This window comes from Manis javanica, chromosome X, assembly GCF_040802235.1.
Source record: "Manis javanica isolate MJ-LG chromosome X, MJ_LKY, whole genome shotgun sequence".
Classification (NCBI taxonomy): domain Eukaryota; kingdom Metazoa; phylum Chordata; class Mammalia; order Pholidota; family Manidae; genus Manis; species Manis javanica.
The window spans coordinates 34,917,723-34,980,137 of record NC_133174.1 but is presented as its reverse complement, the minus strand read 5'-3'; the positions used below and the strand labels follow the sequence as shown (position 1 = coordinate 34,980,137).

The following is a 62,415-nucleotide window of genomic DNA, read 5'->3' as shown; positions in this document are numbered from 1 at the left end:
TGGGTAGGAGGATACTTTGACTGCAAAGACATAAAAGGAGGGAATTTGGAAGAGTGCTGTCCTATATCCTGTTTCTTAGTTGTGGTCAAAAAAATCTATGCATGACTGAATTTTAAGACAAATGTATGTAACTTAAAATGTGTGTGTAACTTAAAATAATAATACAAAATAATAAACAGTGTTAGCTACTGATATTTTAACAAATTCAATAAAGATAATTTGAGAAGAAACCCAAGCAAAACAAGAAAAGGCATCATGGGAGTATATAAAACCATAGTTGGTCTCAGTTGCCCCTTAAAGAGAAAAGGTCTGTTTCCTTTTGTTTAACGTGTCATCCTTATTTTCAAGTAATAATAATTATACAGTTCTAACATTGCTGTTACTGACTTAGATATATTCACAAAATCAAGGCCACAGGCTTGTTAAAATCATCTCTAAAAATTGAATCGACTCTAAGTGAATTATATCTATCACATAGTCAATCTAATTAATTGCATAGAAATCCATCATTAAGATGATCTAAAACCCTTGAGTCAAAAAATGACAAATTCAGAGGCCATGTATAGACATGACCTAAGATTAAAGAAAAATTGTTCTGCCAGATAGTGTCTCGATTTTTCTTTTTCATATTCGCAAGGGTAATGATATTTTTTGTTCTTGTAATCTTGCTTTCAACTTTTGAAAGTAACCAAACATTGCAATTTTTAAAAGGGTTTCCAAGCAACCGTATGAATTCTTCTCAATCCAGAGGATGAAAATATTTGTAGTGAATCCAGTTTGAATAACATGGTGGCCTTGTTTTTGCACTTAGCCAAGATGGTTTCATCAATCACAGGAAATGACACTTCTGACAGAAAGAAAATAAGATGTAAATTAGCTAGAGGAGAGAACAGAGCGGTGACTATTCCATTTGGAATAAGAAAAGCTCAGAAAAGCAAATTGTCATGCAGGAGTTATGATCCTATTGCAGTTTCATCACCTAATTTCCAAATGACTTGCAGCCTTCCTTCCAATTATGAAATCTGCATTATTTGACTTGCTAGTACTGGCCTAGAGGGGAGAGAATCATTTGGTAGAAGCTGAAAGGGAGCAACCCTTTAAAAACCTGGTGCTTCTCCCTAAGAAGCATTGTAAATAGAAATATAACATTAGCCACATAGGTCATTTTAAATGTGGTCACACTAAAAAAGTAAAAAGAAACAGGTAGGATTGATTTTAATAATATATTTTATTTCATTCAATATACCCCAAATAGTATCATTTTGATATGCACTCAATAGAAAAAATACTAATGAGATTATACTTTTCTTTTCATACTAAGGCTTCAAAACCCAGTGTATATTTTACATTTCTGGTACATCTTACTTAAAAGTAGTCACATTTCAAGTACTCAATAGCCACATGTAAGTAATGGCTACCATATTGAACAGTGCAGTCTTAAAGAGTTTTTACATCCCTGGGAAATGTGAAGCAGGATCATTTGCTTCCATCAGACTTTGGAACTAAGAATAGGTATTTAGAAGAGAAGGAAAATTGAAAAAAAGTTGATGAAACTGACTTGCCTGAAGAAGATGATAAAATATATGATTGAGCTTCAGTATATTAATGTAATCATTTAACCTTATTAAGGGTCACAACAAATAGTGGCAAACCATATGTCTCAAAGGCAACCATATGTCCTTATTGCCTTTGAGAATAAGCTAAAAATTCACTTGTACCATGAAGTCTTCCCAATTAGGCCCCTCTCTTTACATGTAAGTGGGTGACTTGACCTTTGTCTCTTTACCTCTTCTTCATTTTCGTGCCCTGCCCTATTCATGACAGGTAGTGAGGCACAGTGAAACCTGCACAGGCTATGAAGGAAAGGGCTAGGAATTGCCCCTCCAGGCTCATCCCTGCCTAGTGTCTTTTGCCCTCGGTATCCTTGTTCTGCCACTGAAATTACCAGCCCATAGAGCCAGTCAATGGAACAGAGGCAGGGTATATGGCAGGAGTCTCAAGCCTCCCAATGGGTGGAACCTAGAATTAACAGTAGTGACAGGCGTTTCTCTGCCTCCCATGTTGGCCCAGTCCAGGGTTCTGAGCTTCTATCTGGAATTCTCTTCTGAACATTCCAGAATAGCTCAGTGTCTATTTCCATTGCTGTGATTTACCTGCAAAATAGTATTATTTCAACATGCACTCAATAGAAAAAAATTAATGAGATTATAATTTTCTTTTTCATACTAAGGCTTCAAAACCCAGTGCATATTTTACATTTCAGGTACATCTTACTTAAGAGTAGTCACATTTCAAGTACTCAATAGCCAAGAAAATCTCTTGCTGCTGCTGACTGCCTAAAGCATGCCCAAACTTGCTCTGCCTGTCGGTTTCTGGGATCAGCCTTCCCAGGTGTTCTTGCTGGGGCTATTCTGCGCAGCTAGTTCAGTTTGCTCAACTTCCATTTCTTCCTGTTGGAGGTCCCAGCAATCAACGCTGCCCTCCACCCCGCCAATTCCTCACTAGGCTAGAGCCCATTAACAATATGAAAGCTTGCTAGGTATATTACATTGAGCAAATATGTTACTGTCAATTTATTCATTTGTAAAGTAGAGGTAAATAATATTGACCTAATAAGATTATTATGAGGGTCAATGAGACAATGCATGAAAAAATATTTTGTAAACTATAAAGAGTTAAATAAGCATTGGTTATTACATTTGCTTAGTACTTACTATCTTCATGGCATTGTGCTTTATGTAACAATCTAACAAACAACAACTTGTAGATACAGCATTTACATTCCAAAAGTTTTTACATAACATTTCTTGAATGGGAGTACAGGACATTACTTAGCTAATTATTGTATAGAGAATTTTCAAAAGTCCAACGGAGAGGCAGAAGGACAATGGGAAACAAGGTTACTGAAGTCAAGAGCACCATATATGAGTTTCATACTTGGGGATTTCTCATTTTAAAATGTTTTGCCTTCCGCAACCTTCCTTGATCAAGTTTATGTTCCACAGTTACTACTTCAGATAGCAAGTCTAATTGAAATGGCAAAAATTATATTTTTATTCTTGGGAAAACTTTGAAGGAACTGGGTTATAGTTGACATTGCAAGAAATTAGTTTCTTCTTTAATTTCCAGAGAAAGAAATGCCAACAAGTGCAGATTATCTGGATAGTGAGACAGGAGATCTGTAAGGCACTTCATCAAATAAAAACTATAAAAACACAAATTTAGAGTTGATGTCATAGCATCCCCATCCCAACCAAAAGCCTATAAATCTAGACAAAGTCTCACTTGTGCTTCTGATTGTATAAGATGTGAAAGAAGAAACTATTTCAATTCCCTGTTAGAAGCAATTCATCTACACACCAGCACAGAAGTTAAAACTAGCTTAACTCATGAGATTCCTAAATGTATCATATTTTACTAGAGAAAGGAAGAAGGAGAATCACTGGCTTCTTGTATAATTTAAGACTTGGTCACTGAGCATGCTGGGAATTTGAAGATGGTTCAACACTGGAAAGGAATAAACTATTTTTAAGAGCACAGCCTGGACTGGGGACACTAACTCAGCTGTGAAAACTACTGGGCTAACCAACAGGCAAATCGCCTTACCCATGGCAGGGGAGCAACTGCAGGCTCAATGTAGACTAGTGTCCCTAGTACCAGTGGGGTCTGCTCAAGTATGTGGCAATGTAAGACATGTAGACATGTTGCATTAGTCAGATCCTGGCAGGAAAAATTCACCCTTGGTGGCTCAAATGAGAAGACTTTAATTAGGCTCTACTTACAAAATTGTGAGAATTAAGGAAACAAACAAGGGACACTGAGTCACCAGAGCATAGCAACAGATGGAAGCCATTACTATCCTTAGGCCTACAGCTGAGGAGAGCTGAAACCCTGGAGGTGAGGCCACCTGACAGGAGCTATAGGCCAAGAGAGTTGCTACTGGTGCACCTATTGAGCTCTGATAGAATGCCAGAGCCTCCATTGGCCTGACCCAGGGTCAGCAATCATTTCCTGTCAAGGGCCAGATAGTAAATATTTTAGGCTTTGTGAGCCATACAGTCTTTGTTACAACTATTCAATTCTGTGGCTGTTAGCATGAAAATAGCCACAAACAATGCATAAATGAATGAGCATGGCTGTGTTTCATGAGGCTTTATCTGTAAGAACAGGCAGTGGACTGAATTTGGCCTGTGAGCCAAAATCTAATCCCAAGGGAGCCCAGGTGAAGCAGTCCCCCAGAGTCAGCCTCCTGCAACCCAGAACAGGGCAGGCATGCGGCAGAGAATGGACCGGGGCCAGAGGGAAGCCACAGATGGAGAGTAACAGGCACACAAATCTCCAGGTGTCTTTACATGGGATGTAGAGACTGATGTCCACTGCCAAAGATAGAGGGGTTGGACTCAGCAAGAACTGGGCAGGGGCAAAAGCCTCAGTCAAGGAAACTGGAAAGAAGCTTCTAAGTCAGTAATTGAGCCAGAAACTCAGCCACCCACCTGAGGCTTGCACAAGGAGGGCTGCAGCTGACTGAGCCCAAGGGTGCTTGGGGTTCATGCCAGACTAGTGGTTCTGAATTCCTAACATTTACTAATCTTTAGGGTTCAGCAATGGAAACCAGAATTCTCAGGTATTCTCAAGAGTTTTCGAAATCTTGAACTGTTTTTAAAATACTTCCAACATCCCTCATACTCTTTACTTATTATTGCTAATATCTGAAAAATATTTAATACATAAGGAATACTAAGTTTTGGAACATTTACAAAGGACTGTAGCCAATATCAGATACTGAAACTGGGAAATGCCATCCAACATTTTTGGGTAGTATTCAAAGGTAATATTTATATCTCCTAGCTAGGTTCACAATGCTACATAGAATCATATGCTAAAATTGCCAAATTAAGGATTTATTTTGCTCCTCAAACTTGTTATTTCTTGGACCACATTTCATAGATTTTGTTTAAAATACAATAAGCATGTAAACTGACCAATATTTATTTTATTTGTAAGCATGACTCACCACCAGAAGCAGATAAGGCCACAAACACACACTTATTAGGTGACAACAGCTACAATGAGGCTGATTAAATCAGATTGTGACCACTTTTCTACATGGTCCTGCCCTGAAAATGTCATGCACACAAACACGTCCTACTCAGCGTGTCAGTGTTTCCTGCTTTTGCCTTCTATTTGATGTCAGTGTGGATTCCTTCAAAACAGTAACATCTCTCTACTGATTGTTAAACTTTAATTCTTGCAATTATACATTTTATTTACCCGATATCTCTTCTGATTGATCTGAAGATTCCAGATTTGGAAAATCAGTGTTTCTTGGGAAATGTTAGAAAACAATTCCCACATGGGAATGACCAATGGTTTCCACTCTGCCTGCCCATGGAACACATCTGAATGAGATGTCAGACTGGGTGCCTGGGTTTAGGGTCTAGGTAAGAGGTTTAAGATCCTTTTGTGGGGCTGGAGTAAGGACCCAAATATGGCTTATTTCAAGGTTAGTCAGACTAGATATTAGACTTCATAATATACAAAAGTTCCTGAAAGGAGGATTAGAGACTTTTGAACTTTCTGATAGTCATAATGTCATAAATCTGGACAAAATTCCCATGAAGTGTAGTGCTAAGAAAGAAGAATTTTGGCCTGGACTTTTTGCCACAGAAATGGCTTACCATGTCCCAAATTCATGTTCAGTTCAACAACCTTAGGAAAATGGTGATCTTCTAAGAGTATAATGACTTGCATTTTAAATTTCTAAATGTAAAATGTAAGCTCTGGTGCTGAAGAGCCAGCTCTATATACTAGTTGAACATGATTCCATCTTTCCACCAATACCTTTCTCCTACCTCTGGTAGTTCTCTCAGTAGGACCTCAGAGCCTCCAGGTTGCCTTTTTGATCATATGTCTATTTACTCATTCAATGAGTGGTTATGGAGTATTTATTATATGCTAGGCACCCCACTAGTCTCTGAAGATAAACTGTATGCAATCCTGCTCTCAGGGAGCTTATAGTGTATATGGTAGGGGAGATAAACAATATACAAATATTTATGCAGAATAATTAGTCAAATAGTCTACTCCCCTAAAAAGTACACATTACAAACTATGAGACATGCAGTGACAAGTAACTAGGTGTATAACGGGAAGGGTGAGTGCTTTAAGAGCAGGAACAGCAGATACAAAGGTAAGAGGCAGGAAAGATGTTTCAGGAAGTAGAAAAATCAAGTATGGCTGGAGTATGGGTATGGTATAAATGGGGAGGAGTCACACAGAATCCCTTTCAGGGAAGAACTTGCCCAAATGGTCAGCTCCTCCAGGATCTGCCAGGGTTGCAGAGACCCACTTTGGCAGGGTTCATGCCCAAGGTCATGCCCAAGGAATTCTAGGTACTTAAAGGCCTAAGAGGTTTGATAATTCTGGTGAGGAAAACTCACTTTGGAGCTCCCCATTGGATTGCCTGAGGCTTTCTTGGGCCTGCACTGGAGTTTGATTTCTTCCTCTTCCCTGTCCTGCTTCCTGCTCTTTTCCTTTCACAGATATTGGCGTTTATTTGTAAAAACTGTGTACCGCAAACTCTGTCTCAGTGTCTGTTCCTGGAAAATCCAGAGGGAGGAAGGTATGAGATGAGCCTGGAGAGGTCAGTAGAATCCAGGTCATGCAAGTCTTTGTTAAAAAGATCTGGGTCTTTATTCTAACAGTCATTGAAAGCCGTCTAAGGGTTTTAGGCAGACAAGGGGCAGGATTTGATTTACACATTTAAAGACTGACTTTGGTTGCTACAGAAAGACTCAGTTCGAAGAAAAGTAAGAGTGGATGGTAGGGAAGGGATACATTATAATTTCTGCACTGGACATGTTGAGTGTGATGTGTCTTTTTGCCATGCAAGTAGAGGTCTTGGAGAGGAGTTGGGTCTATAGGTCTGAAGTCCAGAGAAGTCTGGGGTACAGACCAGCAAAGTGCCTGCCTCTCAAACCACTTACCTGCCAACTTCAACTGAAGTCAAAAACTAAAAAGTCAAAATAAGCAGAGAGAGATAGAAGAAAGAAAGATATTAAGATAGACATGCTGGGGAGGTGGAGCCAGGATGGCAGCATGAGTAGAGCAGCAGAAATCTCCTCCCCAAACCACATATATCTATGAAAATATAACAAAGACAACTCTTCCTAAAATAGAGACCAGAGGACACAGGACAACATCCAGACCACATCCACACCTGCGAGAACCCAGCGCCTCGCAAAGGGGGTAAGATACAAGCCCAGGCCTGCTGGGTCTCGAGCACCCCTCCCCCCAGCTCCTGGCGGGAGTAGAGAGGTCTGAGCAGGAGGGAGAAAGAGCCCAGAACTGCTGAGCATCCAGCCCCAGCCATCTGGACCAGAGAGCAGACACAGTGCATGCGTGGGGCCCTGGATACTAGGGAAACAGGGCAGCAAGAATGGTGAGTGGGTACTGGAGACCAGCGCCGGAGGACAAAAGAAAAGCGAGCGGCCATCTTTTTTTTGTTGTTGTTGTTGTTGTTGTTTTGTTGTAGTGAGTGCTTTTTGGAAGTCTTAAAGGGACAGGGACCCCAATACTAGGGAAACAGGGCAGCAAGACCAGTGAGCAGGTATTGGAGACTGGTGCCAGAGAACAAAAGAAATGTGAGCAGCCACCTTTTTTTCTTTTTTTCTTTTTTTTCTTTTTGTTGTTGTTGTATTGTTTTGGCAAGCGCTTTTAGGAAGTCTTAAAGGGATAGGACCCCAATACTAGGGAAACAGGGCAGCAAGACCAGTGAGCAGGTGCCCAAGGCTGGCACTGGAGAATAAAGAAAAATGAGCGGCCATTTTTTTTTAAATTTTTTGTGGTCGTTTTGTTTTGGCGGGTGCTTTTTTGAAGTTTTAAAGGGACAGGGTGGGACACTTAGTCCAGAGGTAGGGAATCCCGGGATCTCTGGGCACTCTAATCCCCTGGGCTGAAGGGAGCATGGAGGCCCCTTAAGGAGATAAATATCCTGCCAGCCGCTCCCCCTCCAACGCAACTCCACCACTTTGGAGCAGCGGCCCGAGCCAGGCCACACTCACAGCAACAGCGGAGATAAATTCCATAACAGCCAGGCAGGAAACAGAAGCCCTGGCTGTGTGCAGCTACCCAGCACAAGCCACTAGAGGTCGCTATTCTTCCAGGAGAGGAAGGCCACAAACCAACAAGAAGAAAAGTTCTTCCAGCCGTCACTAGTCCCAGCTCTGCAAACTATTCCTATCCCCATGAAAAGACAAAATTACAGGCAAACCAAGATCACAGAGACACCAGAGAAGGAGACAGACCTAACCAGTCTTCCTGACAAAGAATTCAAAATAAAAATCTTAAACATATTGACAGAGATGCAGAGAAATACACAAGAGAAATGGGATGAAGTCTGGAGGGAGATCACAGATGCCAGAAAGGAGATCACAGAAATGAAACAGACTCTGGAAGTATTTATAAGCAGAATCGATAAGATGCAAGAGGCCATAGATGGAATTGAAACAAGAGAACAGTAACGCATAGAAGCTGACATAGAGACAGATAAAAGGATCTCCAGGAATGAAACAATATTAAGAGAACTGTGTGACAAATCCAAAAGGAACAATATCCGTATTATAGGGGTTCCAGAAGAAGAAGAGAGAGAAAAAGGGACTGAAAGTATCTTGGAAGAAATAATTGCTGACAACTTCCCCAAACGGGGGGAGGAAATAATCGAACAGACCATGGAAATACACAGAACCCCCAACAGAAAGGATCCAAGGAGGACAACACCAAGACACATAATAATTACAATGGCAAAGACCAAGGACAAGGAAAGAGTTTTAAAGGCAGCTAGAGAGAAAAAGGTCACCTATAAAGGAAAACCCATCAGGATAACATCAGACTTCTCAAGAGAAAACCTACAGGCCAGAAGAGAATGGTATGATATATTTAATGCAATGAAACACAAGGGCCTTGAACCAAGGATACTGTGTCCAGCACAACTATCATTTAAATATGATGGTGGGATTAAACAATTTCCAGAGAAGCAAAAGCTGAGGGAATTTGCTTCCTACAAACCACCTCTACAGAGCATCCTACTGGGACTGCTCTAGATGGGAGCACTCTTAAAAAGATCACAGAACAAAACACACAACATATGAAGAATGGAGGAGGAGGAATAAGAAGGGAGAGAAGAAAAGAATCTCCAGACAGTGTATATAACAGCTCAATAAGTGAGCTAAGTTAGGCAGTAAGATACTAAAGAAGCTAACCTTGAACCTTTGGTAACCACGAATCTAAAGCCTGCAATGGCAATAAGTACATATCTCTCAATAGTCACCCTAAATGTAAATGGACTTAATGCACCAATCAAAAGACACAGAGTAATAGAATGGATAAAAAAGCAAGACCCATCTATATGCTGCTTACAAGAAACTCACCATAAACCCAAAGACAAGCATAGACTAAAAGTCAAGGGATGGAAAAACATATTTCAGGCAAACAACAGTGAGAAGAAAGCAGGGGTTGCAGTACTAATATCAGACAAAATAGACTTCAAAACAAAGAAAGTAACAAGAGATAAAGAAGGATACTACATAATGATAAAGGGCTCAGTCCAACAAGAGGATATAACCATTCTAAATATATATGCACCCAATACAGGAGCACCAGCATATGTGAAGCAAATACTAACAGAACTAAAGAGGGAAATAGACTGCAATGCATTCATTTTAGGAGACTTCAACACACCACTCACCCCGAAGGATAGATCCACCGGGCAGAAAATAAGTAAGGACACACAGGCACTGAACAACACACTAGAACAGATGGACCTAATAGACATCTATACAACTCTACATCCAAAAGCAACAGGATGTACATTCTTCTCAAGTGCACACGGAACATTCTCCACAATGGACCACATACTAGCTCACAAAAAGAGCCTCAGTAAATTCCAAAATTTTGAAATTGTACCAACCAATTTTTCACACCACTAAGGTATAAAAGTAGAAATAAATTTTACAAAGAACATAAAAAGGCTCACAAACACATGGAGGCTTAACAACATGTTACTAAATAATCAATGGATCAATGAACAAATCAAAATAGAGATCAAGGAATATATACAAACAAATGACAACAACAACACTAAGCCCCAACTTCTGTGGGACGCAGCGAAAGCAGTCTTAAGAGGAAAGTATATGGCGATCCAGGCACACTTGAAGAAGGAAGAACAATCCCAAATGAATAGTCTAACATCACAATTATCGAAACTGGAAAAAGAAGAACAAATGAGGCCTAAAGTCAGCAGAAGGAGGGATATAATAAAGAGCAGAGAAGAAATAAACAAAATTGAGAATAATAAAACAATGGCAAAAATCAACGAAACCAAGAGCTGGTTCTTTGAGAAAATAAACAAAATAGATAAGCCTCTAGCCCAGCTTATTAAGAGAAAAAGAGAATCAACACAAATCAACATAATCAGAAATGAGAATGGAAAAATCATGACAGACTCCACAGAAATACAAAGAATTATTAAAGACTACTATGAAAACCTATATGCCAACAAGCTGGAAAACCTAGAAGAAATGGACAACTTCCTAGAAAAATACAACCTCAAAAGACTGACCAAGGAAGAAACACAAAAGTTAAACAAACCAATTACAAGCAAAGAAATTGAAACAGTAATCAAAAAACGACCCGAGAACAAAAACCCGGGACCGGACGGATTTACCTTGGAATTTTATCAGACACACAGAGAAGACATAATACCCATTCTCCTTAAAGTGTTCCAAAAAATAGAAGAAGAGGGAATACTCCCAAACTCATTCTATGAAGCCAACATCACCCTAATATCAAAACCAGGCAAAGACCCCACCAAAAAAGAAAATTACAGACCAATATCCCTGATGAATGTAGATGCAAAATTACTTAATAAAATATGAGCAAACCAAATTCAAAAGTATATCAAAAGGATCATACACCATGACCAAGTGGGATTCATCCCAGGGATGCAAGGATGGTACAACATTCGAAAATCCGTCAACATCATCCAGCACATCAACAAAGAGAAAGACAAAAACCACATGATCATCTCCATAGATGCTGAAAAAGCATTTGACAAAATTCAACATCCATTCATGATAAAAACTCTCAGCAAAATGGGAATAGAGGGCAAGTACCTCAACATAATAAAGGCCATATATGATAAACCCACAGCCAGCATTATACTGAACAGCAAGAAGCTGAAAGCATTTCCTTTGAGATCGGGAACCAGCAGGGATGCCCACTCTCCCCACTGCTATTTAACATAGTACTGGAGGTCCTAGCCACGGCAATCAGACAAAACAAAGAAATACAAGGAATCCAGATTGGCAAAGAAGAAGTTAAACTGTCACTATTTGCAGATGATATGATACTGTACATAAAAAACCCTAAAGACTCCACTCCAAAACTACTAGAACTGATATCGGAATACAGCAAAGTTGCAGGATACAAAATTAACACACAGAAATCTGTAGCTTTCCTATGCACTAACAATGAATCAATAGAAAGAGAAATCAGGAAAACAATTCCATTCACCATTGCATCAAAAAGAATAAAATACCTAGGAATAAACCTAACCAAAGAAGTGAAAGACTTATACTCTGAAAACTACAAGTCACTCTTAAGAGAAATTAAAGGGGACACTAATAAATGGAAACTCATCCCATGCTCATGGCTAGGAAGAATTAATATCGTCAAAATGGCCAACCTGCCCAAAGCAATATACAGATTTGATGCAATCCCTCTCAAATTACCAGCAACATTCTTCAATGAATTGGAACAAATAATTCAAAAATTCATATGGAAACACCAAAGACCCTGAATAGCCAAAGCAATCCTGAGAAAGAAGAATAAGGTAGGGGGGATCTCACTCCCCAACTTCAAGCTCTACTACAAAGCCATAGTAATCAAGACAATTTGGTACTGGCACAAGAACAGAGCCACAGGCCAGTGGAACAGATTAGAGACTCCAGGCATTAACCCAAACATATATGGTCAATTAATATTTGATAAAGGAGCCATGGACATACAATGGCAAAATGACAGTCTCTTCAACAGATGGTGCTGGCAAAACTGGACAGCTACATGTAGGAGAATGAAACTGGACCATTGTCTAACCCCATACAAAGGTAAACTCAAAATGGATCAAAGACCTGAATGTAAGTCATGAAACCATTAAACTCTTGGAAAAAAACATAGGCAAAAACCTCTTTGATATAAACATGAGTGACCTCTTCTTGAACATATCTCCCCGGGCAAGGAAAACAACAGCAAAAATGAGCAAGTGGGACTACATTAAGCTGAAAAGCTTCTGTACAGCAAAAGAAACCATCAATAGAACAAAAAGGAACCATACAGTATGGGAGAATATATTTGAAAATGACAGATCCGATAAAGGCTTGACGTCCAGAATATATAAAGAGCTCACACGCCTCAAAAACAAAAATCAAATAATCCAACTAAAAAAATGGGCAGAGGAACTGAACAGACAGTTCTCTAAAAAAGAAATACAGATGGCCAACAGACACATGAAAAGTTGTTCCACATTGCTAATTATCAGAGAAATGCAAATTAAAACTACAATGAGGTATCACCTCACACCAGTAAGGATAGCTGCCATCCAAAAGACAAACAACATCAAATGTTGGTGAGGCTGTGGAGAAAGGGAAACCCTCCTACACTGCTGGTGGGAATGTAAATTAGTTCAACCATTGTGGAAAGCAGTATGGAGGTTCATCAAAATGCTCAAAACAGACCTACCATTTGACCCAGGAATTCCACTCCTAGGAATTTACCCTAAGAACGCAGCAATCAAGCTTGAGACAGACAGATGCACCCCTATGTTTATCGCAGCACTATTAACAATAGCCAAGAATTGGAAGCAACCTAAATGTCCATCGGTAGATGAATGGATAAAGAAGATGTGGTACATATACACAATGGAATACTACTCAACTGTAAGAAGTGGAAAAATCCAACCATTTGCAGCAACATGGATGGAGCTGGAGAGTATTATGCTCAGTGAAATAAGCCAAGCGGAGAAAGAGAAATACCAAATGATTTCACTCATCTGAGGAGTATAAGAACAAAGGAAAAACTGAAGGAACAAAACAGCAGCGGAATTACAGAACCCAAAAATGGACTAACAGGTACCAAAGGGAAAGGAACTGGGGAGGATGGGTGGGCAGGGAGGCATAAGGGGGGGGAAGAATAAAGGGGGTATTAAGGTTAGCATGCATGGGGGGGGAGGGAGAAAGGGGAGGGTGGGCTGTACAACACAGAGAGGACAAGTAGTGATTCTACAACATTTTGCTAAGCTGATGGACAGTAACCACAATGTGGTTGTTAGGGGGGACCTGATATAGGGGAGAGCATAGTAAACATAGTATTCTTCATGTAAGTGTAGATTAAAGATTAAAAAAAAAAGAAAGAAATAAAGAAAAGGGGGATTACTCCTTGATGGGATAAAACTATTGGTAAATCAAAGATCAACGCATGCTTTAAATATCCTTAATTTTGATCACTTAAAGGGTGTCAGATGTTCAGCTATGGAGGTACTCTTTTCTGATAATATTCCTTTCTCTTAATAAAAAAAAAAAGCAGTTCCTGTGTGCTGACCTCCAATAAGTTCTGCACAGTGGTATAGAGGGCATGTCAAAGTGTGGGCAAAGGGTCTGTTTGTTTCTATGCAGAAGATCAAGGCCTAGCTTGGATACCCAGAAAATGAACTAAGATACGATATGAGGAGGAGCTTCCGGCATCAGCACTCTCTGGAGGACTTGTGCCAGGGGGATGATCATCAAAAAGCCTCCACAGGGATCTGGGCGATGCTGCGGTTGTGGCTGCATCCACCCCACCATTTCCTGGACTTGCCATTGGAATGAGGAGGGAGATGTCTAGGCTGGCATGTGCATACAGTGAGACAACGAATTTGACCGGATCTGTACTGTTGGAACTCAACCAGGAGTTGGGAGGGGTGCAAGTGGTAGCACTCCAAAATCTTATGACTATAGACTATCTACGGTTAAAAGAACATATGGGATGTGAACAGATCCCAGAAATGGGCTGCTTTAATTTGTCTGATTTCTCTCAGACTGTTCAAGTACAGTTGGACAATATCCATCATATCATAGACAAATTTTCACAAATGCCTAGGGTGCCTAAATGGTTTTCTTGGCTTCACTGGAGATGGATGGTAATTATAGATTTGCTTTGTTTATGTCACCGTATTCCTATTATGTTAATATGTGAGCGCAAATTAGTTGGTAGTTTAAAACCTATACATGCTTAAGGTACTCTACAAGAAGATATGTCAAAGAAATAATCAATCCTCCCATGTTTTCTTCCATACTCTACCTCTATAGCTTTTCTTCTTCCTTCCTAATTACAACCCTTAAATAGAATTCGTGCCTCATATCGAATTTACCGAGTGTCATAATTCCTCCAGGTGATAAAGATACCTCGAGACAAGTGCTGGGCATAGAAGCCACAGGGCATAAATCTGCAAAGAAGTAAAAAGCTAACGTTTTCAAACAATATGACTTCTCTCTGAATTCCAACTTTACATTTCCCTGTATGGCCCCGGAAGATGACTGGTTAGCCAGAGACAGGTAAGATTCCTCAAGTGAGGAACAACCTAAGACAGGCACAGTCGCAGGGGGGCCATCAGGTGAGAAATTGGGGATTAACAGAGGTGAGGCTCAGAACCTCACCCCCCCCGCCCCCGGTTTGAGAGAAGTCTTCTGCATCCGTGGATGTTTCACTGCCCTTGTCTAGCTTAGATTAATACTTAGTCCATAGGCACACACCTGATCATCTACATTTGCCCTCTTACAGCACTAAACTATGTTTTCTACCTTTATCTTGCATCTACCTACCACTTCAGCATTTTATTAAAAATAAAAATAATAATAATAATAAAGGGAGAAATGTGGGATCCACATATAAATCAAGTATAAAAATCAAACGAATATTCATATTTGACCTGATTGTTTATAGTTCATAATGCATGATCAAAACCGAAAGTTTCTGTGATGAATGCCCTTGTACTGTTCACCATGTAAGAATTTATTCACTATGTAAGAATTCGTTCACCATGTAAGAACTTGTTCGTTATGCTTCAGAAGATTGGAGACTGACGAGAATTAGGCTTGAGATGGATTAATGATTGTACATTGAGCATTGACCCCCCCTATACTGAATTTTATTGTTGTTAACAACCATTTGATCAATAAATATGAGAGATGCCCTCTCAAAAAAAAAAAAAAAAAGAACATATGGGATGTGAACAGTTCCCAGGAATGGGTTGTTTTAATTTGTCTGATTTTTCTCAGACTGTTCATGTACAGTTGGACAATATCCACTATATCATAGACAAATTTTCACAAATGCCTAGGGTGCCTAACAGGTTTTCTTGGCTTCACTGGAGATGGCTGGTAATTATAGATCTGCATTGGTTATGTCACCGTATTCCTATTATGTTAATGTGTGTGCGCAATTTAATTAGTAGTTTAAAACCTATACATGCTTAAGTTACTCTACAAGGATATGTCAAAGAAATAATCAATCTTCCCATGTTTTCTTCCATCTGCTACCTCTATAGCTTTTCTTCTTCCTTCCTAATTACAACCCTTAAATAGAATTCGTGCCTCATATAGAATTCACCGAGTATCATAATTCCTCCAAGTGGTAAAGATACCTCAAGACAAATGCTGGGCATAGAAGCCACAGGGCATAAACCTGCAAAGAAGTAAAAAGCTAACCTTTTCAAACAATATGGCTTCTCTCTCACTTACCAACTTTACATTTCCCTGTATGGCCCCGGAAGATGACTGGTTAGCCAGAGACGGGTAAGATTCCTCAAGGGAGGAACAACCTAAGACAGGCACAGTTGCAGGGGGGCCATCAGGTGAGAAATTGGGGATCAACAGAGGTGAGGCTTAGAACCTAACCCCCCCTCCCCCCGTTTTGAGAGAAATCTTCTGCATCTGTGGATATATTATTGCCCTTTTCTAGCTTGGATTAACACAGTCTACAGGCACACACCTGATCATCCATATTTGCTCTCTTACAACACTAAACTATGTTTTCTACCTTTATCTTGCATCTACCTACCACTTCAGCATTTTATTAAAAAATAATAATAATAATAAAGAGAGAAATGTGGGATTCACATATAAATCAAGTATAAAAATCAAACGAATATTCATATTTGACCTGATTGTTTATAGTTCATAATGCGTGATCAAAACTGAAAGTTTCTGTGATGACTGTCCTTGTACTGTTCACCATGTAAGAACTTATTCACTACGTAAGAATTTGTTCACCATGTAAGAACTTGTTCATTATGCTACAGAAGATTGGAGACTGACGAGAATTAGGCTGGGGGTGGATTAATAATTGTGCATTGAGCATTGACTCCCCTATACAGAATTTTATTGTTGTTAACAACCATTTGATCAATAAATATGAGAGATGCCCTCTGAAAAAAAAAATGCAACTTGGTACAAAACCAGGACCCCATAAAGGGAATACTGATTACTTTTACTTTGTTAATTTTACAAATGAGACATAAATCAGTAAAATGTAAACAAATAAAGAAAAAAATAGTTGCCAGTAAAAAAAAAAAGATAGACATGCTGCCCACCTGTGCCATAGAATCCACCCTCGTTTACAGCTTCCATCCTTCCTTCACCTGGGAACTCACAAACCCTCCAAAATTAAGCTTTAAGGTTCTTTTAAATGAAAGGGGGTCTTATACAAGAGGTGGAGCAAAGTGAGCTAACAGCCATTTCTGTAAGCAAGGATTGTTGCAAGCAAGGATTCTTATTAGTTGGATGTTGGTTATTTAAGGAACTTCCTATGTAAATAAATTTTAAAATTAATTAGAAGCTAAAACCAGCATTTAAGATGCCATTGGAAATACTCTGCTCTTTCCCTTAAAGGATCTGGGCTCTGGGAGGCTCTTTTGTGCTCACCGTACACTTCTCTAAGGTCCTGCGGAGCCCAGAGCTACCACATGGCCCCTACACTGGGCCTGTCAGAGAGGTGGCAGGAGCAGGCAGGGGGAAGTGGCATGGGTCAGCCTGGCAACCTTCAACATGCAGTAGTGGCCTGACACTCCAGCCCTTTGAGCAGCCTTCATTAACACATGGCTCTGCCTGCAAATGGATCAATAAAGGTCATGTTAAGGCAGCACCTATAATCTCTTGAATTTATGTCTTCAAAAAAGAAAAGAACCAGATTTTTCACCACCCATGTGGTAACATTTTTCTCCCTCTGAATCCAACATTATGGGAAGCCTCTAACTTCGGAAATTCTTAATAAGAATGTCAAATCTTGTAGCAAAGACACGCAAAGTAACTTTTTGCTAACACAAAGCAGAAAGCCAGAGTTAGAAAAACTATAGGCCTTCCCACCGCAAGGCATAATGCATCTCTTACTCTCCAGGGCAACAGGACACACAGCACAGACCTCCCAAATATCTTACACCAGGTCTCCTGTCTTTCAGTGACCCACCCGGATCCTGTCAAACCTCGTAACAATGTGTCCCTGCACCATCCCAGCAGTTCAGTCATGATTCCCAAATTCTCTCTCTTTTATTTTCTAATCTGAGCAACAAAAACTGTCCATTCTCAAATGAAAAAGAATTAATAAAAATATCCATGAATTGTAGGGTTTGCTTCGGAATTAACTTTGGCAAGACTCATTTTTCTTGGCCAATATATTTCTTCATAATCAGGGCAATCAGTTGTACAGACTTTTTGATTTGGTCCATGAGGTTGATGAAAAAACCCACATCTACTCTTTTTTTCAGCTCGGTGTTTTTCATTGTATTTAAATTGCTTTCCTGTGAGATCTCAGGAAGGAAAATACAGTGGTGTGTTACCCAAAATGAATTACCTGTACCCTTAACCACAACCAGAATAATTACCACATCTTTCAACTCCTAAGGACTAAGGAGTAGTTTCCTAAGTTCCAAATTTTTTGCTTCCATTTTTGCTTTATAAGCTTCAGGGACACTGTGACCATAATATATAGTTTGAACATAATATTCCTTTGAATCTCATTTCCCAATCTACCTTATGAATTACTGTTGTTTCTCTTTTAGACTTTGTAAATATTTTCCTTGGGGCTTAAAAGTTCTTGTTTAGTCTTATCTTAAAGTTGCATTTTGAGCAGGATTATCTACATTGGCTGTGGCTTAATTCCATTTACAAGTGTTAGAGAAGCTGTGGTCCCTTAAAATAATTAGGTTTAGTTCTCCTCTTAGAAGTCCACAATTAGTTTACAAACTGACAACTTCCCACCTAATTGGTTCTTAATAACAAATGAGATTCTAGTATTTTGGATTTGGCAGTGGTCCAAACCCCTTCAAAAATAGAAAATAGTAAATATATCAGTGCAGAGACTTAACTGCCTCTGTCTACATATTGTATCCCTTGTGTTTTGAGTTGCCTTAAAAGTTTTACTGCAGTAAAAGTCTCAGTGCTGTGTTTTATTTCTAGATGGTTCCTGGAAAAAAAACACCAGAGTTGGAATCAGCATTGTTTTCAGAGATCATTGGCCAGTTATGTAATATCCCCTAGGAAGTAGGAACTTTCCTGCAGGAAAAGTAGCAAACTTTCTCAGGGGTTTCTCTCATGCCTGTGTGTGCCATAGATCACACCTATGCTCCACTCGTTCACCCTCCATTAAAGAGAAATGAGGAAGGAGATTTTCCTAAATCAAAGTGATCTAATCTGAAGACCCCTTGGGCTGTACACCATAGAACTGAGAATAGCATCAAATTGGTGTGCGTTGTGCTGAGCTGAGTAGAACTCTCAGTGTGGGTGCTGATGGGACAATGGGCTGGGAACAGCCTCACTCTGGAACAGCTGCCTCAAAGGGTACAGCCTCTCTTGCAAGGAAACCGAGAGAAGAGAGAATGGAGCAAAAAGTAAGGACCATACCACACAGAGGCAAGATGAGTATCTCACTAGGGGCTTGAGCTAGAAATAAGAAATGGAACTCTGTGCATGCCCAGGGTCTTTAATCAGAACAGGTGGTCCCTCAATGACTCATGCCCTGAAGGATATCAGGTAACCTGGGAAAGGACCAGCAGAAAGTCTCACCATTGTGGGGTCTATTTACACAGATAGAACTCAAAAATATAGAGGTCATTGTGGAAGTCTTATTTTTGATGGCTACACCTTTTTTGATACTCTGCGTATCAAAAGGCTGGATCTCTATCCTCTCTCCTTGAACATAGGCAGGTCTGTTACTCACCTGTACCCCACAGAATACAGTAGAAGTGATGTGTGACTCCTGAGACTTGGTCAGAAAAGGAAAGGCAACTCCTACCTTGTTCACTACAACAGTCCTGCCCGGAGTCCTGAGCCCCCACGTAAAAATTCCAACTCCCCTGAGGCAGCCACACTGTGAGGAAACCAAGCTACATGAATAGGCTATGTATAGATGCCCCAGTTGATGGCCTCAATGGCGCTCCCAGCCAACAACCACATCAACTACCATCCATGTGAGCGTGCCCTCTCGGACATCCAGCCCTTTCAAGACTTCAGACGACGGCAGCTGCACACAACATTTGACTACAGCTGTTAGAGAGACCTCAAGTGATATCTCCTACCTGAGCCCTACATGAATTTCTGACTCCAGGAAATACAGTTTAACCAGCACCCACTACTGATGTTACAAAAGCATAGCAAGTCTTGAAAGCCTTATACAAACCTCCACTAATAATTAGAGTATAAATTCAGTTAGGCCTGATTATTTTTGCTTTGGTCTCATTTACGATTTTCCCATATTCTTCCTGCTTTCATTGGAATCTATGCAGCTTTTCTTGCTCATATTTTAAGATACTGAGCTCTTTGCCAGCAAAGCCAACCTGGTCCCCACAATGGCCTGCCTCTTCTCTCCCTCAGGGGCCCTGGTGGACTGGTCAAAACTCTGTCGGTCAAAGGTGATAGAAACCTGACTCAAACTAGTTTAACAAAGATAGGAAGAAGGATGTATTGGTCTAGTACCTGCAAATCCAGAGGTTGAGTTAGCTTTAGCAGGGCTACATCCAGAAGTTCAGAAAATATTTTCAGGTCTTTTTCTCATTCTCATATTCATATTCACATTATCTCTCTCTCCCACTCCCATATCTTCCTCCTTTTCTCTCTCCTTCTTGCTTCTTCACCATACTTCTTGCATTGCCAGGATTCATCTTCAGGTTCTTATTGATAGTATCAAAATAGCCACCAACCACTCTATGCTCAGATGCTACCAGCTCAGCCACCAGAACAGAAATAGTAGCTTCTCCTCAAGCTTCTTGAAGAAAAATCCCAAGAAGTACTCTCATTGCCCTGGCTTGGGGCCCTGGATTGAGATTGACCAAATCACTGTAGCCAAGGAGATGGGCTGGTCCTGCTGCCAGGACTCCAGCACCTGCACATCCCTGTGGTCAGGGTTAGCTCCACTCAAGCCACATGGGCTGGTTTCCCTTGGACCAGGTAGGAGTACACCCTTGATTCAATCCACTTTGTCATGAGGAGAGAGGGAAGGAAAAGGGATGTGGTATTAGGGCTGACTACTGGTGAGACTGGTAAAATTCCAGGAGTATGGTACAACTTAAGCTGGGTAGGGTAGTTAGACAAGACCATATGTTTCTCACAGGAGCATTTCAAAGGAAACATGGGAAAGGGAAATGGATAGATAAAATAACAACTTCCCTTTGAACCTCCTTTATTCATCTCTTGATCCCCAAGGCAGGCCCAGCCACTCCTTAGACTTTTGGACTGTTCTTGCCTTCAAGTGCTTCAGTTTTAAGGCAACCTTGCCCAAACCATATTCTGACATTCCTCCTCAGTTCTACTGCTAGTAATTCCGCCTAATTTGAAGAAATGACACAATATCCCAGTTTCTTCAAGACAGGGCGATGATAACCAGTCTTTGCACAGATAGGAATGACAGCGAAGAAACTCAGTCCAGAGGCCAAGACCCTGCTCCTTCCTCTCACAGTGTCCTATCTTATAGAAGCTAAATCTATAGAGTTGCTGAAAGCCAGAGTGATTATCTCTGTCACTTGTATATTCTACTCTCTACCTAGTGTTGTAGACTGGCTTCCCTCACTTACTCATTTGTAAGTCCCCAAATGGCAGACTAAGCCACAAGGTCTGTACAACCTTTCAGCTCAAGTACGTACCAACCACTGGTCTTCCATCAAGTTGGTCACAAACATCGGTGGCAGAATATGAACCATTGATTCTCATGAATCTGTATGTCAGCTGGGAGTTAGCTGACCTTAACTGGCTCATTTGGGTGGCTATGTTGCACATGTGTACATTCTAAGACCCAGGCTACAGGGGTAGCCATGCAGAAGATGTTCTTCTCATGGGATGATCCCTGCCAAAGAGAAAAGGGTGAGCAGAAACACACAAGGCCTCTTAAAGCTTAGGCTCATAATGGCACATTGACACTTCCACCTATGTGCCATTGGCCAACACAAGTTACAAAGCAAGCCCAAAATCACAGAAAGTACTCTCTGCCATAAAGAGACCATGATAAGGATATCATGCAAGGATGTGTAAAAAAAAATGGGGCTAATAACTGTATCTTCTATGAAGAAAATCTGATTGGCCTAGTTCTACTTTATAGGGTCAGGATCAAAGTATCCAATTCCAGTCTACCACTGTGATCCAGGGGGTGGGGAAGTTGGAAGACAGGAAAATTCCAGGGATGTAGGGTCAAAGGCTGTGAGTGGGGTAGTTCAATTAGATTGTAAGGTGATCTTGGGAGGAACACTGACTGACATGACTGGTAGGGCATTTTCCACTTCTCCAATGGACAAAATTCTACTCCATAAGATGGACAGTATGTGTCTGAGCAATTAGAGTCTCTTTCATATTGCAGAGAAAATATCAAAGGGGTCACAGGCACTGTAATTTCACCTTATTTACTTCTAAATTCATTTTAGGTCATTCTTTGAGAGGTTGATTATACCCAAGCTTTCTCACTCATGGACTCTCAGAATTACATTAAATTCTATTACAGATAAGCCTTGAATAACTAACAATAATAAACCAATGAATACTATTATTTTCATTACCTAGCTCAGGTTCTAAGTCTGGCTAAGGCTCCAAGAGTAAGTGTGTAGGAGGGCTGGTTTTCCATCTGGGATGCCAATTTTGGACATAGTCTTATCTTAATACCAGTTATCAGTTGGTCAAAATGACTTGTCTCTCACCCATTCTTTGGGCCTATATTAGATGTCATCTCATCTGGGCAGCTTTCCTCAACCCCACTCCCAAGTCTAGTCTGGTGCCCCTGATCTGTGCTTGCACCAGTCTCTGTACCTTCTCAAACTATTTTGTAATTGGTGCTTTATTCATCAGTTGCTCTCATTCCACTCTCCACTTTCTCAAATTCTTGAAGTAGACAGTGTCTTATGCACCATTATATTGGGCATGGGGCCTGGGACACAGAAGAAGCTCTAAAGAACTTAATGACTGAGCCTGGAGCTAAATGACCTGGAGTCACTCATTGCTATGAACAACTGATCTCTCCTCTATTTTGTAAGACGAGAGCTTTGGCAATTTAGCTTATTCTTAATCTTGGTGTCCATCCATGATGATGCAGAGTCAGTTCTGAGGTTTATTGTCAGTAGTCATCATTGATTATAGTTTCAACATGTTCAAAAAAAGATTTGTTTTTTACAAGGTAAGATTATTACTTTTTATGTAACTAAAAGAAAAGGTTCAAATGTATTTGTTAAAATAATGCCACACTTATATGCTGGCATTCTTCTATGATTTTTTAAAAGAAGAATATTACAATCAGTCATCACACACAAGAAATTCTTTGGTGAGTCCATGGGACCATGTTACTCTCATCAACATCACTCTTCATACGTATCACAGTGGGAAAACAATATAAATCCTCATGTCCAACAGATCCCAAAATCACTTTCAAATAGGAATCCAAAGAAAAACTCTTCCACCTATTTATATTTTAGCCTCATCATCTTGGTGTACCAGAAGTAACACCACTAATAAAATTTTGTTGAGATGTTATCTAGGATTTTTTTAAACTTAAAATTACATAGAAGGAAATAAATGCTAAATGAAAATGAAACTTTCAGTACAAGTTTAAGGGCTGTCTATACAATTCCAGTTGGAAAAAAAAATCGCTTTTCTGTACATTTTCATCCTCTTTGAGATCAAGGAGAATTGAGGAAATTGTCAGGAAGACACCTCAATTTAGGATAAGGAAATTTAAGATAGGAAACCCACTCAATTTTCTTTTTCCCCTTTGATTCATGGTCACCCTAACAAGGTCAAATGCAAAACAAGAGAAGCCTCTGAAGTTAACATGTGCCCTGTAATGGTTCACCAGGATAAGCAAGTAGGCAAAGGGAGATGGTAATGAGTGTTACCATTAAAATCGTGTTGGGAAAAAAAATGTTTTTTTTCTACTTAGTTTTACAATAATAGTAACAGAATAAAATAGTAATAAAAACAACCTTTTAAATGGTTACTCTGTGCCACTCACAGTTCTTAATGCTTTTCACTTTACTAGCTAGTCTAATCTACAAGCACCCTATGAGGTATATACCATTATCCCCATACCTCATAGTGGGGAAACTGAAGCACAGATAGATTAATTAATATACCCAAGGCCACAGAGATAGCCAATAATAGGGCTAGACTTTAAACTGGAATTAGAATTGGAATCTGGATACAGAGCTCTTGCATCTCCCTAATAATGCTCCATCTAAAGAATTAGGAACAACTGTGAGATATACACAAGAATAGGACAATCATATGTCAAGTATGCTTTAGCACCTTTTCCATTTATTTTGATCATTCTCCTAGCTCAAATCTAAAAAGAGATCAAAAATTATTATAGACAAAGTCAAAGCCTATTCATCTACTCTGTCTGACTATTGAGGCATCATCTGGGATGTGTTTTCTTTCTCTTACTACTATTGAGAACCTTCACACACAGTTATACCATTCAAATGCAAAGCATGAATGAGAGATAGGAAATGAAAACTACCTTTCATATAAACAAATTTCAATCAATCCCTGAGCATAAAAAGTATCTTTAGAATCAGGACACCTAACAACTTCGATTATGCTTATCTGATGATCTTAGCATATTGTTTTAACTTAGTGGTTAAAAGCCTAGGGTTGGAAATCAAACACATCTGATCCTATTTGTATCTCACTGGATAATTCATCTCTGAGTCTTTATGTCTTCTTTTGTGAAATAGAGATAAAAGTGCTGCCCTCATACAATTACTGTGAGGGTTAAATAAAAGTAAAACACTTAACTTATTGTCTGGTATATAGCAAATGCTTAACAAATACTAGTTGAATTAAAAACAAATTGTGAAGGCATGATGCCAGCAAAAAGGAAGAGTAGGTAGATCCAAAGTCCTGTCCTTCCACAGAAATGCCTAAGAGATGAGTAAAACTGACCAGAATTAATATTGTAGGAACTCTGGAAAACAGTCAAAAGTTTACAACAGCCAAGCAAATGCTGAATCAAGAAAGACAATTTTTAAATGGTAGGAGACCTTTGCAGTGTTTTTCACTTGCCCTTGCCCCATCCCCTACCTGGCTTGGTGACAGTCTTGAAGACAGCAGCACATGCTTATTTCTTATTACAGCAGAAAACAGCAGAATTTATTCTCAAAAAACTGTGTTTGTCTGTCTGACCTGTAGGGTGACTGACACAAGACAGTTACCTTTGTTTAGCCTAACTCAGAACTTTCTCAGGGCTAAAAAGAGGCTACACAGAGGGTATTCATTAAAAATGCCAAATGCAAATGAACAACCCACTGCTGCCTTGGGCAAAAGATTACAGTTGAAGTAAACATTAGATACAAAAAAAGCTTGGTGGGGAAAGCTGAAGAGTGAGATTCTTGAAGAATTCAAACACTGAAAAATGCCTATGAACACTGGAGAATTTAGAAAGTCACACATTCCCAGGGTAGAACTGTTGTTCAGAAAAGACCTGGGAATTTCTTAAGTATTCACCTAAGGTTTATCTTTAGGCTCAGCACAAGCAAGAAGTAAAGGAGAAAGCAGAGTTATAAACAACCTAGGGTAGGGAAGCAATGAAGGAATACTCAAATAGAGCCAATCTTCAAAGACTAAGAGAGGTTCTTTTTATCCTTTTATTTTTACTCCAGGCATTCAAGGAAATCTCTGTCAAAGCACAGGTTAAAATAACAGACTTCAGAGACTAAAAAAGCAAAAGAAGATGTCCTTTAAAAAATAGTTTAGAAAAGTCACAAAACAAAGAAGCAAATACAACCCAGAGCAAACAACAAACAATCCCTGAGGAGGGGGAAGAACCTCATTTCCAGAGTTACCACACTGTAATACTCAAAGTGTTGAGTTTCCACCAAAAATTTTAAAAAAAGCAAAGAAACAACAAAGTATGGCCCATTCACCAGAGAATTTAACAAAAATTGTTCTAGAGGGAGAAAGACATTGGACTACTAGACAAAGACTTTAAATCAACTAATTAAAATATTCTCAGAGGTAAAGGAAACCAAGAGAATGATGTATGACTAGCATTCTCTAATTAGACAATATCAACAAAAAGATAAATGGAAATTATAAAAAGAAACAAACAAATTATAGAACTGAAAAATACAATAACAAATGAAAAACTCACTGGAGGATCTCAACTATAATTTGAACAGGCAGAAGAATCAGTGAACTGCAACATAGGTCAATTGAAAGGATCCAGTCTGAGAAGCAGAGAAGGGAAGTAAATGAAGAAAATGAACAGAGTCTAAGAGATCTATGGGTCATCATCAAGCAGACATATGCAAATGGGATTCCCAGAAGAAATGGAGAGAGAGGTGCAGAATGTTTGAGGAAATAACAGCCCAAATCCTCCTAAATTTGATAAGTGTTAAATCTCCACATCTAAGAAGCCCAACAAATTGCAAATAGGATAAATGGAAGGAGATTCACACCAAGACACATTATAATCAAACTGTTAAAAGACAAAGAGATAATCTTGAAAGCATCAAGAGAGAAGTGACTTGTTATGTACAAGGGTTCATTACTAAGATGAAGAGCTGATTACTCAGAAGAAGCCATGAATGACATATTTAAAGTGCTATAAGAAAAAACAGAATTCTATATCCAGCAAAGTACTTCACAAATGAAGGAGAAATTAAGACATTCACAGATAAATGAAAACTGAAGGAATTCACCATTAGCAGACTTGCTGTAAAAGAAATTCTAAAAGGAGTCCTTTGGGAAGAAAGGAAAGGATATTAGACAGTTACTCAAAACCATATAAAGAAATAAGGAACACTAGTAAAAGTAACTATAAAGGTAAATGCAAAAGCCATTATTGTTGTATTTTTGGTGTGTAACCCCTCTTTTTTTCCTATATGATTTAAGAAACAAATGCTCACCACAATAATTATAAATTTATGTTATTGGACACAGAATATATAAAGATGTAATTTATGACAACAACATAAAGTGGGAGAGATAGCTGTATAGGAGTAGAGTTGTGTATACTATTGAAGATAAGGCAATAACTCAAAATATGTTGTTACAAATTTAAGAGGTTAAAGTAGTCCTCAGGATTACCACTCAGAAAATAATGAAACTATATATATAAAGAAAAGGAAATGAAAAGGAACCAAAATTGTATACTGCAAAAAGTCAAACACAAAACAATGTAGCAATGCAGGAATTGAGGAACAAAAAGGATGTAAGACTATAGGAAACAAATAGAAAAATATTAGAACTAAGTCCCTCTTTATTGTTAGATAAGAGATTAAATATCCAATTAAAAGGCAAAGATTAGAAGAATAGATTTTAAATATGATTCAACTATATGTTATCTACAAGAGACTCACTTTAGATGCAAAGACACAAATAAGGTGAAAGTGAAAAGATGGGAAAAATATTATATGCCTGCAGTAACCAAAAGAGGAATGGAGTAGCTATACAAATATCAGACAAAATACACTTTAAGTAAAAAACTGTTACTAAAGACAAAGAACTTTATATATTGATAAGAGGGCCAGTTCTTCAGGAAGATACAATTACAAACCTACGTGCACCTAACAACAGAACTATATGGGGAAAAATGTGATAGAACTGAAGGGAGAGAGAATTCTACAATAATGGTTGGGTACTTCAAAATCCCAATTTCAATAATGGATAGAACAAAATAGATGAATAAGGAAATAGAGGACTTGAACAATATATAAACCAACTCAACCTAAAAGGCAAACAGAACACTACACTCAAAAACAGCATAATACACATTTTTCTTAAGTGCACATGACACATTCTCCAAGATAGACCACATTTTAGGCCAAAAAAAAAAAAAAGTCTCAATAAACAAATAATACAAAATATCTTCCTCAAACAAAAGGGAAGTTAAAAAATACTTTGAGATGAGTGAAAATGAAAGTACAACATACCAATTATGGCATGCAAAGAAAGTAGTGCTCAGAAGGAAATTTACAGCCATAAACATTCACACTTAAAAAGGAGAAGGAAATCAATGACCTGACTTTACACCTTAAGGAACTACAAAACAAGAGAAAACTAAAACCAAAGCCAACAAAAGGAAGGAATTAATAAGGACTGGAGTGAAATTAAGTAAGAAAAAGAACACAAAATACAGAAAATTAATGAAAACAAAAGTTGGTTCTTTGAAAAGATGAAAAAAATTGACAAATCTTTAGCTAGATTAACTGGGGAAAAAAGAGAAGACTGAAATTACTAAATGAAAGTGAGAACATTGCTGCCAACCTACAGAATATTTTTTAAAAAAAGGAGGATAAGAATTAATCAGTAGTGAAACCAGTAGTCAAAATCCTATCAACAAAGAAATACTCAGGACTTCACTGATAAATTCTACCAATCGTTTAGAGAAGAATTCCCAGCAATTCTCAAATTCTTCAAAAAAAATAAAAGAGGAGAGAGTACTTTACAACTCAATTTCTGATACCACAGACAGTAAAACTACAAGCCAGTATTCTTTATGAATATAGATGCCAAAAGCTCAACAAAATATCAGCAAACCAAATCCAGCAGCATATTAAAATAATTATATACCATGACCAAATGGGATTTATCCCAGGAGTATAAGGGTGGTCCAACATATGAAAACCAGTATAATACACCACATCAATAGAATGAAGGGGGAAAACACACACACACAATCATTTCAATTGTTGTAGAAAAAGCACTTGACAAAATCCAACACTCTTTCATGATAGAAACACTTAAACTAGGAACTTAAGGGAAATTCCTCAACCTGATCAAGGGAATTCATGGAAAACCCAGAACTAACATCATAATTAATCATGAAAGACTTAAAGTCTTACCCTATAAGATCTGGAATAGATCAAGGATACTGACTTTTGCCATTTCTATTCAATATGGTACTAGAAGTTCTAGCCAGAGCAATTAGGAAAGAAAAAAATGTATTTATATTACAAGGAAAGAAGCAAAATTATCTCTTTTGTAAGATAATGTGACTATATATGGAAAATCCTGAAGTATCTAAAAACACAAAATATTAGAGCTAATAAATAAATTTATCAAAACTGTAGGCTATAAGTTCAACATATAAAAATCATTGTGTTGCTATACACAGCAATGAACAATCTGAAAGCAATCCCATTTATGATAGCATCCTAAAGAATAAAATACTTAGAATTAATTTAACCAAGTCTGTAAAAGATTTATATACACTGAAAACTATAAAAAAATAACTGAACAAAACAAAGAAACATGTAAATACACGGAATGATAAACTGTATTCATGGGTTAGAAGATTTAATATTGTTAAGATGGCAATATTTCCCAAAACCATCTACACAATCAATGCTATCCCTAATGAAATTCTAATATGAGCTATCACTTTACACCCATTAAGCTGTTATTAAAAAAATGAAACTATTAGAGATGATGTCGAGAAATTGGAACCCTTCTATGTGGCTGGTGAGAATGTAAAATTGTGGTTTCACTGGAAAAGCTTCTGGTCGTCCCTCAGAATGTCAAACATAGAATTACCAAATGACCTAGCAATTCCTCTCCTACATAAACACCCAAAAAAGTTGAAAACAGGTACTCAAACAAATACATCACCAATATTCATAGTAACACTATTCACTGTAGCCAAAAGGTGAAAACAGACTAAATGTCCATCAACAGATGTGGTGTATATATACAATAGAATATGATTCAGCCACGAAAAGGAATGAAGTACCAATACATGCTACAACATGAATGGACTTTGAAAACATTATGCTAAGTGAAAAAAGCAAGACCAAAAAGGTCTTATATTATATGACTTCATTTGTTTGAAAAATCTAGAATAGGTAAATTCAGAGACAGAAAGCAGAATGGGTTGCCAGAGTCTATGGGGAGGGAGAATGGGAAGTGACTGCTTAATGGATAAGGGTTTTATTTTAGAATGATGTAAATGTTTTGTAATTTGATAGAGGTGCTGTTTGCACAATATTGTGAATGCACTAAATACCAAGTGTAATTGTATACTTGAAAATGGTTAAGTTTATATTATGTGAATAAGAAAAAGCAAGATGTGACTATTAATAGTAAATTTTTTTTAATGTAGCAGTGACTGGGCAACTTTAGGGTTTCCACTGAGATTATCACCCTGGTTATGAGCCAGGTGGAATAGATACTTCCAGAAGAAAAAGTGCCTTAACCAGTTGTAATGGATCACCAGAAATTGTAAGACTCACAGGGCAGTGTACATTAGCCATCCTAGACTCCAGAAGAACTGCAGTCTATGTGATCCTATTCTCAAATAATTCTTTTAATCTAATCTGCTAATGGTTCTTCCATTCATACCAGATGTAGTGGGGACATTGGGAAGTTGAGAATGGAGGCCATTCTAGTTTCTCCTAACAACACTACCTTGCTACTGGTATATCTCCCAGCCTCTTGCAAACTCCAGTAAGTTAAAACACCCATTCCCTATCAATGAATTGATCAACAATGGCTCCTAGAATCCAATGCAGATTCAGAATTCAGAAGAGCTGTTTCTTCCCCCAGAATGACACAGCTTCCCAAGTCATTGGCATAGACTCAAGAGCAATTCTGCAAATTCTGGTTAATATTTTCTCAACCTCCATACTGCATCAGGTGCCAGTCTTATTACACTTTCCAGATTAGATAACGCATGTCTCCCAGATCCTTCTTACAAATTTCATTCCCCTAAGTGCATCAGGCGAACAGGATCTGCACCTTTGGACAGTCACATAGCCCTTCTAAATTACTTGCCGGAGGTCCACATGGCAAGGAACTGCAGCCTGTTGCCAACATCAAACAAGGAACTAAGGCTTCCTGCCAATAACCATGTGAGGAAGCCATCTTGGAAGATGATCCTCTAGCCTAGTCAAACCTTCAAATGACTACAGCCCTGACCAACATCCTGACTTCAAACTCAGGGAAAGTCTGACAGCCAAAGCTACCAAGCTAAGCAGCTCCTGAATTCTTGACCCTTAGAATCTGCAAGAAATAATAAATATTATACTTTCAAATCATTAAGTTTTAGAGTAATTTGTTAGACAGCATCAAATAACTATTGTAAAAGGCTAACTTGTCTTTTCCAATAATCAATGCCAAATAACAAGTTACTCCAAAATTTGTGGTGAAAAACAACAATATTTATTCTGTTCACAAATATTCAATTTGGGGAAGGTTTTATGGGGACATTTTATCTCTGTTCCACTCTTCTCCATAATGTCCAAGGCTTCAGCTGGAAGACTCAAAAGCTGGGGGCTGGAAACTTCCAAGGCCTCACTCAGTCCCATGTCTGGTGGTTAATGCCAGGTATCAGTTGAGGATTCAAGCTCCTCTCCAAATGGGCTGCTCCACATGATCTCCCTGCATGGGCTTGTTGAGCCTTCTTTACGAATGGTGGCTGGGTACTATGAGCTGGAGTCCTGAGAATGAGAAAGAATAAGATAGACACCATATTGTCTTTTATAATCTAACCTTGGAGGTCACACAGTATCACTTCTGCTGCATTCTGTTAGTGAAGGAAATTACAAAAGTTTTCCCAAGTTCAAAGGGAGAGAACATAGATCCCCATCTCTCAATGGAGGAGTAGTAGCATTGCATTGGTAAGAGTATGTGGGATGTGGTATATATTAACATAGCCATCTTTGGAAAATACAATCTGCCACACTTGTCAAAGACTAATTCCCTGCAAATTGGCCTCTCAGAAAAGAAGTTAGCCTCTAGCAAATCTCCATGAAAACCAGCCATGTTCCAGTAATAAGCACAATTAACCCTGCTCAATTGTAGGCCCGGACTCCAGCTTCACAATTATGCCAGGGAAAGGACAACTTCTTTCCTAACCATGAACAGTGAAGTGGCGAATCTCAGCACTACTTTGCCATGTCATACACCTATAACTATAAATGTTGGACCCCAGCGTCCTTATCTTACCAGGGGAGGGGCCAGTGCTTCTCTAATTCTATTAGCCAGGATTTCACCATAAAAGCAAAACCAGTAGGAGATGACAGATGGATAGATAGGGATACGATTTTATTACAGAGGATTTGCTTACACAATTGTGGGAACTGATTAAGCAGTCTCTGTAAGGCAGTCTCCATGTCTGACGCTGGATCTTGAAGTCTGCAGGGCAAGCAGTTAGGAAAGATAGAACATAAGCAGGCTGGAATGCCATGAACACAAGCTGAAAACTGATAAGGATCGTCTAAATTCATATCTATTCCTGTTACCTCTGGAGAAAGCGGGGCCCTTCATCAAAGAGCCAAAACACACACCTAGCCCAGCTGATGTTTCACATCAATGAAGTGAATAAGCAGATCAGCAACAACATGCGTCTGCTACAAAATGGTGGCTTCCTCCTTTTTAGTCTTCTAAATCTCTCCAGAATCTCCCTTGTGGCCCACTTGAACTGGAAATATACAAAATATAGTTTGAAGTATCACATGCTTCTGAAAATGATGAAGCTGCTTGTGCAGGAAGCCCCAGATTATTAGATGATAATGTTGAGAAAAATCCAATAGTGTTAAACACAAAAAGAAGTTATCAGATCTTAGGATATTAAAACTAATTTTTTTCAATCAGTAGGTTGTTTTCCTATTCATATATTTTCATTCATTTTTCATATTTTCATACATATTTTATAATATATTTTGCATATTACATAAACAAAAGGATATCCTTGTGTCTAAATAAGAGTGTTGTAAGTAGATAGCAATTAAAGAATTATGGAATTATCTATCTAATTTTCATTACCATAAAATTTTATATAAAGAATCACCTATCTTAGGTAATCAGCAGAAATAAATACAAAGGAAAGCATTATTTTATTCGGTAGATAAAGAAGACAAGCATGACCTATCGGAGAGATCAAACACTTCTCCACCAGTAATCTTCAATCTAACATACACATTTCAAAAAGTTTTACTACATGCAATCATTTCCCCTGTATTAAAAAATTCTTCCAGGCAACAGTTTCTTCTTTTACTAAGTGTTGACACCTTCTAAAGTTATTATGACACAAAACTATTCCTTTCTACTGCTGCAAACACTAAACAACCATAAGAACTGAATAAGCTTTGTGCCTCCTTCTAAGGGTTCCCCCGTCCTCCAGTTCTAAGGCAAGAAAGATATTATGGCAGAGCCATTTGATCCTGTTTCTATTTTAAATTATTTTCAGTAAAATCTTCATCCTTGAAATGGGCTTAAATAAAATACTAATTATTAAAATGTGTTTGTGGGTGTGTTTGTTAGAGAGGATGAAGTTTTGTAGGTGTGAGTGTATGTGTGTGTTTTCTAACTCCCTTACCACTATCACCAGAAATTCATGGACAAATATTTCATTTTAGCATTTCATCAGATTCTCTAGAATTATTTTCTATTATAAACCACATTTGAGCATGACTTCAACAAGTACTTTGATGCATAAATGTAATGTAATTTAAATTACCATAATGTGAATCCATAATTACTCAGTTCACTGGGCTACTCATTCAGCCTCCTTATTCCTGCCCCATAGGATCAGAGTCAATAATGTCAGGAAACATAAAAAATAAGTGCAACAGTCATTAATACATTTATGAATTGTGTAACAGTGTGAGTCAACTGGATAAATATTTTCAACAAGCATTTACTGAGCACTTGTACTGTTCTCACCATGGTAAGAAGATGAAGACTCTTCCCTTAAAAAATTGATGGTGCAGGTGAAGAAAAATTCCTGTGCTTTTTTGCATTTCATGTCATTCCCTCCTTTGCCATGGACACTTTGTCTGAAGCATCCCTATTTAGCCCTTACTCAAGACGGAGAGCCACATAGAATAGACCCACCTAAAAACCTACAGTGGCCATGCAGCATGAGTAAGCATTGACACTGAGGTCAAGTAGTAAATATTTTAGGCTTTGTGGGCCATGCAATCTGTGTTACAACTACTCAACTTTGCCCTTGTAGCCTGAAAACTATCTTACACAAAATTAAAGAAAGGAATGTGGCTGTGTTCCAGTAAAACTTTATTTACACAAACATGTAGCAAGACATATGTGGCCTGAGGACCAGAGTTTTGGGGCCCGTGGCTTAAAACCCTCTATGTATATGGAGAAGTAATAGAATTTAATGGCTAAACCATGGGCTCTGGAGCCAGATAGCATGTTTTCTAATTTTGTCTGTGCCACTTAAAAGCTGTGGACCTTGAACAAGTCATATAACACTCTGTGTCTGTTACCATTATTCATCTGTGAAATAGAGATTATAATATACATGTATGTGTATGGAGCTTTTGTGAGCTGTAAATGAGTTAACAGATTTTAATGAGTTTAGAAAAGTGCCTGGTACGTAAGTGCTATATAAGGGTTAGCTAATATCACTATGTAGCACTCTATATATTTCTTATTCCAGGAGACTTATTATATTGTTTCTTTAGGCCAAGGATGCAGGAATTAAACAAGGGCCACAGACAGAATTAACTTCAATAAAAGTGTTAAAGGGCTTGAAACTGAGAACACCAAGTTTAATCTAAGTAAGGAAAAGGGTAGTTCACTATGAGAAAGAAGGGTACAGGAGTATAACAATAAGTAACCAGATGTTTTCACTGTGGGATATTATAAAAAGGGGATAAAGGAGAAAATTGTAAAAGGGAGAAAGAATATAGGAAATGACCAGAGTAAAGGAAGGAAAAAGAGGTAAACAACTATAGTGTACAATGGAGGGGTGTCTAAGTTATAGCCCAGCTCTTGACTCCTGGGTGCCAATGGCAGGCTCCCTGTTGTTCTGGTTGCACAAAGGTTCTACTTGGTCTCATGGAATTAATGTTGGGTATAAATGTCAAGACTGACCGTCAGGTCCTGGAAACCAAGATTTAAACTCCTGCAAGATAGAGACAAGACAAGACAGAGATTGCTTCAGGTTCTCAGAAGAGTGCCTGGATGGACAAGAGAATTCATAATTAGCTAGGACCAAGTCAGGCTGACTAGCCTCTGCCCTGAGACCCTTATGTGACATGGGTAAGAAAGAATGCTTTTTAGTATGATGCTAGGTAATGCCTCCTATATGCTTTCTGTATCAGTTAGGCTGAGTTGGGTAATGTTTCATTAACAAATAACCCCCAAATCACATCAGCTTAAAATGACAAAAGTTTATTTTTCACTCATGCTTACTCATGGTACATGGCCACTGTAGGTTTTTAGGTGGGTCTATTCCATGTGGCTCTCCCTCTTGAGACCTAGACTGATACAGGAGATATGGTGGAACATTACTTATCATTTTGACAGAGAGAAAGGGACTCCAGAAGGTCTTGCATTGGCAACTTAATGTTTCAGCTTGAAAGTGATACTCAGTTTATAAGCCAGAGTTAATCATGTAGCTTGACCCAAGCACAAGAGGACAACCCTATTAAGTGCTGACACACTGGAGAGCTAGAAGTATTTGGTAAGCAGCAAGCAACTAATGACTTCCACAGTTTTCAATCTAAAACGGAGAGTATTTATCCCAGCTTTCTTCAGAGAATATACTTGGAAAATATTCAAAAAGTCAGCCTTGGGAGTCTCCAGAATGAATTGTAAACACTACCAGGAAGAGAAGCCCTCTTCCTCCAAAGCCATGGCAAGTTGAGTAAACTCTGAAAGTTATAACTGCTATGGATGTCACCACACATGGGCATGGCAACAGCACTGGCAACAGACCTAGAATAGCTAACTTACAGTTAGGTAACAGCCAGCCACCCAGAACCCACAAGGAGAAAGTAGGAATAGGGTGGCGTGTAGAAGGGGAACTTGAAGTCCCAGTGTTTCTCTTTGTGGGAATTTAAAGCCGCAGGTTGGCAAAATTACCTCCTTGTCCTTGAGGCTGCAAAGGGCTGAGGCAATGAAGGGTCTGTTAATCCTACCTCCTAATAGATACAGGGCTGCTACGATTTGTTTAAGAGGCTTGTGTTTTGCCTAGAATCTGGCAGGAGATGGTAGAGTAAATATGACATACTTCCAAGTAACCCATGGACTGAAAACATTTTGAATTGAAAGAAAATAAAAATGTGAAAAATCAAAATGTGTGGCATGCAGTTGAAGCAGTGTTTAGGAAGGAAATGCATACCATGAAATGTTTATATAGAAAAAAAGATAAGTCTCAAATCATGATCCAAGCTTCAAGTTTAAGAAACAAAAGGAAGAATTAAGTCCAAAGCAAACAGAAGGAAGAAAACAATAAACCTGAGGTCAGAAATCAATGAAATTGAAACAGAAGAACAGAGAAAAATCAATGAAACCCTTACAAAAAAATATAAAAGAAATTCTTCAGAAAGCAGCTATCTACATAGAGAAAGGAAGAACATTAGAAAAGGAATAAATGAAGATGAAAAGCAGTTGTCCATACATATGTGGGTCCATTTCTTGAATCTCTCTTCTGTTACATTGATCTGTTTGTCTATCTTAATGTCAGCATCACACTGACTTGATGACTGTAGCATTATGATAAGCCTTGAAATTATTAGGTAGTGTTAGTGCTCCAACTTTGATCTTTTGCAAAACTCTTTTGGTTATTCTAGGTCCTTTCCTTTTCTGTTTGAATTTGAGAATCATCTTATACAAAAAGCCTAAAATTTAATTTGGATTGCATTAAATCTATAAATCAACTTGGAAACTGATATCTAACCAGTATCGAGCCTTCCAACCAAAGAACACGGTATGTTTCTCCATTTATTTAGTTATTTAGTTTCGCGTAGCAATGTTTTGATGTTTTCAGTGTAAAGGCTGTACTCAGCAGAGTTCTGAGATGGCCCCAGAAAAAGCACTTCCTGGTATACATGCCTTCCCTTTGAATGTGGGATTTCACTCCTGAAGTAGATTACTAATCAGCTGATTTAGAATTAATAAACAGGGAGATGATTTTGTGTGGGCCTGGCTACATTAGGGGAGATAGTAAAAGAGGATGATGTGCCAGAGAGAAAGACTCCTACTGGCCTCCAAGAAGATGAAAGCTTCCATGAGTTCTGCAGCTGCAAGGAACTAAATTCTGTCTGTAAGCTTGAGTGAGCTTGTAACAGATTCCCAAGCACCAGATGAGACCACAGCGCCCGCTGACTCCTTGATTGCAGCCTTGTGAAGCAGAGTGTTCAGTCAAGTTTGCCCAGACTCTGAATATACTGAGATTAAATAAACAGGTGTTTTCCTAAGCCAAAACAATCAATGAAACCAAGAGCTGATTCTTTAAAAAGTGAGGTGGGGACCAAGCCCTACACACTGTTTTGTGGGGAGGGGGGTGGCCAGGGGAGGGGGCGGAGGTAGAAATGGGGAGGGAGATGTAAAAAGAGTATTCCTTGACTCTGGGTTCTGTCAAGACTTTGGTAAATCTTCTGACATCCTTGGATCAAAATTTCTTAATTTCTCAAATAGATTCTTTGCCTACCTTAGAAGATGAGATAACATCATTGTAAATTGTTTGAATACAGTAATGCTTTACAAATCCAAGGCATTATTAATATTATTAATATGCCTGCACATAATGAAGAGAAGTCTGAGCAATAAGGTTACCTAAATTAATTCAGTTAATCACTGTTGGGAGGGTGGCACAGATTTATCTATTGATTGCATAAATTATCACATTTAATTCAAAACTATCTAACCCCTCAATATGCTTTGGTGATTTTTAGTCATCCTTTTAATAAAATCTAAAAAGAAGTCATACACTTATTACTTACCAAAAAATATATTCCTAATTGGACACCACTGAAATCAACTCAGTGGCCACCCAGAAACAAGAAGTAGAAATCCTTGTGACAGTGAAGGTAAAGGTTTCCATGAGGCCCTCCCTTCCAGAGTTTAAAATATCAGCCTCTCCACAGAGTTCAAACGCAAGAGAGTCTTCCTTTTCTTCCTTTTCAGTAGTAGCTGGTGATATTTGAAACTGTAAATGTCCCCCAGATGACCTGCAGTCGTGGGCAAAGAAAGACAAACACAAAAAGCATTTCCTGGGACTGGAGTCATCTAGTCCTTTGTCAAGCTAGGCTTTGTCAAGAGAGAGGCACTTCAGAAATAAGGGGACTGGTAGATTCTGTTTGAGATGACAGTGAGACAATCAAGGAAGAGATTGCTGGTGGGGACAGAGATCCCAGGAAGGTCAGGGGTAAAACAGTAGCCTTGTGTGCCATCTGCACAGCAAAATTTTGCTTAGTAAAAAACAAATGAGTGATGTTTGTGCTGCCATCCAGACTTACCAAGAAATAAAGCATACAGTCTGCAACATGTACAACTGATCTAAAGCCTAGGCTACTATCCACAGTGAACTCTAATATGAGATATGACTCATGCATAAATATTACAATTGGAAATGTCACCTTTTCTAACAAACCTATACATTTAGGATTGCATAATTCATCACTAAATACTGAGTTAAAATTTGAATTTGTATGGATGTCCCCAATCCTAATTGATGATTTTGAGAGTTAAGAAATGAAATAAACTGTATTTTAAAAAAACATTAATACAGTCTTAGAATCCTTAAATATTACTCATGAACTTGGAAGCAAGTTGGTAAACTTTGAAGAAATGAAGACATTGTGTTTCTCCTCTGTGTTCTATTCCTCATGTTTGTTTGAAGAATTAAGCCTTCTTATAACAATTTGGTGATGCCTGTAGTCATCACAGCACCCAGCTTCAACTAATAATTCATGGCCACTCTTGTTTCATGCACTGCCCCATTTACTGTGCTCCCCCATCCCATGCTACTCTTTGATTTAGAAGAAAATCCAAGATTTTTTATCATGCCAACTGCAAATATCTAAATGTTCACCTCAAAAATTAATGACAATACCAATATTATGTATAAGAAGACACAATAATTTCTTAGCATCATCAAATACATTCAAACTTCCCTGATTGTCTCCTATTTGTATTTTTGCAGTGTGTTTATTGAATCAGAATCCAATTAAGATTAATATGCAGCAATTGATTTACTTATTTTAAATCTTTGAGATCCCCTGTCTCTTTTTATTTTGCAATTTTTTGTTGAGCAACCTAGACTGTATGTTCCACAATATTGTCCACAGTTGAGATTTTGCTAATTGTATCTCATGATGCTATTTAACTGTCCCCTGTGTTTCCTGTAAATTGATAATTAAAGCTAAAGTTTTGATCATACTCAGTTTGAAAATTTGCGCAAAAATTCCTGATAGGTGGTGGTGAGCATCCATTAGAAGAAAAAAAGGGCTGGTGCTCTCTCTTTTTGTGTTGTAAGTAGTCACTGATGGTCATTGTCAGGACCCAGTATTTCATTAGAGGTTGCAAAATAGTAGTGTTATAATTCTATCATCCCTTTTTCAGTTACTACCTAATACAAGGAGGAGCTTCCCCTTATCAATTATTTGATTAACATGATGTGCCTTTCATGTAGAAAAGACAAGACAAAAACAGTATTTTTCCCCATTATATTCTAGTTTTCAGAACTTCTGTTGTTTCTCTAATACATCCAAAAGAGATCTGAGGGTGACCAATCAGCTTTATTTTTTAAGTCAGAATGATCATATGGATTAAATATATAAAAATGTTTGATCCATGGCAATTGTTCTTATTCATGATCAAATTGTCCCTCCTCAAGAGACATTTGTTTCCTTTAGAGAAGCTCATAATAGTCTGAAAGCTTCCTTGATTCCTAGTATAACAGGATATTGCAGGCTTATTTTGTACATATGCTGCCCGAGCTCTGATATGGGCTATTTTCCTAAGAAGCTCAGGTTCCTTTTAATGGAAAATGGTGCTTGAAGACCACAACCTGAACATCAGGGATGTTCAACATTACTGGGTTGATCAATGCTTTTTAGATCTTTTCAGCCTTCAAAGCTAGAAAATAGTTGTGTGTTTTTTTCAAAATGAAAAACAGCAAGAGTTTATGCTGATATTTCCATTTCAAATTCAAGAATACAAGGTTTTTACTTAGGCTCATCTGTATTATATCTTCTTTTTTCATGCCAAAAATCCTGATTTCAAACACCATCAACATAAATACTCATTTGCTTTATCCTACACTCACACACAACATCACCAAAATTACAACCCAACACGACCAAGATATTTTTACAGTTCTTTCTGTCCTTAGCATCTATCCCTCTAGGAATGGAAAGTCAAATTATCATGTTTAATTGCAATCATATGGAACAGTTCCTCTCTGTACAGTTATGCCAAAAATTTGTTACATAGTTTGGTTCAGCTGTTTCACGTTGCCTTTTTATTTTTAGGGATTGCTTTTTAAATTTAATTTTGCATTATAATTATGTGAAACAATTACATGCTTCCAGATTTGTATCTATAAAACAAGGTATATTCATAGAAGCCTCACTTCTACTACCCCTCCCCTGTCATCTTGTTGTGTTTCCTGCTCCCCTTTCCCATTGATAATCTTAGAATTTTTAGCTTTAGGCTTATCCTTCCTTTTTAATGGAAGTAAATATACATACATGAATATGTATATTCATAACCCCCTTTCTTAAATAAATGATAACATATACACTTCTGTACACCTTGCTTTTTCCACATGAAAATATGTGCTGGAAACCACTCCTAATAGTATATAGAGATGGAACTCTTTCCTTTCTATAGCTACATAGCACTCTGTGGTGTAAGCATATCACAATTTTTCAGTCTCCCACTGATGGAACTTGGGTTGCTTCCAATCTTCTGCTGTAATGTATTACAATAAATAACCTTACATATATGTCTTCCTATAGCTTTTACCATTATATTTTTGGGATGGATTTGTAGAAGTGGGATTAGTGATTCAAAGGGTAAATGCACATGTCATTTTGTTAGAAATGACCAAATTCGCCTTCACAGGTACATTTTGCATCTCCACCAGCAATGTATGAGAGCAAGAGCATGTGTTTTGTGTGGTAAAATCTGTGCTAATTTCAGAGATCAAAGGAAAACAAGATCTCCCTCTCAAATTGGGTTTATAGTCAGAAAGTAATCTTCCTTGTCCTCTCCTACAATCCAGTTAGCTTAATACTTCCTGTTGGCAGTCTCTGGGAATTACCCACAATGCCAATAAATTGCTCCTGTACACAGAGAGCAGTGGGAACTAATTATTTCAAGGGGCCGGAATTGGCCCACCTCACACCTTCCCAGTGGGACAGGAAGTGATACTAGCTGAACAAGCTGCATACAACTGCAGTGGCCAGAGTCCCATGGGGCAGAAGCCTAGCAGGCATGCACTTAGAATTATCACACTACATAATGGGAGCTGCAGCTACACAGGCAATAAAATAATCTGCTTTGAATGTTCTTGTCTTTATGTCACAGCCTGCTGAGACACCTACTTGGGATCCTTCCCGTCTTTGTTGTCAAATTCAGGCTTGTCTACCCTGTATCCAGGCCCCCCCAAACAAATCATCCTTCAGTCTGTTCTCCCCTGCATGGTTCCTCTGTTAGCTTAGCTGTTGCCAAGCTAAGCTGTTTGCCATTCTTTATATTTGTAAAGACTTTTTCTTCCTCTGGTGTATGGGTATAGCATTTCTGGTTTTAGGGATGAACCCTAGGGTTTGGCCAATCCACTCCATTCACCTCCTCACAAAAGCAGTCAGTGCCAAACTCCACCAGAACCCATTCTCTCTTCAGCAATTATCTCATGAACTGTTGGTCACTTGAGGACTGATGTCTCCCTACATCCACAAGAAGCTCTAAAACAATTAACAATTAACGTTATATTCTGCGTGTGGCATGGGATTAATATATGTTGGAAGCCTGACTACTTAGCGTTTAAGTTTATGGCCAATACATAGCAATCTTGGAGTTAAATCTAAAACCACAAAAGAGATTCACCATTCCCTCTGGGAAGAGTAGCAAATGAAAGATCTTTGCTCATGCACCTGGGACAGTCTGTCTCCACACACTGTGAAACCAGGATGAAAATACCGGACTGTAAAAAGTTACCTAAACAAAGTACCAATAGGAAAAATAATAAATCTCACCACAAATACTACAGATACACTGAGTTGAGAACTATCTAGTTCACAGGATGACAGCTTATTAAAAAGAGGAAAATTCAAAACTATATAACCAATATTATGAATAACTTATAAGGAAAACATATACATACATAAGATTTACATATACACATGCTTATGAAAATATGGATGTTAGCAGTATTTCTAAGTGGTGTGTTTACAGTTTTTTAATTTTTTCCTTATTTACTTTTGCTGTATACAGCACGCCTTTATAATGAGCATGCATTCCTTTCCTGATAAGGAAAAAGCCTAAGACATAAAATATTTATGTGAAATGCTGTACAGCAGTTGTGTGTTAAATACACTTCAAATACATAGATATAATGTAGAAATCTGAATTTGATCAGCGTCTAGCACACCAAAGGAGGAAAGGGAGCTTTAGAAGTGAAAGATTCTAAAATCAACTCAAAAGCAATCGTTTTTAATCCTGAGCCAATATTGGGATAGGCATTATTTATAGTCATCATTTTCGAAGATCAAAGCAGCCTTCCCTTCTGCACTGTCAAACAAAGAGAAGAGATGAACTTGCTGAATCCACATTTTAAATGCACACAGAGAATTAGCACATGGTATCTTACTTCGTTTGCAATGGTAGGATGTTGACTAGAAGAGAGACAAGGCAAAATATCAGAAACAGAAGCACAATGTCAATCTTTAATCTCTTGCCTCAATGATAAGGAGAGGTATTGCCGTGCACCTCCCTCCATCCAAGGACAATTGAATGATTCCAGTGTGTTTCTATAAGAAAGAGAAGGCCTTTAGGAGCAAACACATTTCAGGAGTGGGACTTTTTGAAGAATAAACTGACTTTCCTTCTGAAGCTTATAAAGTGGTAATGGAAGGAGGCAGTGGAAATGATAGGGGTTCAGCACTATAGGAGGGTGCTTTTTTAATGAGTTGCCCCAGGCAAACATACCTAATCAACCTCCACTATTCATTCTGCTGCTGCCTACATCTTTGCAAACTGGTTCTCATTTTTATGCCTTAATAAGCTAAAAACACTGGAAACTCTTTTACATTTTTAATTTTTCAAAACTTACCTAACCATATGTCATTTCTAAAGATGACTCCTTCCTGTTTGGGTTGTTAGCTCCTTTAGCAAAGACAGAAAGAGCTCAGGGGCCTCCCCAGTTTTTCCTTCTCTTCCTTCCACTCTATCTATATCATTGCTTGTTCATCCAAATGGATATCTAGAAAACTTGATAGGTGACTCCAAAATAGTCATATTTTCTCCTTCTCCTCAAAAGGGAAAACACTCTGAAATTGAAATTTGCTTTCTCCCCCGACTGCCCCAATGTACTGGGACTGCATGCATTCCTAGAGATAATGAATCAGATGGGGGTAATCTGTAACTTTTTAAGGTTCTAACAAACTGCTTCCTGTCCTTCAGCTCTCATTGCCAATCCAGCACTATATGAGTCAGTTAAGGCTACAATAATTCTGTGTAACAAACAAGCCCCAAATGCAATAAATCCACACACATTTATATCTTGCTCACCATCTGTGGGTGGGCTATGGCTCTGCTGGGATAAGATGGGATTTTCTGGGCTTTTCTCCAAACTGTGAGTTGGGTTTGGGTACACTCTTCTAGTCTCCTCATTCTAGGAGCAGTGCCTACTCAAAGCATTGTTCTTCTTATGGCAGATGGCAGAAATGTAAGAGACCAAGCCAAACACACAAGCACATTTCAAGCTTCTCTGCATGTATATATTAGCTTGTTTGGGCTGCCATAATAAAATACCACAAACTAAGTGACTTAAAACAACAGAAATGTATTCTCTTTTAGTTCTTGAGGCTAGAAGTCCAAAACAAGGTGCTGGCAGGGCAAGTTTCCTCTGAAGGCTCTAGGAAAGAATCCTTGCGTGCTTCTTCCAGTTTCTGGTGGCTCCCAGCAGTGCTTGGTGTTCTTTGCCTGGTAGCTGCACCACTCCAATCTCTGCCTCCATCATCACATGGCCCTCTTCCTTGTGTGTGTTTCTATAGCCAAATCTCCTTCTCCTTTCTCTTGTAAAGACGTAAGTCATTGTATTTAGGGCCCACCCTAATTTTTTTTACCTCATCTTAACTTCATTACTGCAAAGATCCTACTTCCAATAAGGTCATATTTGCAGGTTCCAAGTAGACATGAATTTGGGGGAAACACTAGTTAGCCCACTATAATGCCACATCTACTAACTTTCTACTGGTCAAAGCAAATCACACAGTGAAGTCCAAAAATCAACAGTGTGGGGAAAAGTACACTCCGCATATTAAAATGGAGAGTACCACAAATCATATGGCAAAGCAAATGAATGTATCATTTGATTATAGAGTAGGAACAAAAAGTTGGAAACAATAATCCAACCCACCAGAGTTATCATAATATTAATAAATATGCTTCAAATATTTTATACAACTATGTCTTATTTTATAGTTCATGTCTGGATTATTTACATGTGTTGAAGATGATGGGCCATCATTGGGTGGCGCTAATGGCTGCACATTCATATCCACTGAGAGGCCAACTTCCTGTAGCTATGCTTTATAACAAGAAAATTGCATTTCCAAAGACTGTCAGAAAAGTTCTTTTTGTTTCTCATTGGACCAAATTAATTCAGGCCAGATTATCTACAAACTAGGGCAGAAATGACTAGATTAGACTAATCAGAACCCCAAAGTTTGGTGTCAACCAGATTCTTCTGAAGCATATGGGTTTGTGTGGGAGTGAATGACACCTGGATAAATGGAGAAGGAGAGGGTGGATGCCAAGATGATGACCAACATTTCCTACTACATTTGGTTCAGATTTTGGGAGGTGGGCCCCTTGGGTAGAGAATAGGATTATTCTGCTCACCACAGAGGAATATTTCCCACTGTAATGTAATACACTGGAAATCCAATTATACAACTGTCTCTTGTCATTTCTTTACTTTTAATCAACTCTTTTGTATTAAAACCTTGGCTGAGAAGTCTAAGGGATAAACCCAGTCACTGGAACAAGTTACATTCCCCCAAGTTAGGTTTCTAATCAACATTAAGGCCTCCTCAGTCTAGGGCACCATGAATTGACTTAATCTGAATAAGAAAAAAATGATTGTGTAATATGCATTAACATACTATCTACATGTATTCAACCACAAAATGAGAGATTCATGAGCCAGCATTGCCAGCTTTTTCTTACGTGTTTTGCTTATTCTATCAGGAACTCTCTTTGTATCCAACTTAAATTTCTTATTCTCCACTTTAAACTTATTTCCTCTTGCTATTTCTCCAAAAGTGTTGCCAAACAGGATACGTATTGTCATCTGCATCACATATGCACAAAAAGTCCTACTGAAGAGAAAGGGATTCAGTCCTACATCAACAAATGAACTCTCAAAATCCCTTCCATACCTAAAAGCCTCTGAAACAGTGTTACCTTGATTATTAGGAGAAGTAAACCTGAAATATCCTGGAGTATAAATGTCAAACACTGAGCCTGTGGGCCAGCTCCAGCCTACAGAAGGTCATCATTCAATGACACAACTTCATTGTAAACAGCTTTATTTCAGTTGGCATATTTTGTGTGTGTGTGTGAGAGATATTAGTTCAGCTCACCAGGATTTTCACAAGGGAAAATTGATCCATGAGTAAATTTGATTTGACATCCTGGTCCTAAGGAAACAAAATGGCATTTTTGAAATTATAAGATTAATGTACTAAATGATTATTATTTACCCCAAACTAAGCCCTTGGAAGTTCCAGCAAAATTGAGGCATCAACCGTCAGAAGCTGCAAAATACTGAAGGCAGCATACACATTGCAGCTCAGTGCTGTGTATGTGTGTGTGTGTGTGTGTGTGTGTGTGCGCGCGTGTGTGTTTCCTGAATAGCAAAGTCCTCTAAACAAACTACATTTGCACATTGAGCAACATGGGATTCTGATTCTGAATTTCTCAGTCTGCTTTATATATGTTACTCATAGTTTTTCCAAAGATTCTTCTTAGTTTTGGCAGATTTTTTTCAAGAACCAATTCAAAATGAACATTGGTTTCTGCATGATGTCACCAAAAGGTGATGTCATTTTCTTTTCTCTCCCTTGTGTCAAGAAAAATGGATACTAATATTGGACTTAATTCACCCTTAACACACAGACAGGCAATATCTATACATACAATGTTAGCCAACCTGAAGTTGCCAGATAAAGTCATTAGACCCCTGGATAAAATAAAACCTTCAAGGATAGGCTTCCTTTCTCCCATGAGAAATAATCCATATTTTCAATTCTTTTTTAAACAATACTATAGTGATTATTTCTAACATCAATGTTAAAATATAGCTTTTTACTTTAGTTAAAAAGGGATCAACTGAAATCTCATGTAAAAATCCGAAGGAAATTGTATTTATGATAAAACTCAACCCTTACTCTTAAACTCTTTAGTTATAAGCAGTGTCTCTTTTTGCTAACACATATGACTGTGTATTTCAATATGATACTGTCAACTGCTCAAATCAATCATAATGCATGTCTCCGGTGGCCCATATCTCAGGAACAATACATCTGTATGTCAGTGTGGCTAGAAAAGTAGTCAGAAGTGGCAAGGACAGGAAGGAAAAGGCCTTAGGAAAAGAATGAGGAAAACGTTTGACAATTTAAAAAATAGTATTAGCAATTCATTTTCTCCAAAAGAGTAATAACAAATAAGCTATAGCCTAAAAAGTTCATATTCTGAATTACCTATGTTTAGTTTATCTGAAACATTTTCCAAGCAATGAGTTTGGCCCACCCATGTTCAGTCCGTAACTGGGAATCATGACAAAGCCCCATGTAAGCAGCGGTCATAAAGCATATGGTTAAAGAAGACAACCCCAGCCTCTGCCAGGTCACCTTAACAGGCCTGGTTGAGACTTTGGATGGCATAGGACTACCAACACCTATCTGCGAAGGCCTCATAACAATGCACCACCAATGTCACCTTAAAGAAAAGACAAGCTTGAAGACCATGACCTGAAGGGTGGAGGATGCAGAAGAAAGCTAGAAGGAGCCTTGGGTATGAATACTCAGTTTCAGGAAGGTATTGAAGTGTAGGGTAAGTGGAGAAGTAAAGCGCTTAGAGGAGGGGAAGCAAATGAAAAGGTCTTCCCTGAAATTTACTCATCTTGAATAGACCAATTATCACCTTCACCAGAGCCTTAGTAATTGACAGCACCCCAGTTAGGGCTCTATTTATTAAAACAGCAAGAAAATAACCTAGGATTCTAGTACCATCTCAGCTTGAACTGTCCCATTTGCCTCTGAGGGCAGAGAAGAACCAGGGATGTCCTGAGCTGTGTCAAGATCAGGTAAGAAATTTTCCTGGTGAGAATTCTACCTATCCACAACCTATATTAAGCCCTGGAACATCGGAGATAAGATTCCCTTCCTCTCATGAAGGCCTGTTTTAGTCACCTACTGCTGAAATAAAGCTATGTAAGAAGTAACCCCAGACTCAGTGGTTTAAAACAATACTCATATATTTCTGACTTACAGGTCTGTGGATTATCTGTGGATGTGTTGAACTTTGCTGGGATTGACTAACCTTGGCTCCAGGTTGTGAGTTGGTTCAGGTCTGTTCCACATGTTTCCTACATATGGTATCAGTGGTTACACAGATCACGTTTTTCTCATGGTGATGGCAGAAACCCAAGAGGGTTCAACAGGAACATGCAATTCAGAACTGTAAGGCCTTGACTCAGAACTGGCATACTAAAAACATCTGCCCACATTTCCTTGGCCAAAGCAAGTGACATGGCTTAGCACAACATCAATGTGGTGGTGAAATATACTCCATTCACAGTGGACCATGATAAACATAGGAAGGGAAGGAAGAATTGTAAGCAAATACAATCTACCAAGATTGAGAGCTCTACTCCTGGGGGCTCGATGTAAGCTTCCCAGTCACTTGTATGCAATCTTTTAAGAATATAAACTAAATACCCATTGACAGATGAATGGCTAAACAAAATACAGTATACACAGACAGTGGAATATTATATAGCCTCAAACAGGAAGGAAATCCTGACACAGTTTACAACATGGATAAATCTTGAAAACATTTTTAAGTGAAAGAAGCCAGACACAAAAGGACAGATATTATATAATTCTATTTACAGGAGTTTCTTGAATAGGCAAATTCATAGAGACAGAAAGTAGAATTGTGCTTGGCAGGGGCTGAGGAGAGGGGAGTATGTGGAGTGATTGCTCCGTGGGTACAGAGTTTCTGTTTGGATGATGAAAAAGTTGTTGAGATGGGTGGTGGTGATGGTTGCACAACAATATGAATATAGTCAATATCACTCAATTATACACACGAAAATGGTTAAAACGCTAAATTTTATGTTACGTACATTTTACCACAATAAAAGAAGAATGTGAATAGAGAAGTTAACATATGTGTAGCAGTAAACAATAGGCTCACACATGAATTGGTCCATTTTATCCTCACAACCATTTGAGGAAGAGATTCATTCTCCATTAAGGAAGAGGCCACATGCTCTAGGGGCCCCTTGAAGGAATAGCCAAAACATAAAGAGAAGCCCACATCTTTCTCTTCACATCTGAGTTAAAAAGGCCAGGTTAGGCAATGACTTTGAATTAAGGTGAACTTGAGTACCACTCAGCCTGTAATTACATGTCTCAGACATTTGGTGCTGCCTTTGCCAATAAGGTTACATTCCCTTAAGTGGTATAAGCTAATAGACACCAGGTTAACCTATACAATCCTAGGACATTACTATTTTAAATCTGGTTCTAAATGCTCACTAAGTAGAGTCTTCAAAAGAAATTTTATCTGAGGTACAATGAGTTGAAAAAATGTACTTAATTAATTCTAAGGATTGTTTTTCAATTCACCAAGAAATTGGCATTTTCCTTAAGAAAAAAAGACAGCTCTTGAATTTCCCCCTCTCAGTTCAGTACTGAGGTTATTAGAAAACATTTTGTATTATATTTTAGATTTCAGCCTCACTGTGTTACCAAAAAGCATCTTCGATACAGGAACAATGTCAGTGCTTGATGTTCTGGGGGCTGCTTCTCTACTCAAAGGCTGGTGTTTAATTCTGAGAGACTGTAATTCAGGCCAGAAATCATAACTGCACACTGAATGATAATTTTCTGCACCTGTCTTTCACAGCTAGCACAAAGAAAATGGAAGAAATTCTCATAGAAAGGAAAGGTAAGGAAGGAGAGGAAGATTACCTGGATTCCCAGATCAGCTAGTATCTCACTAAGCTATCACTTGAGAGGTTTCTGCTATAAGACAGCAGGACAATCTTTCCATTATCTGTCCTTTTCATAAGAAACACTTGATGAAACATTAAGCTAATCCCTAAATACACCGCTCTGCAGGTACAAATTGAATTGGATGAATGCTTCACTATTCAAATTGAATGAATGCTATATTATTCACTTATACAAAGCAATATGCCAACAGATACCTGAATAACACACTATCCAGTGGTTATCATGAATAGGTTTTAATGCTATCTTACAAATGCCTGGAATAGATCTAGTGTACTATATCAAAAAGTGTCTTTCTTCAGTAGAGAGAGATAGAGATTTTGGCACTGATACCTTGATGCACTGTTAAAAGCTTTCCACTTCCTTTACCTTCCATCTCCATCCTGCTTCTCTATTTAGTTTGGAGCAAGAAACCTTAAGAGATCCTGGGGCTTCCTCTCTATAATGACAATTGACAAATTCCAGACATTTTTATAGCTGTATTCAACACTATAGTCTAAATGTCACAAGGCCAGAGGGAAGTTGTATAGAAGAAGACAGGATCATAATAATAATAACATTTGTTGACTGCTTACTATATCAGTTACTGTTCTAAGTGCTTTAAACCTATTAAGTCACCAAATCTTCACCATACCCTTATGCGGATGGGCACTACCCTTATCCTGATTGTACAGACCAAGAAACCAAGGTATAGAAAGGTTAGGTAACTTGCCTAAGGCCACAGAGCTACTGAGCAGAACAACTGGAATGCAAACCCAGGCAGTCTGGAGCCCTGCTCTAACCTCCACACCGCACTTCCTGCCTACAGAGTATGGTATTCTGGGACCCTTGTGTCTGCGTGGCTGTGAAGCACAGCTTCATCCAGGGGAAGGAATCATTACAATCAGTATTCCTCAAGACATTCCTAGACCTTTTACTCCTTCTACTTTAGATTCTCTCTGATTCATGTCTTGGCATCAGTTACTATTTATGTGCAGATTACTCATAATATCTCAGACCCAGAAATCCAAACCATCCTTTTAAATATCTCAAAGCCATCTCAAGCTCAACATCTTTACTTGTGGTCTTCCTGCTCAAATCTGGACCTCTTTCTGTATTTCTTGTCCCAGTGAATGGTACCAACATTGATCAAACTATATAATCCTGAAATCTAAAAATAGTCCTTGATCCCTTCATTTGTCACCACCCCCAGATCTAATACATCATTAAGTTCCATTAACTTTACCTCCTAAATATTTCTCAAATTTAGTCACATCTTTTTATCTTTACCACTACTGCTCTCAGCTGAACTATGCAACTTAATGCAATAAATTCCTAACCAGTCTCCCTACATACATTCTACTGCTCTCAGCTGAACTATGCAACTTAATGCAATAAATTCCTAACCAGTCTCCCTACATACATTCTTGCATCTCCTCAGTTTGTCTCCAAACTGTACTTAGTATGGCCTTCCTTAAACTCAATTTTCATTAAATTACTGATGTGCTTAAGACCCTTTAGTGGCTTTCCATTGCTCTTAGGATAAAGGATAAAACTTCAACTTGATCTGCAAGATCCTGAATGGTGTGGCTCTCATACCCTATAGCCTGTTTCTCATCATTCTCGTCACTACATTTCTCAAGACTCATACCCACCCTCCAAGCTCACTCTGCTACAGAACTTTAATGCATGCCCTTCCACCTAAAATGCTCTTATCTGTCCTCTTTGCACATATAACTCTTATTCATCCTTCAAATTTCAGCTTAATACCCATTGCCCTGACTTCCTTCTCCAAACCAAAGCTCTCCTGTATAACTTCTCATAATTCAGAACCCTTAGGTAGTAAGACACTGAAGCAGACATTGGTATATTCCTAACTGCCATTTCACCTCATCATTCATGTTGACACAAACCCTGTTTTGTTCAGATGCTGGGCACCTGTGTTTCAGGAGCCATTCCCCAACCCAAAGGTGTGGCTTTTCTAGTATAGGTCAATCATGTCAATTCTATTCTCCCTACCAGCCATTGAATCAGAAATGGGCAGGTGAAGCAACCCTTGCTAATGAGAAGTAAAAGGATGTAGAGATGGGGAGTGGGCCTTCTGGGAAAGAACAAGATAGGACTCGTGTCTTCCTGTCTTTGGATGCAATCATAAGAAGATATGATGCCTACGAATCTTTTAGCTTTTTATGACCATGAGAAGAGAATATAAATAATACTTCTGGTTGTGTGGTTATGTGGTAAATTGAATTACGGATTCCAATTCTTCATTCCTCTGTAATAGATAGCCACACCCTTGCCATGTCCTCATGGTGGGAAGAGAGGTCTTTCCTGCCCCTTGATTTTGGACTTGTTCATGTGACTTGTTTTGACCAATGGGATTTTAGCAGATATGAAGAAAGCAAAGGCACAATATGTATTCGCATGGTTTGGTCAGCTTTCTTGTTCTCCCCAGTGATCCACCATGAGAAGCTGCTTTCCCTTTCAGCTTGGTTCCGGAATCCATATGTATAAAGTAGGCCTAAGCTTAATCCACACCTTAAAGCAGAGCTGCCTCTGCCAGTTCATGGACCCACAGTCTAAAGTACAGCTGCCCCAGCTGACCTGCAGAACTGAGATCTTAAGAAGTGTTTACTGTTAGATGCCATTGAGTTTTGGGGTAATCTGTTATGGAGCATTATTATGGCGATTGCTGGCTGACACATCAGCAAAAGCATCCTAACTATAGCAGACATTAAATAATCATATAATTAAATATAATTCTCCCACGCTAGATTACGAGGTCCAGAGGGTAGCAACTGTGTCTATTTTTGTTCTCCATTGAATTCCAGCACAGTAGATTGCATAATAAGTATTTATTGAATGAATGCTATTAATGAGAAAGGCTGAAATAAGAGACACCAAAAATGTTAAAAATCAGATGATAATAAGTAATGTTTATATCTTCATTTTTTTCTGTATTATAATAAGACTTTTGTGTATTATAATAATGTTTTTGTATAATAATCATGAATTGCCTTTACAATCAGGAATAAAATTTTATAAAAAACTACTCCCACTAAGCAGAAAATATATAATTATTTGGAAAGAAATACTACCCTGGGTCAAACAAGAAGTCATTTGCATGAGTTAAATTTACATATAGCTCTGAATTCAGGAGGTTGTAAATTCACACAAAGGTGTCAGGACAATAAATAAGGTCTTGGTTAGCTCCAAGATTTAAGACCTGGCTGAGACACACTGTGTTTTGCTTTACTTTCTGGGATCAGAGAGAAATGTCTGAGGTAAGCCAATAAAAAAACACAGGAATTTAGGGAGATTGGGTCAAAGGGACATGTTAGGAAGCTACTGGTTATTGACAAATTATCTCCTTCACACTCATTTTACAAATTTTTACTAAAAGATTTCTAAGGGCATCTCTCTAGCCACATCTCCTCACCTTCCCTCTCCTTCCACCTCCAATTTCCCTGCTGTCTGTCCTCACCCCGTCCTCTAAGGTCCTTGCTCTCTTCTCAGGATCCTTTAGGCCCCTCCTGGCTTCACTTGGTCCCTTTGATGACTGGATCTCATGGTTCAAGGATGCAACAATGAAAAGCAAGGAACTAGATTAAAACCAACCATATGGATCATTCTTCAAAGGATAGCATTGGATAAAATCTAAAAATGAAGAAAAAAATCAATGTATTATAGAAAATAGTTACTATAAGTTTAAAATGTACCCATTCACATGTGTCTTTTAGGCTAGTTACATATATAAGGGCATGTATTAAACATTTAAGATGCTGCCTAATGGGAGAGAATAGTGAGTGTGGGTATAGAGGATAAATGGTAGAAGGAAAGAACGAAGAGAAAACTCATTTATAAGGGCAGAAAACAGATGTTATTCCAAATGCTTAAATGAAGAGGCATTAATGAAGAGACCAGTGACAATGGTGTGAGGAGGTGGAAGGAAAAGACAAAGAATGGGAAGGTGTATTGGTTTTCTATTGCTGCTGTAAAAAATAACCACAAATGTACAGGCTTATAACAAAAGAAACTTCGTATCTTAAAGTTCTGTAGGTCAGAAGACTGGCATAGATCTCAACAGCTAACATCAAAATGTCAGCAGCGCAACATTCCTTCTGGAAGAATCAGGGGAGAGCTTGTTTCCTTGCCTTTTCCAGCTTCTAGAGGCTGTCCACATTCTCTGGCTCATCGTCCCCTTTCTCTGCCTTTAAAGCCAGCAACATCTAATATCTTTCTGACCATGCTTGCATTGTCACATCTCTCTCTGACCACAGAATCTTTTAAGGACCCATGTTATTAGATTGGATCCACCCAGATCACCTAGGGTAGTCTCCCCATCTCAAGGTTCATAACCGTAATCACTTTTGTAAAGTTCTGTTTACCACGTAAGGTAACATACGCACAGGTTCCAGGGGTTAGGACGTGGACATATTTGGAGGACCATTATTCTGTTGACCCCAGAAAGCAATATCAGGAAGCCATTAGCATCCATATGGCTGAAGGAGCAGGGGAAGGAAATGGTATCAAGGGAACTCCAGGGGAGCTGGAATGCAGGCGCTGTCAGAAAGGTGCTGCATTGAGAAGAGAGACAACCATTGCCAGACACTGCTCAAAGCAGCAAGCACATAGAGGAAAACACCCCAACCCCTCCCACCTCACCCCCATTCTCCCGCCAGTGCCTCTCCTTCGGCAAAGCTTACCAGAAACCAAGCAGCAAAGGAGCCTGGGTAATGGTGTCTGCAGCAGTTGACTTCCCAAGGCAGACAGAGAAGGAGGAATGCGGTGGCGGGATGGGGAAAGAGTTCAGGGTAGCAAATGAGGAATAACCAGGACAGATGCCCGGAACTGGGAAGAGCGATAAACTCAATTGCCTGCCCTTGAGGTTAAAAAAGACTAATGATCTCCTAGTAACATCAGCTGCTATTTCAAAGCAGAATCGAAAGTTGTGGGGTGGGGAGACTGTGGAAGAAATGCTTCTGGTTTTTTGTTTCTTAAAATGAGCAAGAAAAGTTTGGGACTGAGAAAAATCGGCAGGCAAGCTACACGGCATTCACTCACATGGCTCCCCTCACTCCCTACCTTGTTGAGCAGGAGAGCCGGGTAGAAATCACCAAACCAAAAGAAGGGGAAGAGGTGGGGAGAAATACAAGATGTGAAGACCCAGCAAAAATGTAGTGGGTGAGTTGACATTTTTTGAGGGGACATATTTGAAACAACTCTTTTCCAAAGTGGTGAAAGTGGCAGAAATTCTCCTTCATAATGTCAGTGTTTTCTTTTGACCTGGATGCTGGTCCACATTAATTTGTAAAATGCTGAAAGTACATATAGCTAGAACAGGATCTTTTACTCCGCAAACTGCTAATTTAACTATGAGCTGGATTCTGTTATGAATCTCTCAGAGCTGTCACTCCTAAGACCATTACTCCCTGTCCTCTGATATTGTTATTTTTAGAGGACACTTGGCCCCCTTTGATAGCCACTTTATTTTATATCCAGGCTATAAATTTCTCCTTAAGCACAGTTACTGTCTGATTTTGAAGCTCTGAAAAATCCCATCATGGCTACCTAAAAAGAAAAATTTGACAGATACTGCCAAAATAAAGCAAAAGCTCTTCCTGTTGCATATACACCACCATAGGTCTGAGACCAACCGCAAAGCCACTCTAGCTTCACCCAGAGGCTCTGAGGGTTTGGAAACATTCTGACATGCAAGATAGTGACTCTGAGGAGCTCCCAGCTAGCAACAGCTGGTACTGGGATTTTTATACATACAAAAGGTCCAGGAAACTCAAAATCAAGGCCATGTTGGAGGAGAGGAGGAACAGATAGGGCAGCCCCTATAAATGCTTCAGATTATCTTAGTTCTGGCTCAGCCTTAGAAAAACATGAGCAAGTCTTGTAATTATTAAGTGGCTTATTGGTTTTTATCAGAGTGTCTAGCATTCACCTCATAGAATAGAATCCATTTATTTTGATTGAACATTTACTTTGTGCCAGGCACTGTAAAAAGCCTATTTAATGCTTCTCAATAAACATGAAGTAATTTCTATTGTTATCTCCACTTTCAAGATGAGAATTTGAGAGCTTAAGTAATTGTGGCCCAAATTAACACAGCTGTGATGAAGGTAGGCTCCTCAAACCCCAGAGCCTGAGGGTTGAACCATCACAGAACAAATGCGATCCAGTTGACCCTGGGAAAGAATTCCTCCTGAGCTTTTAGAGGAAAAATAACCAGCAAAGCAAGAAAGATAAAGCCATTGCCTAGTTAATTTGCTCACTTAAACAACAGACTAACATTCCACAGGTAAAGAATTTTTAAAGTTTGAACTAATACGGAAAAACTGAGTTCCCTTGCCACAGAAATGGCACTTATAAAGGAATTGTTAGAATTTTATTTTTATTGTTTTTAAATGCCTTTATTGAAGTATAAATAACATAGAATTCATTTATTTTTAGTGTACAATTCAAAAGTTTCTAGTAAATTCACAAAGTTGCAGAGCCCACAGCACTAATTCCAGAACATTTCATTATCCTAAAAGAAACCCCATACCAATTGGAAGTCACTCCCAACTCCTCAACCGACCCCACTTCTAACCCCTGGCAACCCTAATCTGCTGTCTCTATGGATTTGCCAGTTCTGGACAGTTCACATAAATGGGATCATATACTATGTGGTCTTTTACATCTGGCTTCTTTCATTTAGCGTAGTTTTTGAAGTTCAGTCATGATGAAGCATGTGTTGACATATTCCTTTTTATTGCCCCATAGTATTCTACTGTATGCATATAACATATTCGTTTACCCATTCACCAACTGATGGACATTTGGGTTGTTTTCCTGATAGCTGATTATGATGAGCAGTTTTTCATGTGCTCCTTGGTTATTTATGTAACTTCTTTGGAGAAATCTCTTTTCATATCCATTGCTCATTTTTAAATTGAGTGATTTATTATTTTTATTATTGAGTTGCAACAGTACTTTATATATTCTAGATAAAATTCCTTTATTAGATATATGATTTAGAAATAATCTCCCAGTCTATTGCTTGCCTTTTCTTTTTCTTAATGGTGTCTTTGAAAGCATAAAAGTTTTTACTTTGAGGAAGCCACACCCTAAAGATTTAAATAAAGATTTACTCTTGTAAAGAAATATTTACTCCTCTACGTTTTCTTTTAGATGTTTTATCCATTTAGCTCTTACAGTTAGGTCTACAATCCACTGTGAGTTGATTTGTATGTATGATGTGAGGTAGGGTCTAGATTCATTCTATTGCATGTGGCTATCCAGCTGTCTCTATACCTTTCCTTGGACCTTTGTGTGTCCTTATGTCAGTGCTGCACTGTCTTAGTTATTCTAACTTTGCGCTAAGTTTTGAAATTATGAAGTTCTCCAACTCTATTCTTTCTCAAGAGTGTTTTGCCTGTTTAGACCCCTTGCATTTCCATATAAATTTTAGGATCAGCTTCTCAATTTCTCAGCAAGCTGCAATTTTGATGGGGATGTATTGAATGTATAGGTCAGTTTGGGGAGAATTGCCTTCTTAATAATATTGAGTCTTCCAATCCATAAACATGTAATGTCTCTCCATTTATTAAGATCCTCTTTCATTTCTGTCAGCAATGTTTTGTAGTTTTCAGTGTAGAATTCTTGTTCTTTTGTTAAATTTATTTCTCAGTATTTTCTTGTTTTTATGCTATCATGAATGGGATTGTTCTTTTAATTGTGTTTTTTTTTGGAATGTTCATTGCCAGTAAATAAAAATACAATTAATTTTTCATATTGATGGCATATGTGGTGACCTTGCTGAAAGTTCTGTGTTCTAGCAGTAGCTTTTATGAATATCTTAGTACTTTCTACATATCAAATCATACCATCTGCTAATAAGACAGTTTTACTTCTGCCTTTTCTACTTGATGACTTTTATTCTTTTTTGTGCCTTAGTGCACTAAGACTTCAAGAACATGCTGCATAGGAGTGGTAAAAGAAGAAATACTTGCCTCTTACCAGTCTTTAGGGGAAATCATTCAGTCTTGCAACATTAAGTATGATGTTAGCTGTAGGGTTTTTGTATGTCCTCTTTCTCTGGCTGAAGAAGTTTCCTTCTATTTCCATTTTGTTGAGAATTTTTACCATGAATGGATGTTGGATTCTATAATGCTTTTTCTCCATCTATTCAGGTAATCACATGAATGGAAATTTATTTATTTGTTCTTTTGAGTGAATAGAGAGGGTAGTTGGGCACTGCTTCCACTACAACATTTCTGAGGAGGACTTATGCTATTAAATTTGCAAATAAATTTCATTGCATAAAAGATGGAGGAGCTCATCAAAATTATTAATTTATTCACATCAGTACCCTTATGGAAAAGCTATTTGACAGATAAGAGAAAATATGCCATTCAGCAAATGTCTTCAACAAACATATATAATCCAGCCATCCAAATTAATTCCATGATAAGGTTTTTCATATCAAAAAGTTCTACAGTGGTGGGAGGGGACTGATTTGGCTGTTTAGTCAGGGAAGTACAAGTTTTTACATTCAAACTGATTGAGCAGATTGACATTAAGACTGCATTTATTTTGTATAGATGCCATTGAGTTCAGTGTAGTTTAGCAGACTTTAAAAATTACAGACCTGTTAGATAGAAATAAAATAGCAATTTCAGAAGAGGTTCATATACTTTTATGCTTTGGATTATACTTTAAGTTTCTCTAGCCTTCTTTGAGAGGCAAGCCTCACAATGTATCTGAATTATTAAGCATCTGTCCTATAAGAGTGGCTCAGTTTCAAGAGGAACTGTGCAGGCTAGACATGAACTATGCCCCCTAAGAAGAGCTGCATTCCCTGGAATTTGAAGGTATGTATGATTTCAAGGATTAAACTGAAATTTCTGACCATGCGGCCATACTCTTGCTCCATAAAATTTTTTTAAATGCATTATGTTTCATAAAAGTGTAACAGCAAAAATGAGAATTACCAGTCATGCATTCATTCAACAAAAATTTGCTCATCACCTACTACACTGAAAATATGGGGTAGACAAAATAGAAACAACCATTTTCATAGAAGCTTACATATTTACAAGGGAGACAGATACTTAATAATTGCACAGGTAATTATAGTTTCAATCATATATGATAAACGCTATGATGGAAATATCCAGAGTATGATGACAGAAAATAATTAGGGGAATCCAACCTAGTCTGGAGAGGTGAGAGACATACCCCTGAGACACTAGCAGTTAAAGTGAAATTTGAAGTATAAGCAGAAGTCTGTCTAGAATACTCTCCTCCTTCCTTCTGTCTGCCTTAACTCTTCCATTCAGCTCCTTACTCCTTGCTAAGGCAAATAGGAGTGCAAAGGTCATGAGATAGAAGGAGTGTGGCTCTTTCAAAGAACTGAGAAAAGGCCAGTATGGCTGAAAACTTTTAAGGCTGAGTTTTGAACTCCAAAATGTAAAGATAGGAAAATAAAGGAAGAGCCAGGAAAAGTGACCAAGATGGAGTGGCCAAGGAGAATCAGGTATCATAGAAGCCAAGGAAGTAGAATATTTCAAGAATGAAGAATAATAAACTGTATTAAATACAACTGAGAGGTCAAAATTGCTAGGGCTGAAAAGTATTCCTTGTGTTTAGCAATATGGAGGACCTTGGAGACCTTGTCAAAAGCAGTTTTGGTAGGTGGTCATCAGGCAAAATTCCAGAGAGGCATGAATTGAAGAAGTAAATCAGTCATTCTAAGGTAAGTATTGTTGTTGTAAAAATGAACTCCAAAATTTCACTGGTTTAACAGAGAAAACAATTTTTTGCTTATGTAACATGTTTATCAGGGGGGGTTTCTGCTACAATCACTAGATTACCTAAGGTGACAGAGGTTCCATCATCCTAAAGTTGGACCATCTATAAAATGTACCTGGCTCAGCAGTTGTGGCAGGGGAACAAAGCATGAAGATTCACATACTCATTCTTAAAGGTTTTGGTCAATTGGCCAGACTACTCACGTGGTCACATACTATAAAGAAGCTAGAAAATGAGGCTTTCCATGTGCTGAGGAAAAGGAGAACCAGATACTAGTGACCTCTAATAACATCTACAACAAAAAATAAAATAGGAAATGAGGAAACAGGTATAGTGAGTGGAGGTCACCATTTTAGAAAGCTTAGTTATAAAACAGAGATGTAAGATAAGAGCTAGACAGGGATATGACACCCAGGCAGGTGGTGGGGGGTATGTGTCTTAATGCATGTGTCTTTTTGTGTCTGTGTGTGCTTCGATAGCACTGCCTAAATCAAGTTCAAGAATCCAACCAAGAAGTAGTAGACTGAAGACTCAAGAGAGATAAAAGAAAAATAATGAAATGAGCTTCCCCCAGAAAGCAGGGATGATGGAATCCAGAAGACAGTGGAAGGTTTGACTTTTGCTATAAGGAAGAGTGCTTTGCTTATTGTAAAAAGAAGAAAAGTAGGCAATGAGTTAGATTCAAGTAGATTTTGAAATCCTTTGGCCAGAGGTTAAGGGTGTTTCCTTCCAATGGTGTTCATGTTCTATATGAAGTGTGAAGCAAAGTCATCCACTAAGAATGACAGCAGAGTGGGGGTAAAAGAGATGATCACAAGTTTGAAGAAGTAGAAAAGGTGTGAAATAGTGATTTCAGAGGGTGGTAGTTGAGCAAGTAGGCTTGCTGGGCAGTGTTGCAGGCCTGGTTGGGCCTGGTGATCATGTTTATCATGATAATTTAGTCTTTTATGGAACTGCTTTAACAATGGTGAATTTCACACTGACCCTTATGGAGGTGGAAATGATTGGGTTCACCCAGGAAATAGGTTTGTCAGGTGATGGTGACTGACAGAACGGGGAAATGGTGTTTACAAGTATTTACAAGGGAATGATTTTGATGATGAGAACTAGCTGATCTATACTAGATAACAAGGGAAGTGAAACTGGGAGGAGGGGGAAAAGTGGAGAGGTCAACAGATTGAGGGAACTTAAAGAACTGTTATAGTGGATGTATTTGAGCAATCAGCTGGAAAGAGGAAGTGGTGAATCGAGCAAGACATTCAAAGAGGAAACATAGACATGGTGTAGTTTTCAATGGTGATGATGTGTGGCATCAGGTGGCTGAGGGGAGGGTGTGACAAGGTCATTGAATATGAAGAGGTAAAAGAACTGAACGGCCAGGGTGTTGAATGGGTCCCCCAGGAGACATTCCATTTACCCACAGAATACTAGAGATGAGAACTGTGACATAGTGGCTACCATCTTTAATAAATAAGGAAGAGGATACACAGAATGTTAACAGATGATTCCAAGGGAAAAAGGAGAGGATAATATACCCTCAAAAGAGATGGGGAGGGAGCAACTGTCTAGAAGTGACAGATGAGTCTGAAAGCACTTTAATTAAGCTCTCCTAAAGAAATGTAGATCCTATTCAATCTGTAAAATGTCAAGATTCACATCAACTTTCTCAAAAATTGATTAATGACCAGCACTTGACCTAGAAATGTATGAATTTATATGAATAAAGTTGATTAAACTACTTCTGGACTGCTTTTGTGTTTATATCAGAATCCACATTTTTATATAGCTATGAATCTGTGCTTCACTGTTGCTGTTTAATTTTAAAAATCTGTGCAGCTAGCTGCACCCTTATGGAATTCTGATCACATGAGCACTGCATTCCTGACCTGAACTAGCTGCTCTTTCACATCCAGTCTCTCTCACTCAAAAAACATATCAGAATACAAGAATGTCCTTAATCTGTTTTGAAGTCACAAGTAAATGATTCTCAAAACATTTACATTTTAAGTATTAGTAACACATTACTTGCTTCTAACCGATAGGGCCTCAATTTGTACAGACTCTTAGATCTACTTATCTAGATCCCTCAGGCTATCCTTGTGAAATTCCTTTTCCCCTTTGTTGTTTCTATTGCCCAAGATGAAGACTGAATTGAATGAGGGTAAAAAGTCATATATAGTTAAACTTCCACAAGGTTCTCTCTGTTCTCTAAAGCTGGCCTATGCATGCCTATAGTTAATTATTTATAATTATTATTTCCTTTGCCTACGATAACATGGAGGCTTAATTTCAAATTTGTCCTTGGACCTGGTTCCTTTCAAGAAACTCAGAATTGTTCCTGACTTTAGTATGGCTTTCAAATGTGTCATTTGAAACCTTGTTGTTTAATTCTATTTTCATGAAAAATGATGAATTCGCTTTAAAGTGGGAAGTCTCAGGGCAGTGACAGCTTGTGGCTCCCTGCCCCTTCAGTTGCCTCATTTCCACTGCCACCCAGATAAGCTCTCCATTAAACTCTCTTCCAGTTAAACCCTTTACGAGCGCCACTTGTTTCCTGCTAAGACCCTGACTCTGCCCTTACTAAAAAATTCAAATTGTGTTCAGTGTTCTCCAAACTTTACTGACCCAGCCAGTTGGGGGCTTGGGAACCAGTAATGACTGGTCAAAATATGCTCCACAGAGCACTAGAGTTCTGGGGTACACCCTGGCCTGGCCTACCATGCTGAGTTCAACTTCAACCTCGTAAGGACCTAAGCAGGTGTGCCCACAGACTGGTCTGCCTTATAGAGTTGCAGTGCCACTGCACATGGTGATGTCTGCTCATGTCCATATACGTGGTGGGCAAAGGAGCAAGATGGCACTGGTGGCATAGAAAGTATAGATGACAGAGGATGGTGACATGGTACGCTAAGGACAGTTTTCACAACCATACATACAAGGTGGTGTTTTAGGGTGAGGTATTCAGGAGCATGAGCTTAGTCCTGTGACCTGGCTGAATCTCTCTCCAAAGAGACTGAATATTCGATTACTGCCAACCAGAGTAAGTCTCCTGAAAGAAATGGAGGAAACTCCAATTTTCTGTTCACCAAACCCCTCCTCAGCCCGCTATCTCCTGGTATGCTCTGCTGGGGATATATCCTTGGCACTATCACAGGAACCCATGATTTTTACAAGATTTATGCGTCAGAGTGTGCATTTTCACAGGGCCTTTGACCCAGTCCTCTGTGAGATATTGCAAGTGCTTTGGGAAGCTGTTAAAGATTATTAGGGAGAAATAGCAGTATATGCAAACATCTGAAAAACACTGTGTTAAACAAAACCAGTTTCTGCAGAAATTCTCAGAAGGTTTGATAGGCTACTGTGGAATCTGGTATGCAGGGCTCCCCAGCCTGCACCTGGCAAGGGACATTTTTGTCAAAGCACAACCGTGACAACACTCTTCTGTGGCTGAGAACATTTAGGGTGTTGGGGGCACTATTGAAAAGAGCAGGATGGTGAGTGGGTATGCAAAGGAAGGGATTCAGCCACTATCAATTCCCCGGCTCTTGCTGGGCTCTTGCTGAACCAGAGACAGGAGTCACTCTGAAGCTGACTGAATTGTACAGCTTATTGAATTTACTCTGAACACTTCATTTGAAATTTGGCAACATCCCTGATTGTCAAAGGTTTTTAATCTGGTACAAAAGGTTACAGAGGAACCGCCGCTGCCCAATCTGGCAGCCTATGAAAGGCTTTTTAATTAACTTTAAAAGGTCTGTGTGAGTCCTGCACAAGGCAGGATGTATAAAACACCCACACCCATCACTGGAGTGAAGTGAGAGAAGCAACTGGAGCCACGCCAAACCCATTTCACT

The 62,415-nt window shown here is 38.6% G+C and overlaps 1 long non-coding RNA gene across 3 annotated transcripts; it reads right to left on the bottom strand.

Moving 5' to 3' along the window:
• Positions 1-30,702: 30,702 nt before the first annotated feature.
• LOC108406411 (uncharacterized) lies at positions 30,703-53,717 on the bottom strand. Of its 3 annotated transcripts, none has more exons than XR_012127365.1 (5): positions 53,464-53,717; positions 52,242-52,414; positions 37,247-37,474; positions 31,621-31,688; positions 30,703-30,991 (listed from the first exon to the last, which is right to left on the bottom strand). It is a non-coding gene; the product is annotated as an uncharacterized lncRNA (long non-coding RNA). The 3 variants fall into 3 exon arrangements; XR_012127364.1 differs by lacking the exon at positions 52,242-52,414 and adding an exon at positions 31,796-31,974; XR_001855457.3 differs by lacking the exon at positions 52,242-52,414 and having other exon boundaries at positions 53,464-53,713.
• Positions 53,718-62,415: the final 8,698 nt, after the last annotated feature.